The 72,089-nt window shown below is 37.7% G+C and overlaps 3 protein-coding genes and 1 pseudogene across 7 annotated transcripts; 2 read left to right on the top strand and 2 right to left on the bottom strand.

Moving 5' to 3' along the window:
* Nucleotides 1-8,898: 8,898 nt before the first annotated feature.
* Nucleotides 8,899-16,137, bottom strand: LOC148877665 (protein DMP6 pseudogene; annotated as a pseudogene). Its single transcript, XR_016098363.1, has 2 exons — nucleotides 16,010-16,137; nucleotides 8,899-9,807 (listed from the first exon to the last, which is right to left on the bottom strand). The product of XR_016098363.1 is annotated as a protein DMP6 pseudogene (transcript).
* A 7,607-nt stretch (nucleotides 16,138-23,744) lies between these two features.
* LOC148877664 (large ribosomal subunit protein uL13w-like) lies at nucleotides 23,745-27,037 on the top strand. The gene is made up of 4 exons (XM_088942279.1): nucleotides 23,745-24,167; nucleotides 24,285-24,401; nucleotides 24,488-24,575; nucleotides 26,681-27,037. Exons 1-4 carry the CDS (start codon nucleotides 23,896-23,898, stop codon nucleotides 26,822-26,824), a joined length of 621 nt encoding a protein of 206 aa, XP_088798405.1. The 5' UTR covers nucleotides 23,745-23,895; the 3' UTR covers nucleotides 26,825-27,037.
* A 14,900-nt stretch (nucleotides 27,038-41,937) lies between these two features.
* LOC148877663 (UDP-glycosyltransferase 88F5-like) lies at nucleotides 41,938-48,909 on the top strand. 4 transcript variants are annotated; one of them, XM_088942276.1, is made up of 2 exons: nucleotides 41,938-43,759; nucleotides 44,234-44,515. In XM_088942276.1, the coding sequence occupies exons 1-2, from the start codon at nucleotides 42,322-42,324 to the stop codon at nucleotides 44,317-44,319; spliced, it is 1,524 nt and encodes a 507-aa protein (XP_088798402.1). In that variant the 5' UTR covers nucleotides 41,938-42,321; the 3' UTR covers nucleotides 44,320-44,515. The 4 variants fall into 4 exon arrangements, with proteins under 4 accessions (XP_088798402.1, XP_088798403.1, XP_088798404.1 ...); XM_088942277.1 differs by lacking the exon at nucleotides 44,234-44,515 and adding an exon at nucleotides 48,482-48,909 and having other exon boundaries at nucleotides 41,946-43,759; XM_088942278.1 differs by having other exon boundaries at nucleotides 41,946-43,759; nucleotides 44,164-44,515.
* A 6,085-nt stretch (nucleotides 48,910-54,994) lies between these two features.
* Nucleotides 54,995-56,040, bottom strand: LOC148877662 (uncharacterized). The gene is made up of 2 exons (XM_088970160.1): nucleotides 55,723-56,040; nucleotides 54,995-55,567 (listed from the first exon to the last, which is right to left on the bottom strand). The coding sequence occupies exons 1-2, from the start codon at nucleotides 56,038-56,040 to the stop codon at nucleotides 54,995-54,997; spliced, it is 891 nt and encodes a 296-aa protein (XP_088826286.1).
* Nucleotides 56,041-72,089: the final 16,049 nt, after the last annotated feature.

Raw genomic sequence — 72,089 nt, 5'->3', positions numbered from 1 at the left:
AACAGAGAGTAAGAGTGCTTAAGCTTCAATACCTTTGCTTTGTGAGGGTCGGTGTCCTTTTATATCGGAGCTCGTTCACATCAGGCGTAATCGCCACTGCCCTAGCCGTTACTGACAGGGCAGGGGTGGCAGGTGCAGGGCACGGACTCGTCAGGCGTGCCATGCCTTTCAGAGACGACAGGCAGAGTGCTGCCTGGCAAGGGATCCGAGCACTACCACTGGATCTGACAGGTACAGATGTCAGGCAGATCTCCCTGCAGTCTGCCTAGCTACTATGCACCGAACCACCTGGGGCAGGTTTTCCTTGCACGGAGGTGCCCGCATTAGAGGCGAGCCTTAAGCAAGTATGAGCAGGAGTCTCGATGGTGGTGTTTCTCCCTCAAGGCAGCCAAAAGTTGGGGTGCTTCCTTCTTAGGAAGGGAGAGCTCGGAGTCCCTTAGGAGGAGCTCAGGTCCCTTTGCATGGGGGAGCTCGGGGTGCTCCACTCTCAGGTTCGGGGCGAGCTGGGCCTTGCTTCTCGACGAGCTGTCACACCCGCCGAATCGTTTAGCCGAGCCTTGGCGAGCTCGCTACGCCGAGTGGTGGCCAGGCTGTCACGCTGAATTATCACTTATGCCAGGTCATGTCCACGTGTCCCCATGCTACGAGGTCGGGCCAAATCACCCTACATCACCTACCAAAGGTGAAACAAATAAACAACCATTAAAGGAAAAAGTGCTTTAAAAAAAAACAACCATACTTAACGTTACATACAAATGGAACTTGATAGATGACTAACGAGAGGAAGGTCCCAATCTAATGACAACAACTAAGAAGGGAGGTCTTAGTCCTTCAAAAAAAAGAGGGGAGATTTGAGGTTTTAGTATTTATGAGAAACCTCAAGGAAGTTTCAAGTCTTTTACTCTAAATTCGACCTATTATTTTCTTAAATCAAATAAAACATTGAACCCAAATTTTTGAGAAAAAGGTAATATGCAAGCACCTCAGTTTCCTACCCACTAGAATCATACCTAACAACTTCAGCCTATCATTGAACTATCATCGGGTCATTATTGGATCCAATTCTCTTAAAATCTGGAAAATTTCCGACAACCATTGATTTCATCAAAAACCGTTTGACCCAAGCGATTGACTATTATCACTAACTCACAAGTTAGCCAATGAGATGTAATGAGACTTTTGGAGACCATAAGTTCATAACCTTGCACTTAGTTATTCAATTGGGTTAATCTTTATTTTGATTTTGCGTAATTTTTTGAGATATACATATTCCAAGGTGGTGAAGGCACCTTATCTTGCTATTTTTGCTCCAAAACCTTTTTTTTTTTGTCGCAAATCCCAAATTTTAACATTTTTATAAATAAAAAAATAGAAACCGAAGTATGAAATACAAATTAAACAAATAGTTCACGTATATACATATATTACATGGCAGATATAATTATAAATTATTTTATTGATACATGTCATGGTCTGAACCATCTGACCCAAATGATTAAACCAATGACTACAACCCAGAGACAAAAAGCAACTCAGCCATCAAGTCTATTTTAAAATATTTCCACCTACACCTATCCACATGACATTGCAAATACACAATGAAAACATCTCCTCTATTTGTATGTCATCGTGCATTGAAGATGTTCTAGAGGCATGATTATAGCATCTTGTGGGTAGGAGATCCATAGCCATAATGTAGTTATCCTATAGTAAGCACAAGCAGTTTTCTAAATTTGATGGGAGAGTTTGAATCACCTACCAACAAAACACGTTCCAACCTCTACCAACATGATCTTACACCACATATCTTATAAATGGCGGGTCCTAGTCTCATTGTGAGATGTGCGGTGTTAGATGAAATTGGTAGAGGGTTAGAACATGTTTTATTGGCAGAAGATCTCAACTCATTTGACAGTAGTGTTGTAAGTTGCGGGACCAATGCAATATAATTATATAAATATCATTTTTAGAGCTATTAAGTAAAACTTTTTTACCACCTTGTCAAATTTTTGTATTCAAAACCTTTCACTTTCATTAGAATTTAAGTTGATTTTGGTCGAATTGATCCTCAAGGTTGGAGCATTTGAATGGTTGATGATGATTATCATCTTGGCACATGGGCCTCTTACTATTATGGATCATCTTCAGTCTCCTTGAGTTGGCTGAATTAACGACCGATGTGGAACATGGCCCACAATGAAAACCTGCAAGCACAAAACAAACATCAATGGAGAAGGAAAAGGATAGGAACACATAAAAGTTGAAACCCTCTATATAGTTAAATTCAAATTCATCTACTTATTATCTAAGCTTCACAAACAATCGAACCTGAACTCTACCCCTGTTTTGTAGAATTAATTTAATAGTTTTTATAGTTTATCAAACAATAATTTTGGGGATTCTAGAAAGTAAACTTTTGGCAATTTTGGTGATTAATTTTGGCATGTTTGATGACTAATTTTGGTAAATGAATTTTAAAGTTAAGTTTTGTAAGAAATTATCTCTCACAAATTGAAAGGTTTAAAGTTCAACATTTTATTATGTTTATAAAATATGTATTTTAGTTTTTTTACCACACGTAAGTTAAATTATATAATTAAAATCATAAAAACTAAGAAACAAAGGAAGTATATTAATTTTAGTAACAAAATATTATTTTTTGTCAACCTCACACATTTGCAAACATCAAAATCTCTTTTACTTGAATTGGGCATAAGAAAATTCGTGCACCACACGAATTATATAGAATTGAAGACCACATCAGCAACCCTCTCCTTCTCTGGTTCTTTATTCTCATCTTTAGTTGAATACTCTCTCCATTCTCCCTTACCCTATTCCAATTCTCTCATTGTCCGCCAAACGCAATTTAAAAAAGAATCCCACCCATTTAATTAGAAACATAAATGATTGAAAAACTGGCCCACATAAATTATTATTACTTGGTTTTTATTTTTCTACGAGATTATAATCTAAAATCAACAGTTGCATCGATACCCAATGTTCATCGAGTCAAATCCAGGAATATTCTGTAATCAACATTTGCTTCAAAAACAAAATCTATGAGATCAATAATATTTCCTTTTTTACTTTCGTTGGATCTTTGTCATTTTTTAACATGTTCTAATTTCTAAATACAAGTGATTTTTGAGATTAAATCTACATAGAAGACACCCGCTTCTGCAGTGCAAAGATAGGTCCTTGATTTATGCTTTCACTTACACATTTTTGTTACAAAATATTTAAATATACAACCTAATTAATTTATCAATTTCGAACAATCAAATGCCGGTAAACATTCTATATATGTTTCAACAATGCATTGGGTCAAAAGCCGACTCAAATGTATTGTTTGAATATACGTTGTGACAAATTTGGGTTTTTTGGAAATCCATATTTGATTAGTGTGAAATGACCCATTTTCAAAACCATTTATTTCTTCAAATTTCCAAAACCATTTCTCAAAACCACGTTTAATGACATGTGCTACATGTTGCATTTAATCTGTTCTTTTCACAATTGTATATAGTGTCCTTTAATCATGCATGGTTTCAATTTTGCAAGCTTGTACATTGCATTGGTCCCGATTAAAACTATTATTTATTAATTTTAAATTACTTTTATTTAAAATAATAAGAACTAATATAGACTCAGGTTGATTTGACCTAAGTAAAAATGCCATAAGCTCCTTATGCTTCAATTTTAAATAATATCTATGGTCGGGTTGGTTCGATTGTCAGTTTACAAATGATTAAACCGCAATTAACCCTACACAATTTGACCAACTGAACAAAACTCAACTCAAATTAGTCTGTTTTCTAGTATTTCCAATCAAGTTGTGTTAGGTTGGTTAGTTTTATTGATTTGAACATCCTTAGCTGAAATTAATTATTGGGATTTTTGTATTGCAAAAAAATATGAAATTTGAATATAAAATATAAATAATTAATAATCATTTTAAATGTTAAAATATAAAATAGTCATATATAAATAGATAGATAGATAGATATACAAACACACACTAGTGAGGACCTATGCAATGCAAGGACTTTGTTGAAAAAAAGATAGCAGCTAGACAATAGAAACAATGCTGGCCATGTTAGGTGCTCTCTCCTTTCTCCCTTACCCCAATCAAGCTTTCTCCTTCGTTCTCTCTCTCTTCATTATGCCCATCTTAGCCCAATGTAGTAAGATAACAATGAGGAGAGAGTGAACGAAGGGAGAACTAACAGCTCCCTTACTTCCTTGGTTGGCCTAATGAGAGAGTGAATGAAGGGCCTTGATGGCTTGGTTGGGGTAAGGGAGAACTAACAGCTCCAATGTAGTAAAATACGACTCTCTGTGTTCTTTTTTTAGTTCATGCTTTGAAAACTAATAGGAACTATTTTGGAAACAATGATAACTTCATTTCTGTATTCAAACAGGTACATCACATTTTTGTTTGAAGCTTCTTCTCACGTTTGCGCTTGACTCAAAGGGTTTAGATTTGAAAAATGAGAGAAACAAATAAAGACGTGATCTTCTTCATGTGAGGATTTCATTGGTTTTATCCTCATATTGACAATTACATGCCAGAAATTGGATTCTAGGGGGTTTACCAGTGACTACAAAGCCCTTATCGATGTCCACATTGCTAGAGGTTGGGGTCTTATTGCCTGGCATCAATACCATGAGAGGAAGGAATTTTCGAGTCCGATGTGTTTTGATGATGACTAAACAACGTTTGCTCTTTGAAATTGATCAACAAATTGAGTTAGGAGTGATTTATGATAAGGCTACATGAAGAGAAGTTGTAGTCTTCGAGGAAGCTAATTTCCCCATCTATTGAGGTTTGAAAAGAGTATGACCCACCATTATATACATGACCCATCATCATCGTCCAAGTGATGAATTTTATAAATTATTTCTAAGATTGTAATATTTACATTCATGATCTTTTTTACTTCTTTATTTTCCTTGACTTCAGTTTAGCCATTATTCTAATAATCTAAGATCCATTGCTTCTCGGTTGTTGTTGATGCCACTCATTCAGGTTTTAGCTTCATTTTAACTACTTGGGAGTTGGGAGGGGAGGATTTTGAAATCCAAGATTTGAGGGTTTGAATCAAATATTGCATATCTGAAATTTGAGTGTTTGAAATCTTGCCATTTCCTTTATTGCAAAGAATCAAACCTTTTAGTTTCATTACTAAAGAGATTAACTTCACTTTGTCATAAGATGCTCTACGATTTTGTGTTTTTTACTGACTTTGGGCATTTAAATCAAAACTAATGTTTTCAAATTAACCGTGGTGTTATAAGGTATTTTCATGAGTTTTGTAGATTGACCATAAAATCAATTAAATGGTTCTATCAAGCAAGGCTCCTTATTTTTAATTTCAACAGATAATAATAAGTTGTGGCATCATATATTGGGTATTTTCTTGAATTTTATAGGTTGACTATAAAAACGATTAAATGAAAATGTTCAATCAAGCAAGGATCCTTATTTTAATTTCAGTAGATATGCATTTGAAGCTTCAATTGCATGGTTTTGGAGGGATTGAGTACATTTTTTTTGTTTAGAGAGATCTCTGCATGCATTTCCATTTATTTTTGTTCATTCTTTTAACGAGATTGGTGTTGTTAACTACCAACTCCAGACAAACTGTCAAAGTAGAACACAAATGCTTAACTTGCACCAGATTACAAAGTTACTTCTTGAGATTGAGAAAGAAGAATCCAGATGTTTACAAAGCTTTTAAAAGCTTATAGAAAGTGGATTAAGTAATATTTTCAGGGAAAGATAATTTCAAATCTAAGTTCCAGATTAGTTATTCCTTGCATTCTCTATTGAAAATGATGTCAGGATGGGTTATTGGGCTCTATTGTTTATTAGTGTTTAAGTTTAATGCTACTCAGAATAGTGCCACTCTTTGGCTGATAACGGTGAGAGTCGTGAGACAACTTCTCTATCTAAGAGCAAAATCAACTAAACTGGTTCATTGAAGGATAAGGCAGCTTATGTAGTTATGCTTTCTTTTGAGGATGAGGATGATAGTAAATAATATATTTTTAAATTTTTTCATAATTTTATTCTTATTTATCACACTTATTTTTTGTTTAGTATGATAAATATACAACATTAGAGATGTGCCCAAATCTCTTCTACAATTTTTTTTTTTATATTTTTTAACTTTGTTTGATTTCATCATTTTTAGCTTTTATTATTATTATTTAATTATGACATAAGAGTTTGCAATTTAACCTAAAAGGTTGAATTGTTGACTTGCTATCAAATAGGAAAACAACTCCATTTTGGGTTGATTTTAAATTTGTATTTTTTTTCTATCATCAATAAAATAATTATTATTTGGCACACTTATTTTTTTTTAATATTAATATGGTCAATTAATACCGAGTCAATGGAAAATGAGAATTAATACCCAAAATAAAAGACTTGATGAGAGGGAATTGATGGGGAAAAATGTAATAGTTTAAATTACATTTTATGCCCTTAGAATTAGAGAAACCAAATTAAAAAATAGGGGTATTATAGTTAAGAATAGGATTAAATGAATTAGGAGTTGATACCTTAAATATAAGACTGAGGAGAAAAGTGGTTGTTTAAATTACATTGATGTCCTTACAATGAGAGAGTGACCAAAATAAAAAATTGAGGTATTTTAGTCAAACAAAAAATCCTACACTTTAGTTCACACTTTTAATAGTAATATAGATGAAGTCTTAGATTTTCTATTCATAAATGTTGTTCATTTGGTTTACTATCTCAATTAAAGCTTTTTTATTAAAATACAAAGTTGCCCCATGATAAGTCAAGATCAACCTAAGCCCAACTCTAAAGGTGCAAGCCTCGGGCTTGGGCTTAACCCAACCCAAGGTCAAGTCCAAGTTTATCAACCCAAGCCCAAGCTGAGTTTAATCCAATATAATTTGGGTTGAATCAGGCTTGGTTTGGGTGGGTTGGTTAGGTTTGAAAGAATTTATGATTATATTTTTATATAATCATTTTTCATTGGGCATTATGACCCAATTTAAGAGTAGATATGATTGAAAACATGTACATATACAAGTTTAGAAAAAAAGATGACTTTATATAAATATAATAATACTTGTATGTATGTATTTGTTCAGGTGGGCTTGGGTTGGATCAGATCCAAGTTGTGTTAGGCTCGGGCTACCTGAAGCCTCAACCCAAGCCCAACCAAGTTTAGGCCAGTCTTGAGTCTTTTTATCATTGTTTTCAAAACCGGACCGGACCGGGAAAAACTGGGAACCGGTCAGGTGACTGGTTCCGCTTCCCCCAAAACTGGATTTTCTCAAAAAAAAAAAAAAAAAACAAAAACGTTGATTTTGGTCAGCAAACCACTGAACCAGGTGGTTAACCAATTGAACGGTTTTGACCATTTCTTAAAAACCATGCTTTTTATATTTCAATCCCAGCCCACAACCCTAAAATGCAGGTCGAACCCATACAAAAACTCGTGTCCAATTGGGCTCGGGTTAGGCCCGCCCAAGTTGCATCTCTACTTATATTAATGTATGACTTTTTTTTTCATTATTTTTTTCCATGGGGCAAATGATATAAGATTTACATTTCCTTTGAACTCCTTTTGTTGGCACAGTTTTGTGTGGCGAATCTTGACCAGAAAGCCAAATCTCTTTAAGTGTAGACCTCGGTTAGACTTATCCTTTATTCATTCACTCATCAACAGAGAAATGATGTCCAACCATTTGAGGGCCCGTTTCCTCAACGAAGCCGGCATTGCTAGAAAAAATGAACTCTTGAATGAAAATTAGCATATCTAGAGAATAGGCTTGCCAATTGGTCGGGTCTCTGCAATAGAACGGAACCAACCGAACTGATTATGTTGGTACTAGACTTGTAGTTATATGTTTTTTCCTGATTAACGATTGGGTTGGGACGGTTTTTTCTGTTTCAAACCGATTCAGTAGCTTGACCTGGTTATATGGTCAATGAATATCTTATTTTTTTTATAATTTTTATTATATTTTATGCCCGAAAGAGTAAATTAGTGTAATCAGGTCGAATCCAATTGGTTTGGTCCTAGGCCTTCTCGGTCCTTCTTATTATCCCAATTAATAATGGGAATGAGATCGATATACCCTGTACTAAATCAGACCCGACCCATTGACGGCTTTATTATAAATATTTTAATAATTATATATGTATAATATATATTCAACGCATATATGTATGCACATACTGTGTAGCCACCAATATTGGCATATTAATATATTCCAAATCTCCAGCCTGGTATTTTCATGTCAAAACTTGGCAAACGTTATTATAATGGCTTAATGGGTTTCTTCAATAGTGAATGTTTATATTGTAATAAATTCTTTGGTCAATGAATAGGTTCTTTAACTTGCAAGCAAGGTTATTCTTAGATTGAAGATTTTCTAAGTTTCAAGAATTGAGTTGAGGTAGGACTAGGACATCTCTAGCGATCGAGTTCGAGGTTGTTTACTTTCAAAAGTGGGTTCAAACTCTAAGAATTTAGCATATATCAATAATGGGTTAAAAATGGATGCATTTTGTACCCAGTTGCAATTAAACTTGAATCTTGCTTATTGCAAGAAGAGAAAGGCTCATCCTACATTATTATTTGCCTAGCTAATTGGACTTTTGGATTAATTACAAGCCGATGCATGTTTCAGTCTGTGCGTCTTGTATTGAGTTGGGTTGAGCAATTTTACTGGCACTATAGGTGCATGTTACAGTTGGGAACTTGGGATCAAATTAATTGGGCTTCTACTGATTCTCTCTCTCTCTCTATATATATATATATGTTTGGGCTTGGGTTGTGTGTCTAACTTGTGAAGCCACAGCAATTAAGTTGTTTCGTCAAGTAATGTATTTGTCCATACTTCATAGAGTTTGATGAATTCGATCGATCAAATGGAAATTAAGCAAACTTTAATTTGTCTTTTACAGCTCTCTAGATCTCTGACTCCCAAAATTAAGGGACATTCAGTCATGGAATCTACATGAATATTATTGAGTCGACAAGAGAAGAGATTACAGAGGGGAGAGAGGGAAGCCAATTCCATGGCGTTTAGTGGGAAACACAACAAATAACATGCTGCAAATGACACCAATCTCGACGGGCAATACTGTGAGGAGCTCCTTCGTCTCGTCCGATGGTGCTGGGTAGAAGCAGTCGACCACATTCTGATCGAACAACGCAACTGCTGCAAACACCAGTATTGACATAAAGGCGTGCATGAAATCAATGAACTTGATCCGATATCCAGCGGCCATCTCCGGCGAAATGGTGCAAGACCCATCGATGACCCAGAGCCCTCGGAAGGTTGCTATTCCATAGCGGACATCCCCATTCCCATCCCTGAAGCTGTCCGTGAAGGACAGCAGCAAACAAGAGAACCCACAAAGAGCCACGAGACTGGAAGTCATATAGCGACCGACGATGTCGCACTGGCCTTGGTTGGTCAATATGGGTGCCAGAAGCTGGAACGCAAGCACGGTCCCCGTAGGGAGAAGATTTGCTAAATGGGCTGTGCTCTTAAATGTCTGGCTAATGGCCTTCTGTATCAGTGTCTTCTGTTTGTTGTCAGGTGTTGTCTTGCTATTCTGCTCTGATTCAGAACCTGCTGGTACCGTCGTATCTTTCAGGAGGGGATGGCGTTGTTCATCGAGATACTCTGGTTCTGCCTTCTCTATCTTAATCTCCATGACCCCAATTCCTCTTTTGTGCAGTACTCTTTCTTCTGTTGTTGTTACAATTCCGTTGTAAGGGATCGATTGGGGCTGCTTATAATTAAGTACTGAAAACAGCGATGGTTTTTTTGAGTGACGGAGAAGAAAGTGCTAAGTGATATCTTGCAAGAAACAGAAACCAAAACAAAAGCTGAAATTTTGGGAAGCAAGAGAGAGAGAGAGAGAGAGAGGAATTTTGTTAGTATAAAATATAAACTAAGAGATTCTTGCTAATGTACTGTTAGGATGTTGCTTGGTATTGCTGAGACGCAATGATCATGGAATGGTAGTTGCTTTCTGGGGAACTTTTTTTTTTTGCCTTTCAGCTTAATTAATTTGATGTTTTCTGTACATAAAGTATATATGTAATTTAATTTGGTCATGGTCGTATATACCTGATGATTGAAGATAGTGTACGTGTTTGTGACATTTATGTGTAGTTGACAACCGCAATCCACGCACCGCTATATATATATAACTCAATAAGAGGATCTGGGATTCTGAACCCTGATATCAGATTGTTCAGAATTTGCGCACTGGAGACAAAGAGGCTGGCCATATCCATCCATTTGTGAAATACCTGATGAACAAGAGAAACACCCGTCTCTCCCTATACCCTGAGTGAGAGGACAAAGAGATGGGCTGAGCAGTGTAGGAATATATTATAGACGATCCCATCGCGTCCTATGCTGTTAGCCCTCTATGTTTTGCCCCACCAAAGGAAATGATAAAAGGCATCAAGCTATTGCACGTGAAGATACTACTGAATACTGATACCATATATATATATACTACTGATTAAATCTATTTTTTACTAGCCACGTCACGCCCCGTGCTATGCATCCACGGGCATGGTCAAGACAAATTGAACTAAAACGAACTATGCATATAACATTCTAAATGGGCGTATCATATTATATTTTCAAAATTATAAAATTTGATTTATCGAAATTATCAAAATTAATTCTCAAACAATCAAAATCAAATAATTGAATTACCACAAATTACCAACATTACAGAAAAAAAAATTGTTTATCAAAAGTTAAAATTTTTAGAAAAATCAATATATGAAATTATCAAAATTTATATAACAAATTATAAATTTAATTTCCCATATAACAAAATTAATCACTAAAGTTAACAAAATTAGTGTACAAATGCTACCAACATTTTCAAAAAGACTTTACTTTCAGAAATTAATAATTCACCAAAATTAACAAATTAAAAATTTCCCAAGTTACAAAAATTATTTATTCGTAAATTATAAAAAAATAATAATCATTGGTTAATGATTAATTAACAAAAAATAAATAAATTAATTAGTGAAATTAATTTTGGGAATATACCAAAATTTAACAAAATTGTTAAAACTAATTTACCAAAATTACCATAATTAATTTTTCAAATAACCCGAATTAAAATTACCAACATTAACAAAATTTATTTATCAAAATTAAAAGTTTAGATAAATTAATATACAAAATTACCAAAACTAATATAACAAAAATGGATCACAAATTTAATTTTCCATAAAACAAAATTAATCTACAAAATTAGCTATATTACTTTACTTTTATAAATTAATCATTTTCCAAAGTTAACAAATTAATAAATTAATAATTTCACAAATTTCATTATAAAATCTACAAAAGTAATTTACATAAATTAATTATCCCTAAATGATTTACCAAAGTTATTAAATTAATAAAATTATTGTTTGATAATTACAAAAACTAATTAGTATTTTTTGGCAAATTATTAATTTAGAAAAATTAAGCAAAATGAATTTACAAAAATCTCACTTCCTTTTTTTTGAATTATTGTTTTTTATGAGTTAATTAGTAATTTTTTGAATTATTGTTTTTTTAATTAACCAATGAGAAACAACATAAGCTAAATTATTTCTAACAACCAATAGACAAAGAAAGAGGGATTTGCTTTTCTAATGTCTAGCCAACCGGCACCACTAGAGGGGTGTAAACTGATGGAAATCGAGCCGAATCAGGCAATATCTGAATTCGAATACGATTTAAAAATCCAATATTTGAATTCGATTCAATATTTGATGGATATTGAAAATTAATATTCAAATTCAGATTCAATTAAAAATTCTAATATTCAATTCAATTTGAATTCAACCAATTGGTTGTTTTAAGTAATTAATAATTATATAAAATAAATGTTTTATTTATATAAGGTATATAAATATATAATTGTTTATATAATTTAACTATCAAATATATAAATTATAAAAACATTTAAATATTATATATATTATATATAAGAAATAAATAATCAATCGAATTCAAATGTTTATCGAATCGAATAAGGTTATATCAAAATCCAAATCTGATTAACTATTTGGTATGAATAGGACATCCGAATTAGACCGATTAGATAGTCAAATTATCCGAATTCGATTCGATTATGTTGAATCTCGAATTGATAATCGAATTTTTGAATACCGTTGACACCACTAGGCACTACTATCTCCCACTTTCGCCTAAATTATCTCTAATTTATATTTATATCCTAAAATATCTCTAATTTCTATCTATCCTCTCCCCCATTTTTTTATCTATATCTATATAAAGAAAGTTTGAATTAAAAAATTTAAGAACTATTTATTTAAGTTACCTAATAACTTTAAAAGGTTTATTAAAAGCACAAAAAATAATTACAATATATTTAAGGGAAAATTCCCAGTTATTACCTTGTACTTTGGGTCTAGTGCCATTTTGGTCCCCGAACTTTAACATGCGACAGTTAAGTACCCAAACTTTCAAAATGTGACAAATCAAGTACCTACCATTAACTACCTGTTAACCAGCCGTTAAGTGCATTGAAAAAGACGCAAATGCCCTTGAAGTGTCATTTAATTTTGTTTATCAACCATCTAAACATTGATAAAAAATTAATAGTCCCAAATTAGTATGTCAAAAATTTTTAAATGATATAATTTAAAAAACTAATTAATATTGTAAATAACTAATTTCACTTATATCAATTAATAATTCTAGAAAATAACTTTCTAAAAAATTAAAATTTATTCATAACAATTTTAAAATTTTAATATATATTTATTATTTATTTAATATATACTAAAATTAAAATTTATTGTATTTTTAGTAATTACTTTTTTCTATTTTTTATAAATATATTTTCAATAATTATGCATTTTCTTATAATTTATTGATTAATATTTATTAGATATTAAACTATTATTTGAGATTACACTATTTGTTAACTAATTTAATATATTTTTAGTATATATTATATTTTTTAATTATTTTAATTATTATAATATTATTATTCATTTATTGTATTTTTACTATAAAATTATTTTCAATAATTATGTATTTTCACTATAAAATTTTAATAATTATCGAAGATTAAACTATTATTATTTATTAGAGATTAGACTAGTACTTTAACTAGTCACCCAAATTATTATAATACTAGTACTTTAACTAGTATTAGGAGTGTTCACGGTTTAGTTAGGTTTGGTTGTAGGTTGTTTGGCCAACCAAATTGGTTTGGTCAGGTTGGGGAGTTGGTCACCCAAATCTGGCTAACCATTAGTGAAAAATTGACCAACTTGAGTTATATTGGTTTGGGCCGATTTTCGATTTGGTCAATCAGTTCAAAAGATTTAAACTTAAAAACTTAAAAATTACAATAGTATTATTAATAAATAAGTTTATGGTATAAAATATTTTAGACTAAGAAATATAGGAATTTTTTCACTTTCTTGTATTAAAAACAAAAGCTGACCCAACTCAGGTCGAATTGGGTTGGGTTAGTCGGTTTCATTGGTTTGATGAATAACCCTATATGAAATTAATTATTGTTATTTTTGTATTGTAAAAAGTTATTATAAGTAGTATATAAAATATAAATAATTATTAATTATTTGAAAAGTTAAAATGTAAAATAATTATATACTCTTATGTATTTCTATTGTTTAGCTTCACTTAACAAAGCATGAGCTTCGCATGGGTCCCCACTAATATTTTTACTAGCGAGGTTAGTCCATTAATACATTACATTTCAATTTTGAAAATTTGAAAAGTAATAAAAAAAATAGTGATTCGAGAGGTATGAGATAGAGAGACTAAACAAGGAAAACCGATTGTAAACCAAGCCTTATTCCTTCCCTCTTTTTGCCATGGGCAGTTAGGAAGATGCCATTAACATAACAATGAGTGAAAAAAAAAAGACTGTAGACCAAAATCAAAATATTGTATTATCCAAGTATATTATCATCTTTTTTGGTCCTCGAATACAAGCAGATTCTAACGCATTGGGTGGTGGGGGGTTTGTGTATAGGCAAACCATGTTATTGCCGCACCAATCACTCAAATAAGAAAAGACATAAAGTTCTGATCCATTTGCATATCTTATTTCTTCCTCTTATTTCCTCATCCTAAGAAGGTATGAGAGTTCCTTTTGTCCTCTTAGCCATTAGTATCGAAAGAAGTTATGCTTTCATAGTTCTAAAATGGAGAACAACCCATCACCATAAATTAATGGCTAGGGGCTGGTATTCATATCTAAATGGATGGATCCCTGTCCCTTTTAGTCATTCACCAATGTATAAATACTAAATGGTAGTTAGGGTATGATCAAGATATCTACTAACACTAATTTATACTATTACAAAAAGTACGAATGAGGGTGTGAAACTTTTCTTGACTAAAAAATGCCCACATTTGTTATTTAGTCCATATCTAATTATGAAGGTTGAAAATGTAATTTCAATTAATGCCTTTCACATCATTTAAGGTATTAACTCTCATTCTCTCTTATTAAATCCCATATTTAAGTTATTTTATCACTAATAAATGCTATTGATTAGATGTATGTCCATTACTTTTAATAATATAAATTCATATATTTAAAAACTTACTCACTAACAAAACCATTCTTTATCCAAGTGATGACTAAGCAATTCAACCATCTAAATCAAATTGGCCAACCCATGAAATCATAGTTATATAATAAAATTTTTAAATTGAAATAAATATAGAAAATTATAAAAATGTAGATAAAAAATAGACACATTTATGATATTTTTATTAATCTAATTAAAAAAACAAGTGTAATAAAAAAGAATTATTTTTTTATGGTGAAAATGAAATATATAATCTGAAACTAACCAAAAATGAAATTATTTTCCTATTTAGCAAAGATCAATAGTTCAACTGTTGGGTCAAAACTATCAACCTATAGTGTCATAATTAAATAATAAAAATTAATAAAATATAAAAAACATAAAAAGAAAAAATGCATGAAGTTTACGAAACAACATTTGGACACATGCATTATATCGTACATTTATCATGTTAAATAAAAATAAGTGTACATAACAATATTGTTTCTACAGACATATATATATATATATATATATATAGAAAAAAATGAATACATCTATAACTCCATATTTACACTACTATTAAAAATATGAATATTATTGTGAAACTTTCTTTTGATTAAAATACTCATTTTTTGAATTTAATCACTATTTAATTGTGAGGTTTAAAATGTAGTTTGAACTACAACTTTTACCCCATTCAATTCCCTCTTTTTAAATTTTACATTTATTTTTAACAAATGAACAAAAGAAAATATACACTAAGAAGATGAAACATAACAGCCCAGCCAAGTGGGTAGGTTTGCCAATGATACTTAAAACTTTGCAGCTTAATATGAAGTGCTTACGTAATAAAATTCATATTTTGCAGTTTGCATCCGATTAATAGTGAAAACAAAAAAAAAAGTAAAAATAAAAATACATGAATTTTTTAGAAAATTTTGGATACACTATTCCTATCATTATCATCATCTAGAATTGCCACATGCAAATCACGCGCACACTTACTAATAGACAAAGAGGAGAGAATGGGAAGGACTAGAGATAATCTTCCATGACTAAATAAAAAAAACTAAATTAAATAGAAATTAAACCTCATTAAACCCAATAAATTTAAACAACCAACACACCATCCAAAAATAGCAAAAACTAAGCTTGGAAACTCAAAAAATTTAAACACAAATATTTTCAAACCCATAATCTAAATTTAGACCAACAAAAACTAAAACTCAAATATTAAACAAAACCAGTAATTCCAACAAAAACTTAAAACTACCACCCACCCAGAAAATACCTCTATTCTCATTTTACATTTTTTCCAGAATGCAAAAACAACAATTCTAGCAATAAGCAATAACAGTAATGAACAAGATCATAATATTCTTCAACTCCCTCACCTTTGTCATATCGTTCTTTGTCTATTCCGCTACATTAGTAATGTATTCCATTTCCTTCAAGGAGGTTTCCCACTCTATCTACTCGTTGGTATTAGACTCCAAAACCATCTCTTTTATCTCTTCCATCTTCTTAACAATGGTTCCTCCTGTATCCATTCAAAACAAAGATAAGCAACAATATTCTCTTAAATAATCAAAGAAAATGAAAATGGGTTGGCATGATTGGCTTTAAATAGATAGTATCAAATTTAATAGTGTTTTTGTTTCTTGTTTATTGATGGTGTTTTTGTTGTTTGAATTTTCTGGAGTTTAAAAAATGATTTTATATATTTTTAATACTATATTTATGATGTAATGGGTCAAATTGTTCTGCCCGTACGAATAAGCTGCTGACCTAGAGATCAATAACTAGGTCAGTGTTTGGCATTGATGTCATTTTTAGAAAAAACCTCTTATTTGGCATCATTTTTTCCAAAAAAAACATTGATCTAGACCACGCCTTGGAAATTGAAAAAGTGTGGTTTGGAGAAATTTGAAATTCAATGTTTTATCAAAAGACAACCTATTGTTGCCAACAGTGCAATGGCGTGGCATCAATGTGGCATCATCTTGGGCATCATATATTGTAGACTAATGCTAGAACGGTTATACAACATTGGTATCAAACAAAACTAGTGTTGTTTTCCCAAAAAAACAACCTATGTGGCAGCATCAATGACAAACAAAAAGAATGACCCATTTTATGAGAAAATGGTGCAATAAACCCTTATGCATACAATACCATTTTCTCAAAAAACGCCTCTGAATCAATGAGATCGATGCCAAACACCTATTAGAGCGATTTGGTTTATGGGTAAATTTTTAATACCTTGTTCTAAACATTGGTTAGTGGAAGAGATGAAGAATACATTGGAGAAGATGAATATTGTAATGGAGCTGAAGATTACTATGAGTAAGATGAAATTGATTATTATTTTTTTTGGTTCATTGTCGTGATTGCTACTTTTGCATTCTAACAAAAATGAGGGTAGTGGTACTTAATTTTTTATTATTTTTGGGTGGATTTATTAGTTTAAGTTTAGTTTTTGGGATTTTGGTGGTTTTGTGTTGACAGGGGTTTGATAATTATGGTTTGTTGTTTTGTCAATAATTTTAATCTCCTTCACTATATTCTTTTTTTTTTTCATTGTTCATTTCTTCCATTGTATTCTTCATCTCATCCATAGTATTGTTGAGTTTGTCCACCGTATTGATCACATATTCCATTTTCTAAGTAAAGTTTCCAATCCGATTTGTTGTTTAGTATCTCCTCAAAACTATGTCTTCTACTTCATTTATCTATTTAGCAATGGACTCTTTGGTAAACATTGTTGCAAAGGAGATTAAGACGTGCAACAACAATAAAATGAAGATGGTCTAGGAGGGATTACCCTTGGATAGTGACCCCTAATTATAAGCAACTTCTAAATTACAAAAGAAATTTAAAAAATTCATTATTCATTTGGGTCATATACGGATTCATAATCTCTGAAACCGGATTCGAATATAACCCTCCCCTTTCTTCTTTTTAAATAAAAAGGGTCATTTACTAGAATATCTCCTATAGTTTCACAAATTTACTTAAAATTGCCCTATAATTTGCATTTTACTAAAATACCCCTTATAGTTTGCAACTTATTTACTTAATCAACCTTATTTGTATTGCCATATGAAAATAGTAACATGATCGTCTAAACTAAGTGGAAAATGTTTAAGGGCATGGACCCATTGTTGTTTATTCCAAAAGTACCCATAAACTGAGTGGAAAATGTTCAAGGGTATGGGTCCATGGTTATTTATTCCAAAAGTTCCCTAACATCTTTTGTATAGAAAATGAAATTGACCAAACAGAGAAAAATAAAGTGGTTGTTCTTATTATACTAGGGGCAAAAATGGTATTTTTGTTTTTAGTTTTTTAATTAAATTTATTTAAATGGATGTTAGTGTTAAAACTGTCATTTTTCACTCTCATCTAATGAAAGGTCGATTAAGTAAATTACTTGCAAACTATAGGGGTGTTTTAGTAAAATACAAACTATAGGGTAGGTTTTAAAAAATTCTTAAAACTTTAGGGGTGTTTTAGTAAATGACCCTAAAAAATAAAAAGCTAACCACTAAGCAGTGTTTAGAAGCAACATTTTAAAAACCAACTCAAACATTTAACTACTTTGGCCATCGGTTTTTGGGTCAGCGATTCGATTGTCCATGTCAAATGGATCAAAACAATCAAGGTAACTTTTGCATCTTGATCATTGAATTAGCATATTAGGTCAGGTTAGGAAGAAATATAAATAGAGAGGAGGTATGTCAGTTGGGAAATGAAACAAAAACGATAAAGGAAAGGGAAAAAGAAATGGAAAGAACAAAAAATAGAATAAAGGGAGGAGGAAGAGGAGGAGGTGGTGGTGTTAGACAGTTTTGTATGCCCTTAGCTTCAATCAAAATGATGTACTTTATGAGTTTATTGTAAATGAATAAAATTGCATATTTGATTCGTGTTCCCTTGGTATGTTTCTATGTAATACCCTTAAACTGAACAATTAATGAGACTCGTGTTAGTTTAGAATGTTCACAACCAATGGGTCGGTCTGGGGAGACTTATCCTAACAAGGCTGACACTGTGGTGCCACCAAGTCAGTTAGGGTGGCTTGTCTCAGCTACCGGGGTGAGACCCTAGGCACATACAGTGTATGATTAATTGAATTTTTGAACTGAACCAGATTTCCAGTGTTGCCCTGGACCTTGGAGATTGATGAGCAAAACTGGAAAGTTACACTTGACCCCTAGACTCGATTATGATACTGCACTAGGTGTCGGATTAGGCTGTCTTTGATGTACCAATCAATGAGAGCCTTAGCGGGGGTCAAAACCTAGGTATGTTGGGGCAGTCTGAGAATTCATCTGAGTGGGCGATTATAGTGACAAGATCAGCCCCTTTGTCGGACAAAGGTAATGATCGGGGATGCACTCTCACTAATGGAAACCAAGACTGCCGGCAGCCGATTTCAATCGTTGAGATTTGTTTTGCAAAATATATTTTATATGAGATATAAAAGTATATATATTATGGTTTCAAAATGATTTACAAAAGGTTTTAATTCTCGGGATCCATGCAAGAGAGAGTGCAACACTATTCCTTGCAGCCGAGGGAGAGGTCCTCTCTTGTCGGGCAGTGTATGATCATTATGGGCTGAGATGTTAAGTGTAAGACCATTGAGGGTAATACCTGATTGGCTAATCTTGCATATGCCCATAGTCCTTGGGTGTTACAAGGTGGCTTGGCCCAAGGACCACTTTGGGTAAGTGTTGGGCCCATAAAGCCCATTTGATGGGTTTCAGGGGGTGCACTATCCATAACAGTGTATTCGGCTAGGCTTTGTAACAAAGGCTGAGCTGAACCCATGTGGTTGATGTGTAGATCAATGTTTGGGTCCCACGCCATACAAGGAAACCCAACTGGGCAACAGTTTGGAAGGCTAAATGAATATATAACCTTAAATGGGCCTTAAGCCCATTTTGAACAGGGCTAATTTGATTAGTCACTTAAGGAGCGAATTCTGAGATGGATCAGCTGATAGGATTGGGCCCACACCCTATCCACTTAGGGAGTCCAAGATATAAATAAGATTTAGATCTGAAAACTTCCTAATTAGATTAGGAGATGGTTGATCTAATATGCAGATAAGATAAGGGTTATCCCTTATCTTAAAGGGACTTTAATCCAAATATGATTTGGATTAGCAACTCCTAATGGGATTAGGAGCTGATCCCTTTAAGTCTATAAAAGAAAGAGGGGGCGACAGCCTTTAGACATCACAAGCAAGCAATACATAGTCTTGTCTTCAGAGCTGAAATCACAGAAGAGAGAATCTGCACCCTGCAAATACTCTCTTGCCGCCTCCTTTCTGTAACCGCCGCCTACAGCAGTTCGATCTCCAGTTCTTGGGAGAAATCAAGATTGGATCTTGATTCCAATCTTTTGGAGAAAAGATTGGTGGGAGTTGTATTCACAAGCCGTCCATGTGATTTTTGATAAGGGTCAAGTTCTTTTGGAAGAACACTGCTGATTCTGCTCCACCCTGCACTGTGCCATCTTCAGTGGGAGCAGATTTTGGATCATTCCTTGGGCGTGAACATCTCCATTGGGAGATACTGCATCTCTGTATCAGGTATTATCCCTCCCTACTCCTTTTGGTTCAGATCTGGTTCAGTTTATGGTTCAAGAATGATAATTGAAAATATGATTTTCTAAATGGGGAATTTGATTCCCAGTTGAAAGGAGAGAAAAATTTTTGAAATTCGCCCCCTTATTCTGCAATCTTTGGGCATCCATATGATGAATTTCCTATCCCTTCAGGTGGTGGTTCACCCGCGATGATGACAATTACAATAGTTGCGATGGTGGCAACAACAATGGTACTAGACAACAACGTCGAGCCAATGATAACAAATCTAACCTTTGATCGTATCTTAGATCTACCAGATTTGGTAGATCTCTCCATCTCTCTCTCTCATCTTTCTCACCATATTCTTTATTCCCTTTATAGTAATTTTTAGTTCATTTAAAATATTCTTCATTTTTATCACCTTTATGGTAATCTTTGTCTCCATCTATTTTCATAGTATTTTTTCATTTAATATATTGCCTTTAGTACATATTCCATTCTCTTTAGGGAAGTCTCCCATTTTATTTGTTGTTTGGTGTGTATTTGTAATACTACATTCATATTTTTACTTTTAAAATAAATTAAATGATTTTTTTTTTCAAAAATATGCTTTTCAAAGTAAAAATAAATAACAACATTTGAATACAACAAGATATTGTACATGTTGCTTTTCATGTGAATTTCACATATGCCACCATGTGCCATAATATACGTGTTACTAAATATGTTCAAATGCCGCATGGCACTAAATTGTTTTTAAGTACAAATAAATGCCATGTGGCATCTATATAAGATGTCATATGACATACATGTAGTATTGACTTACATTTAGAAGCCACATGGGATTTATGTATACCACCACATGGCTTCCATATACGTTCAAATGCTATATGACTTGCATGTATGATGCCATGTGGCTCGCATGTGACTTTCATTTTGACAACAACTTTACATACATTTATTATTGATTATGTTTAAATATCACATGACATGATGTACACACGACGTGCATATGTTATTGAATAGATAAATATACCTATTATGCTTCCATGTGATATCAATATATGTTATGATGTGGTGGTCTATAAATACCACATGTGTGATTGGTGTACTTGTATTTTAAAGTATAATATATATAAAAAAGCAAAAAAAAAAAAACAAAGTATTAAAATTGTGATTTTCATGTTTTTTGTACATTTTTAAAAGTAAAAAAACACGTCAAACAAATGAAAAGTAGTGTTTTTTATACTTTCATAATTTCAAAAGTACTTTCAAAAGGTACATACTAAGAGGGCAACCAAAATACATGCTTGTAAATAAATGAAATTTTGTAGCTGTACAATGTAACAACAAAGTATACATATAATATGCATTTAATATTATCTTATTTATTACTATATATTAAAACCAAGATGGCCATATTAGATGGCCTCTCTTTTTTCCCTTGCCCCAACCCTATAATTCTAGAGTGTCTCCCTTATTCCCTTCCCCACCCCTCCCACTATGCCAAGTAATGAAGGTTGTTAGCCATTCAAATTAGGACATGTATATTAGATTTAAATTGTGATAATATAAGTAATCTTGAATTGTGAGAATGTAGGATCATGAAAATACAATAAAATTTGTTAAAAATACGGAATGGAAGTTTACCAATTTTAGTTTATTTGCTTCTTCTAATATATTCAAATGACAACTACAAATAAGAGAGATGATTGGATCATTGTTTAGTTGCGAGTGTAGAAAACAAAAACAACTTAGAGAAACGACTAAATCGTTGTTCACTTGTGGCTATAGAAAACAAAGACGACTACATAACTTATTGTAGATCAAGACTAGATTTCAACTATTTTATACTTCGTTCCATCATCAATGCAATGTGAAACATTGTAAAAATCAGAGATAATTGTGATTTTTATTTTGATTAATGGTACAATTCATGTTTTCAACATTGTAAGAAAATCAAAATTAGTGTGTTGCATCATTAAAGCACTATACCATGCAATTAATTGTATAATTCATACATTTAAAGAAAAAACTGTGGTGATTCACTTAGGATAATTTAAATCCAATAAATGACTTATTAAAACCAATTTCTCAACATTGTCTTGTATGTTTTTATTTGAAATTGGGATAAATTTAACATAATGTGGGTAGCCCATTCCCTTTGAGTCCAAAATCCTGGTGATAGTTGGTTTTGATCCTAGGTCTTTGTTATAAATGAGTAAAGATCCTACCAAAACAAATTATATATAATATCATATATATTGTAAAATATAATTTACACATAATATAATATAATATAACATTAAATCTAATATATTTAATGACTTAGGCCCAAAACCTAGTCCAAACCCTAGGTCCGGATTTGGGCATGTCACTAATTAAATTTTATAAGATATATAAAATATTTAATACTATAAGGCATAGTATATTATATGTATTATTTATATATGTAATATAATATAATATATAGACGTGAATATATTATTATTATTATTATTATTATTACTGATCAGGTTAGGCTTGAAGTATTGGCCCCGGGCCTAGCTTGATTTCCAAGTTTAGTGTAGGCCATGGTTTGAAATTTTGTGGGTTGGGTAACTCGATGGGCTGGCCCCACCTAACTCAATCTACGTCGGGTTTGGACAAGATATCAATCCCATGGGCTCTGGCTTTTTCAAAAAAGCCCAGCCTGAGTTCGACTTGATAATGCATTTATATAATATAAATATATAATATATAATATTTTTTCTTTATTATTCTTATATTTTTTCAAGTAATAGTGAGATTCTCATTAGTTTTTAGGTTTCAAGGTCTTTTAATATAAATGAAATAGTATTTTATTGAATAAAAAAGAAAAATAATATTTTTCCAATTTTCTGGTTGGGCTTGGGCTCAGGATCAAGACCTAGGCCCGTTGATTGGAACAGGCTCAGGCTCGGGCTTGAATATATTATGTTAATAAGAAGACAAAGCCCGACTTGAACCGACCCAGCTTGGCCCATGAATAGGTCTAGCTATGAATGTTCAGTGATCATCCCTATTTTGGAAATAGAAGTAGGGCTACCGACAGGTCGGGTTTGGGTCAGAACCGGTTGGAAGACGGGAACCAACCCAACATGAAATGTCGAAGACCCAGACCTAGAATCAAACCCGATAGGGTATGTAATTGTTGGACCTAGGGTCGAACCGATCCATTCTTGGGACATTTGGATTTGACCCAACAGGGCCAATTATAATAAATAAAAAATAAATATTTATGTTTAATATATATTAAATATTCTATATATTACATTATATGTATAGTATATATAATTTATTTATTTAATATATTATACTGGAATAGTTTCAAACCGATAATAATTGGGACCCTATATCAAGACCCAGAATCGACCCGTCGGTTCCAGTTCCCGGAACGAGAACCGGCCCAATCGGTTCGGATCCATCAGTCCACACGACCCATTGACAGCCCTAATTGCACCTGGGCGAAATTAAAATGTATAAAGAAAAGGCTCCTTTTAAACAATAGAAGTAAATATAGGGGGTTTATAGAAATAAACGAAAATAAGCAAAACCCTAATACTCCCATTTCTCGGAAGTCTCTTTTAACCCTTGATTCTCTTTTTCTCTCTTCTTTCATATCCCCTCACAGAGTCACAGCAGCCGGTAGCTCCAGAGAAAATGGTTTCAGGTTCGGGAATATGCGCTCGCAGGGTGGTTGTGGATGCGCGCCACCACATGCTTGGCCGGCTGGCTTCCATTGTGGCAAAGGAACTTCTCAACGGCCAGAAGGTCGTCGTCGTCCGGTGCGAAGAGATCTGTCTCTCCGGCGGCCTCGTTCGCCAGAAGATGAAGTACCTTCGCTTCCTCCGAAAGCGAATGAACACTAAACCATCTCACGGCCCCATTCACTTCCGCTCCCCTGCCAAGATCCTCTGGAGGACGATTCGAGGGTTTGTCACTATACTTTCTATCTATTTCTCTGTTTATCTATCTCTACATCTCATAAATCAAATCCACTTGAGTTTCTCTTGGGTTGTGGTGACGGTTTGTCCGTGTTTGTTTTGCAGAATGATTCCTCACAAGACTAAGCGTGGAGCCGCTGCTCTTGCTCGCCTGAAGGCTTACGAGGGAATTCCTCCTCCCTATGACAAGATGAAGAGGATGGTCATCCCCGACGCTCTCAAGTGAGTGTTTTAGTTTTTAGACTGAGATGGATTTCTATTTTCAGCTCACATTTCTGATCTCCTGTTCTGGGACCTTGTGAAATTAGAGTTTTGAGGCTTCAACCCGGACACAAGTACTGTTTGTTGGGTCGCCTTTCTTCGGAAGTTGGATGGAGCCATTACGATACTATTAAGGTGAGAGTTCAAGTTCTCCTATTTCCCTTTGAATGCAGCATTTTTTTTTAACTTATAGTTGTGATGGACTTTTGGCACATTTCGAGTACAAGAGAATGCTGTTATTCTTTGTCTTAATAGAATATTTGAATTGTAAATTTGTAATGGTATGCCGTACATTGTCTTATGTGCCAGTGATGATACTTGCAAAAATGTTTCATGTGCACTTCTAGACAAGGCATACTGCTTTCTTCGAATTTTTCCTGCTTTCTCGTGATTTCATTATAGTGAGACTTCGCTGTTTATCTCTGCACTAGGTTAAGATTTGTCTGAAATTTAGTTTAATATGTATTTGGTACCGATTCTGCTACAAGGATCCTATCACAAGGTAATTTGCTCCGACACTTCCATTCTGGCATTAAACATGACTAATTTTCAAAACCATATTTTTTTGTGGTTAATCTTGAGGGAATACTCAAATGCCCAGTTGTTATTTATCCATTAATCAAGCTCTTATTACTTCCATTTATTGCAAGATTTATGAATCAAAATGTTTAACTGTCAATTTTCCTTAGTTTATGTTGTAATGTGAACGTTAAATTGCTATATGTGCTTGAATATGCAAGTGAAATCGAATACTATTATGGCTGATGTCACCTTTGCAATGTTCTTTCTGCATTCTTTCTAATACATGCTCTGCCTTAGGTTTGATTTTGTTCTTCTAGGTAATAATATTTTTGGTGCTATAACGACTTTGTATTATTTTTTACCACATAGAAGCTGAAGTGTGTTATCACTCCATGGTGTTAGTTTAACAGAGCAAATATACAATTATTTTAAGTTGTAAGGGTGCTATCTAAAATGTTTTGATGTGCTTTTAAGGGTTACTTTTGGGCTCTTGATTCCTTGTGAATTGCAAAAAGGTTTGCTGCATTTTTTATTTCGCCCATTTTGCTCATTGATTGCATCTATTGTGCTGCTTTATTGGCATAAAGGGAGCCTTTATTTAAGGTCTATGGTCGAATTTACTGTACGAAGTAATTCATAGAATATAGGCACCTTCTATTTGGTGGATTTTTCCACTGCTATGGGTGATGGCTAGGAGATATAAATTCCCACTCATTGGGGCTTTACGTAGAATGTGTTTAGTTTTGATCCTTTTCATTCTCTTATTGTTGATGTTGTGGTACCAGCTGGATTGATTCTCAGAGTTATTATTGTTTTGTACTTTGATATTTGTCTACAGTAGTTGGATTCTCTTGAAAACAAAAAATTATTCTCTTCCGTTGATGATAGATGAAACCATTAGATTCTCTTTCTCTCTTCCTCTCATGTGTGTTTGTGTGCTAAGTGAAGTCTTCCTAAAGAAATAAGAGGGTACACAACACACTGTGCACAGAAATCCTTTGACACTTGATACAACACTCACCAACTGAGCCAACAATCCAGGAAATCAACCCCACAAATCAAATAAGCCATTTTTTTACAAGTATCAAATAAGCCATATTCTCTCCTTGTTTATGGTCTCTAATCAAGTTCCCAGCACAAATTAAGTTTTTGAGGTTTTATTGGGCCAGTGAGAGGGTCCTGCATATCTTTCTCCTCATAAACAATGAAAGCAATGAAAGTCCTATTTGTTTTAATAATCATTTCTCTTTCTGCAGTCCCTATCGTTAGTGGCAAGTATGGTCCTGCATATCTTTCTCCTCGGTGGTGTTTTTTTCCTTTTTGTGTGCTTGCATCAGTATGTAATTATGTATTGGGTGGGGGAGGGGAAGTTTTATGAGAACTTGAACATGTAACCGACAAAAGCTAAATAAATGGTAACTTGCCAAAAAAGACTTGGCTAAGCAAACAAAACCCACATAAGAGATATGTGTTGGGTGGGAGAGGGGAAGTTTTATGGTTTATCTGTAACTATTATATTTTGGAATTGATATGATGTTGTTCGATGGTTTTGTATCATTACTGAATTACAAATGGAGCCTCTTACGAGAAATTGTGCTTGGAAAATTTATCATATATACTTTTTCCTTCTCATTTAATTAAAAAGTAGTTTACCATGTTAAAAGGAAACTTGCACTTGAGAATCATCTTCTAATTGTTGGAAATTCTATTCTCTACAGGAACTTGAGAGAAAGAGAAAGGAGAGGGCCCAGGTGGCATATGAGAGGAGGAAGCAACTGACGAAACTGAGGGTTAAAGCTGAGAAGGCCGCGGAGGTGCAGCTGGGTCCCCAGTTAGACATCCTTTCTCCTGTTAAATACTGAAGTCTTGGATTTGTTAAATATTTTGTTAGAGAAGTATTGGAATTTTAGTTTCTTTTTTTTCTTCGTTTCTACATTTTGCAGTTATCCATAAAGATACTTCGTTGTTTCATTAGTTCTCAGTTTTGACACTTGAGAGTTGGGTACTATTATCTATTGTGATCAACTTTCCATATCCAATATTAACTGCTATATTTAGCATTTTTTCTCTATAAATTGGACGGAGATTGCAGGTTGCTGTTGTCATTTCTAAGATGGTTGTCTATGGTGTACTTTTGGAAGATCACGGGTATTTACAATGGCTTCCAAAAGCGGTAGCTTTCAGTTTGCTTAGGAAACTGGTTTATATTGAAATTGAATTAAAATGGGTGGAGGAAACTGGTGTTCCTCCTGACCTTCATAGTCTCTCTGCAAAATGTTATACAGGTATCCGGCAGACTAGCACGACTTCACGAGGTTGGAGATATGCTGACTCGGCGGTGCTCCTTGGGCTCAGTTTGGAAAAAGTACAAATACAAATATGTACAGTACAAATATATACAATATAATATAAAATACAAGGTTTTGCATTCTACATATTTGTATTTATACTCCTTCCAAACTTGAGCCTAAGGCCCCCGTTTGACATCATCCGGAGAATTCTTATTCGCAATTCTCTAGATAAGAATCATGTTTGTTTGTGCTGAGTCACAATTTCTAATTTGAAGTAGGATCGAAAAACGGCTTCAGAATCGAGATTGTCGCCCATGTTATTTCTAGTCTTATTTAAAGTAACTATCGCGTGTGGTGTGACACGGTAAAGAATGAGTATTATGGAAAATCCATTAAAAAACATATCTGAACCTGGCTCTATATGTGCTAACCATCATTCCTAGTTTTCCTGATTCCGGTACATTCATTTGATCTATTGTAACAACGGCTCTGTAACGATAGTAACTCCTTTTCTGTCGTCGTCGGTGGTTGATCTCTCTGCAGTTAAACACCTTTATGTTTCTCTTTGTTCTTTCTTCTCATCCTCCTGTCTAATCAAAGGTCTATCTACACGCATCAGCCTATCATTTTTTGTTTGGTCCTTTTCTAGAAAATTTGAAGAGATGATTTCGTTTGGTCTTCAATCACCCTGTTTACAAGTATGAATCAAGTTGGTTTCCTTAACTGTTCTTATTATTTTAAGTTGATGTAAATTTAAACACTTGGAATCCTCAAAAACATTGGGATTCAATGTGTTTTCTTTCTTGGGGTTTCTTTGGTCAGATAGATCTAATTCACATGCTCTGTTTTGTTCTTTCAAGTTTCAACTACTGAATATTGTGTATCCAACCTAACCGAGAGACCATCTTTTTTGGTGAAAGACTATTTGTTCTACTTCTACTATTAGTGGCATACATGAATCGTTGTTTAAAAAACAAATCCTGATTTAGAAATGTTGTGAGTAACTATCTTTTTTTTTAATTATTTTAAAGGATTGTTGATATGCTAGGAAACAAGAAATATCATTATTTCGATGAATAACATCTCTGTATTTTATTAATATGGTAATAAGAAAGTGTTCCAAGCTAATTTCATTCATCAGATGGCTAATCCTTCAGAGTTTGTTAGCTTTGGTAGCCATCTGTTGAAGGGTCCATGGTAAGCCTATTACAGCTATCCCACTGGGGGGGGTATCAATCCCTAGAATACAAATGTCATTCAAGCAAATTGTACTAGACAATTCACATGATACAAATGTGATTTAATCCTTGTTAACCACTCACATTCTTCACTCCACATTTTGATTCAAGTGATTTTTTTTCTCTTTCTTAGCTGTCTTTGTGGATATTAGGTTTGTACTGTTTTCATGTCATATTACTAATACAGCCCAATATGCATTACTTGTATTGTTTAGGTTTGAGAGAATGAATTGATACCAAATCAGATTTAAGCCCCCACCCAAATAATACAAAAATTTTAAATGAATATGTGTGTGTGACTTTTCTTTTTTATGTAGTTTAAAGTATAATAGAATACAATGCAGTTTAAAGTATGCATTAAAGTGATTTTATGTTTAATTTCTCAGTTGGAGAATTGATATGAGGAAACAGGGTAGGGACTAGGGTGATGTTAAACGTGATTCTGATTTTAAAAAACAGGAATCAAATAATTGTCAAATACATCTGCAAATTCTCTAGATGAGAATTCTCAGAATCTTTCCTTTTCTAGAAGGATTCTAAGAATCAAAATTAATGTCAAATAGGTCCTTAGTCTTCCCACTTGAAACTATACGAGGTTAAATGCTTTTTTATATAATTTTTAACCAATAGGTGCCACATTGTTACGGTCTGACACAGGTTTAGCCTTGCCTGCTAAGTTGGCAGGCTTACGTTAAGGGACATTACTGTCATTTTTGCCTGTAAGATTTTTGGGAGAATTGATGTTATCTTCAAGCAAACCACCAAAAGCTTAACGTACTCTTTGAGGAGAGGTGGTCGACCTCCTTGGGTGCCTAACCTTGACACTCCTAGACCAACTTCCCTTGCGAGGTGGCTCTGGTTAATGGGTAGCATGGCTATCAAGGTTCCTCATGGGCGCACACTTGCTCATGGGGACAATGCACGGATTGGCACTGCGTTGCCGATACTCAAGGGAGGCTTGGCATGCGGGCCTGGCTCAAGCATGACCTTTCCCCATGTCAACCCCTTGCCTAAGCTGAGTGAGCTACCCCGTTGCCTCTAGCGCACGGGTGTGTTCCGGCCCAAGCGGTTGCTTCTCAACATGGCACACAGGTGTCCATCATCATTGGCATACAAAAGACCTATCACATCGGTGCCCAATCACCTCTTCGGTGCACAGTCGCCTCACATTATGGCCGTTCCCCTTTAGTACGTAAGTGGCGCCTCCCATGGACCGGCCAGAGCCAGTCGAGTGCCCTGGCCATGTGACTTGAGCTCATGATCCAGTGCTACTGACCTTGGTGGAGCCATTTCATCGGGCAACTCCTAGCCTCTAAGCACACAAAAGCTTATCTTGGCCTGCCTTGGCTTGGACGCCGCACGGGTTTCTTCCATTGTAGAACTACCCCTATGACAACATGGCAAGGTTTCTTAAAAGAACCAACATGTGAGTGTTTGTTGAATAGGTTTCTAGGCTTCCCCACCGGTAATTTGCCAAAAAGGAGTGTGATGATTTGGGATCTACATCTCATTTGATGTTTATGAAAAATTTATGTGGACTCCTTCTGTCTAGTTGTTTTATGCAGTCTGCTTAGATTGCCACAAGCTAATCAAAATCAGCCAAATTGCTCATGTTTTCAAGCTTTATGATGGGAGTGGAATTTAAAGCTTGTTTTATTGTCATTTTCTTAGGCCACGAAAACGCCTCGAGAAATGATAAAGTACTCTGGGACTCTGGGTTATCTATCTATATTTATAGCTACAGGGCTGCCCTTTTCCTTTGTCATTAAATTCATTATATTAAATATAAAAATTTATGTTTTTCAATCAATATGTAATATATTTATGTTAAATTAAGCCATGATTCTAATTTAAATTAGTTAATGGTCACCTGATGAGAATAAAAAGTATCATATTTTTATTCCCAAATATTGATTCTTTTACAGTAAAATAACACTTAATTGGACTCATTACTCTTGTATTTCGATTCAGGGCAAGTAAGAAGGCGACCGAAGGAAAAAGGCTAATCAGACGATTTTGCACAGTTTCATCACCATTCAGTAATCTGGGCATAACTCTCAAACCCGGACTCCGATTGGGATGATTCAAGATTCACCGGAAAGATAAGGGTGAACTCCACAACTTTCATATTCTGGATTTTGACAGATTCGGTCTACATCGAGGTCAAAATCGGGCCCAAATTCAAAGAAAATTCATAGAGAAGCCCAGCCTACAACTGAAGCCCAATTCGCAGAAGAGCCTTGTAGCAGCCCAATTTATTGAAGAAGCCCAATTCGAATTCAAGAATAAAGAGTTCCATCAGATTTAAATTTCAAATATAATCGTAGAAGTATAGGAAGATTGAGATTAGATCACTAGATAAGAGATAGGATAGGATTAGTTCAAAACCAATTAGGACTTTCTAATTTTGAGGATAATCTCTTAAAGGGAGTTGGAAAACAACCCTCCCTAAAGCTATATAAAGGGGGGGGGGGCAGACTAGCTTCAACACTCAATCAATTCAGAGGATCAGTCCATCCATCTGGGAAGCAGAGCAAGAGGGAGTCGACAACCATGAGCGGCTAAGCTTTTCTTTTTTGATTCAAGGGGGACTTTCGATTCAATTGTGTCATCATGAGGTTCTGTGTTTATTTAAATTATTGCTTTTAATTCAAGTATTCGTTGATTCTTGTGCATGTTCTTATGGATGTTAATGTTAATTAGTTTGACAAATCAATTAATGTTGATCTTCCTACTGCTATCCATGATTCAATGATCCGTAATTGTTACGAGTAGTGGTACAAGTAGCAATTATGTTATTATCCTACATGGGTCAATTGTTCGTGACAGCCATTGTCCAATATATGGGTATGTTTTAATCTAAGGGGAATCGACGGAACAAGATTCGATAATTGTAGCTATCTCAATTATTGTTATTTTGGTTTAACTGTTTTCACAAAGGTTATTGCTATCATTAATTGATATGGAACGCTATCGTAGCCAGTCGGTTAATGATAAGTGTTGATTGAATGCTTGGTTTTGTCAACTAATTCAAGAAAACACGAGGTTTATTATGGCTATCCTAATAAATCCTAAGGTTAAATACTTGAATTGCAAGACTACTGAAGTTTACCTAGGACCGATGACCAATTGACTCAATCCAAACCCTTGGATTAGAATTTGGTAAGACTGAGTTTTCTTTGTTAATTGTTATTTGCTATTTTGCGTTAATTTTATTTTAGAATTTTAATTATTCAAATTTCCCACTCTTTATATTGCGCATTTGGCTGAGAAATTAATTACTGGCTCCCTGTGGGATTTGATCTGGTACCACGATTATTACAAGTTATAGTAAGGTAGGACTAGAATTAATTTTGAGGGATTCGACAACCCGTCTTCACCCCAGGTAGAGGTGCAATTTAGGTCGGGTTGGTTTTAAAAAATTTTGGGTCTACTGAATTCTATCCCGAGGTCAATATAGTAAACAAAATCAAATAATGAAATACATATTTCTCTCAATCCCTGACACCAGACCGGTTTGGACCATAAGAGCCTAGACCAAGCCCAAGCATGCCTATAGCCGGACCGGGCCTAGGTTAGGGTTATAACCCTTATCATAGGTAGTGTTGTGTTGTAGCCCAACGTTAGGTGTTGTGTGTGTAGAGGCTTAGGTTGGGTTAGATGCGCGTGGGTTGGTGGGTAATAAATATAATGGCTTGGTAGGTGGGTCACGTGGCTTAATTTTCTTTGGGTTTCTTGTAGATAAAGGCAATTTTTGCCTTTAATATAAAAAAAGGATAATGATTTTATATAATAACTAAAATAGGATAATTTAAAAAAAAAAATATATCTAAAAAGGGCACTACGCCCGTGGATGGTTAAAGTCGCTGGCGATAACCATGCCCCGTGGACGAAACAACGGAAAACGAAAATAAAGAAGCAAAGTTCTACGGCCATGGCGAACAAGAAAACGGAAACCCGAAACAACGCCAGGCTGTCCATACTGGAGCTCACCAACATCATCAGCGTTCTGGTATCCGTGCCATTTGATGAAGGAAGATTTGGCTCGACCTTGCAAATCACACCACGTGGCGAAAAACAAGCAGTTCGGCGCTTAAAACATCGTACCGAGGGTACAAATGCCAAAGGGAAGAGACCAGCAGTCCGAACTCCCTACAAGGAGCCCGAACTCTCTACTTAGAGCTCAAACTCCCCACGAAGAGACCAGCGGTCCGAACTTCCTACAAGGAGCTCGAACTCCCTACTTAGAGCTCGATCTCCCAGTATCACTATCAACAGCAGTTCCCCCAACTGCCGCTGAACCAACCACTACTTCCACCTCGCCACCCCGCTCCGAGGCCGGTGAAGGCCTCCCCGCAGGATGGATGCCCCCACCAAGGAAAGGCCTCTCGGCCCCAGAACCCCCCTAACAGCCAGGCCTCGTCCCCAGGCCGAAGAGAGAAAAAAATCATCCCCGCCTCGTAGCTCGCAGGCGGGTCGGGAACCTCGCCCGCGAGATCGGCACCTCGGCGCTCCAAGCCCGAGTTCCCACTCACGGAAAACCGATTCAACGCCCTGGCAACAGACTACCAGCATTCCAGGCCCATCGAGCTCAGCAACACGGAGGCCAGCAGCGCCAGTACAAGAGCCACTCGACAACGAAGGCGTTGGCGAAGTCGCCGAACCGCCACCCGTGTCTTGTCAGAGCTCAGAGGCCAAGAGACGAGCTCGGACGAGGTAGGAGCTGCCCCAATTCTTTCGGTTCCTTCCCCCCTCACATCAGAACTCCTAGCGGTCCCCATACCCAGAAATTTCAAGCTCCCACCTCTGGACAAGTACGACGGGTCCTTCAACCCCAACGACCACGTTGACGCTTTCCAGTCCCAAATGCACCTCGCCAGGGCCAGCGAATCATGCATGTGCGTGGCCTTCACCACCACCTTCAGGGGGTAGCCCGCACTTGGTACAGGAACCTGGCCCCCGGGTCGATAAAGTGCTGGGCCCAGTTCGTGCAGGTCTTCACCGCACACTTTGTCACCAGCAAATGGTGCCCCAGAACTGAGGAAAGCATCTTCGGAGTGGTTCAAAGGGAAGGAGAATCCATCCGGGGCTACATCAAGCGATTCAATGAAGCATGCTTGCAGATACTGCGGTTGGACCCCGCGGTGCAGCTCGCGACGGCCAAAAGAGGGGTAACGCTCAAAGAATTCAAATGGCACATGGTAGCTAACCGGCCCGCAACCGTGGCCGAATTCCTCAAGCTCGCGGACAAGTTCATGAGGACAGAGGAAGAAATCAACCAACGAACCGAAGGCGGGAATGAGAAAAGAAAGAGGGAAGGCGAGCCCTCCAACCCAGTCGATAGAAAAAACCCAGCCCGGGAGCCGAAGCCGAACCAGTCGCTCTGAGCTCCCCTAGCAGTTCAGACGGATTACACGCCGTTAAACACAAGGCGGACCGAGATCTTAATGACGATCAAGGACACCCCCATACATGAAGTGGCCACCTCGCCTAAAGGGAAATCCGAACGAGAGAAATAAGAATTTGTATTGTAGTTTCCATAGAGACCATGGTCATAGTACCGAGCAATGTAATAATCTCCGGGACAAAATAGAGGGGCTCATCCGTTGCGGATACTTGAGAAACTTTGTACAACACAACAATAATAAAAGTAAGACAGGTCGGCAAGGGGAGCACGAAAAGGATGCCCCCGAATCTAGCAGTAGACCTGCCGAACCGTTGCAGCGACAGCCTCCGGAAGAGAGGCCAGTTTGGGGAACCATCCACGTAAATGTGGGAGGTTCGGTGGTAGCAGGGTGTACCTCGGCAGCGGCCCGAACTTTAGTTCGTGAAGCGGCCATCGAGGAATAGAACCCCCCAAAGAGACCAAAGACCGAAGAACCAATCTTCTTCACGGAGGACGACGCGCGAGGGGTCTACTACCCCCACGATGACGCGCTTGTCATTAAACTAAGGATCAACGACTTCGAGGTCAGACACGTACTCGTAGATTTGGGCAACTCAGCGGACATTCTCTTTAAATCAACGTTTGACCAGCTACAGTTACAGAGGAGCGAGCTGAAGCCCGCGAACACTCCCCTGGTGGGTTTCAGCGGAGAGGAAGTCAGCCCCCTCAGAAAAATAACAGTACCTGTGGAAGTCGGTACATGGCCTTGTGCGGTTAGACTCAACCATGATTTCCTGGTGGTCGCGACCCCCTCCCCATACAATGCCATAATAGGGTGGCCGATCACGCATATCCTACGGGCGGTGGTCTCCACCTACTATTTGCCCATGAAGTTCCCTACGGGCTTCGGTGTGGGGGTAGCGTGGGGCGACTAGCTCGAGTCCCGCAAGTGTTATGTTGCCGCCCTGAAGGGAAAAACCAAGGCGGCCGACGACCTCGAACTAGAGCGGCCTGCGGAGCAAGGTGAGGAACGAGCTTCGCCCACAGAGGAAATGGTTGCAATCCCGACTTCGGCTACGAACTCAGCTCACACACTTCAGATCGGCGCTTCCGTCGAGGAACTCCTATGAACCGAGCTGGTGAGTTTTTTACTTCAAAATTTAGATATTTTTGCCTGGTCCGCGGCTGACATGCCCGGCATTAGCCCCGACCTGATAACTCACAAACTTAATACTGACCCTGTAGTCAGACCCGTTAGACAGAAGAAACGCAACTTAGTCCCAGAACGCTGGAGGGCGGTCGACGAGGAGGTCGAGAAGCTCCTCGCAGCAGAATTCATAAGGGAAGTCCATTACCCGAGCTGGGTGGCCAACCCGGTGCTGGTAAAAAAGGTGAACGGCAAGTGGCGCATGTGCATCAACTACACCGACCTGAACCGAGCTTGCCCGAAAGATTGCTTCCCCCTCCCCAGAATTGACCGCCTAGTGGACGCGACCTCGGGACATGAGTTGCTAAGCTTCATGGACGCCTACTCGGGCTACAACCAAATCCGGATGGACCAGTCCGATGAGGAAAAAACCAGCTTCATAACCGAGTTCAGCCTATATTGCTACAAGGTCATGCCCTTCGGATTAAAAAATGCCGGGGCGACCTTCCAAAGACTTGTAAATAGGCTGTTTCAGCCCCTGATTGGCACGAAGATAGAGTGTTATGTAGACGACATGGTCGTCAAGACACAGTTTTCACAAGAATTAGTACAAGACTTAGATTCTGTCTTCCAAATCCTGCGTCAGTTTAACATGAAATTGAACCCCAACAAATGTGTCTTCGGCGTCACCTCGGGCAAATTCCTAGGCTACATTGTCAATCGGCGCAGTATTGAGGCCAACCCGGACAAGATACAAGCCATTCTAGATGTGAGACCACCTCGGAAAGTAAAAGAAGTTAAGAGGCTAAACGACCGCATAGCCGCTTCATGTCCAAATCAGCAGACCGCTGCCTACCTTTCTTCAAAGCAGTCAAAGGCAAAGGGTTCGAGTGGACCCAAGACTGCCAGCTCGCGTTTGATGAGCAAAAGGTTACCTCGCTAGTGTGCCAACCTTAGCCTGGCCCGAGGAAGGCGAGGTCTTAGAACTGTACCTCTCGGCAGGCGACGAGGTGGTCAGTTCGGTGCTAATAAAAGAAACAGACCGGGTCCAGCGACCCATCTATTATGTTAGTAAAATTTTGCAGGGAGCAGAGACGAGGTACCCGCAGATAGAAAAGCTAGCATACGCACTGGTGACAGCAGCTCGGAAACTCCGCCCGTACTTCCAGGTTCACACTGTCATCGTCCTGACTGACAAACCTCTGAGACAAGTTTTACTCAAACCCGAGGTTTCCGGCCGACTGACGAAGTGGGCCATTGAACTCAGCGAGTACGACCTCCAGTACAAGCCAAGAAATGCTATTAAGGCCCAAGCCTTGGCAGATTTTATCGCCGAGTGCACGTTTAGCCTCGAAGCCCCTGAGCCGGTCGAGCCCAAGATCCCCAGTTCGGGCGAGCTCGGAGCTCCCAAGCGAATAGAGTCCAAACCCCGTGAAGTAGCAGCCAGTGTAGCATCTCTCCTGGTTAGACCAAACGCGAACTGGGATGAGGAGCCCTGGATCCTTCACGTAGATGGCTCCTCGAACCAGCAGGGCAGCTGGGCTGAAATAGTGCTACGCGGTCCGAGCGGAATAAAGGTGGAATACGCACTACGCTTTGAGTTCATGGCATCCAACAACGAGGCGGAGTACAAGGCACTGATAGCCAGGTTGAACCTAGCGCACAAGGTCGGAGCAAAGCACGTAGTTATCTGTAGTGATTCCCAGCTCGTGGTCAACCATGTTATAGGCGAGTACGAAGCACGCGAGCTCACTATGATTGCATACTTGGCAAAAGTAAAGGAGGCTCTGCTCAACTTCCAGTCACACTTCAAGCAAATCCCGAGGTCAGAGAACACTGAGGCCGATGCCCTGTCTCGACTAGCCAGCACGAGTCACAACGCCATGAGAACCGTGTACATAGAGGACTTACCTCGGCCCAGTATTCTCGGTGGGGCAGAAGAGGTCATTCCCGTCTCTGAAGCAGAGCCGAGATTGATCGACCCACTCGCGAGTTTCCTGCTAGACGGAATCCTCCATGCGGACTGCAATGCAGCCAAGAGGGTGCAGCGCCAGACAGCCAAATACGTCATAATAGACGAACGGTTGTACCGACGATCCTACACGCTCCCCTACCTGCGATGCTTGTGACCAGCCGAAGCCAAGCTTGTACTCCGCGACACTCATAAAGGCTTGTGTGGCGGACACCTAGGGGGCAGGGCCCTCGCTCAAAAGGCACTTCGACAAGGATACTACTGGCCAACGATGAAGATGGAGGCCGTCGAGCTCGTCAGAAAATGCGACAAGTGTCAGAAGCATGCCAATATCCACCATTAACCTGCTTCCGACCTCAAGTACCTCACCAGTCCATGGCCCTTTGCACAATGGGGGATCGACCTTCTGGGGCCATTCCCACCAGTGACAAGTGGGAGAAATTTCCTAGTGGTGGTAGTAGATTACTTTACAAAGTGGATAGAAGTGGAACCTCTGACAACGGTTCCAGCCCGAAACATACGGAACTTCTTTTGGAAGAACATAGTATGTCACTTCGGGCTACCTCGGGTACTGATCTCCGACAACGGAAAACAGTTCGAGGATATCAAGTTCCAAGAATGGTGCCAAAGTATGGGAATTAGTCAGAACTTCACGTCGGTCGCACACCCGCAAGCAAACGGCCAAACAGAAGTAATGAACAGAGCCATCCTCCGCGGACTGAAAGCATGACTAGACCGAGCTAAATGGTTTAGGGCGGACGAACTACCAAGTGTTCTATGGGCTCACCGAACCACGGGAAAAACCGCCACAGGGGAGACCCCCTTTAACCTCGCCTATGGCACCGAAGCGGTAATCCCGACGAAAATTGAAGTACCTACACTGCGACTAGAAGCATACGACGAGCAGACAAACGAAGATGAGTTACACACCAACCTCGACCTACTGGACGAGGTGAGAGACCTCGCACCCATCCGAACTGTGGCCTACCAGCAAAAGGTAGCTCGGTACTATAACGCCAGAGTAAAGAAGAGGAACTTCCGCGTCGGCTACCTGGTTCTCCGTAAGGTCATGGTACCCGAACCCGGCGTAAGAAAACTTGGACCAAATTGGGAAGGACCCTACAGAGTAAAGAAAACACTCGGGGGGGCATACGAGCTCGAAACCCTAGAGGGAAAACAAGTACCCCGAGCATGGAACATTGTCAACCTAAGGCAATACTACCTATAGACCGCCAAGCAGTGGATAAAATCACCACCAAAGCCTACGGGCCAGGATGCCGAACTAACGAAGAAACCTCGACACAAGCAAGCAAAGCCAAAGGCGAAACGGAGACAACGAACTAATAGGGACATCGACATCTCAGAGCACCAAACACAGGCCGCGCGAGTGCAGTAACCCGGACAGAACAGACCGAACGTATAGTCAGTTCGGAAAATACGTTCAGTTCGGAAAATATGCTCAGTTCGGGAGAAAAAATAACCAGCACTTAAACAAGTCATTCCATTTCAAAAGTAAGGTAGTAAAAAAAAATTTTACAAGCCAGGAGCTATTTCTTCATCATCAGAAGGCACTTCAACAAAACCTGAAGGCCCCGCCTCGCCCTCGGAGTCTGGCTCGGCGTCAGCAACATTAGCCATCTCATGAGTTATGCGCGAAGTGGATATGGCGCTAACATCGAGCTCGGGGTACGTATTTTGGATCATCCACCGGCTTAGTTTAAAACCCCTCGTATACGAATCCACCATCAGATCATCAAAGCCCGACGAAGCAATATACTCATCGACGTCCTTCTTCTTGGCATCTTCGATACCTTGAGAAAAGATCTGCGTCCTCTCCTTGATGTCCTCCTGTAAATACTCGACCTGATGCTACAGATCCAGCCTCAAGTCCGCCATGTGCTTCACCACCACTCCCATGGCCTCGGCATCTCTCTGAGACCTCGCCTGCCTGATCCGTGAAAAATGAGCACTCTCTTCGGCAGCACGAGCAACCTCCTCGGCAACACGAGCAGCCTCTTCAGCAGCTCGCGCCTGCCTCGAGCTCCTCTCCATCTGAGCCGACAAGGCGTGAATAGAAGAATTCACCTGCCAAGAGAGACCGAATGATCAAAAGAACCAACGAAACATAAGCCAAAGAGCTCTAAAAAAGGAAACACTTACCACCATGGCATGGGTAACGGCACGGCAGGCCCTGTGTATGTAGTCTCAGCATAAGGGCTCCTTGCCGGCTCCTGCATCGGAGGGACCATCTCGGGCTCCCTGGGCGGATCTTCTAGCTGATAACCCGGCACCTCGGGCTTCGCATCCTAAGGCATCTTGGCACGAGTTCGCTTGGTGACCCGTTTTCTCCTCTTCATACCTTGAAACAAGTGCCCACCCCGGGTCCCTTGCGAATCCATCACACCTGCGAAAAGAAGTTCGCCATCAGTAAAAAGTAAGAAAGACAACAAGATCAGAGTCTAAGTGAAGAACCTACCCGAGCTCAGGCCGGCCGCAATGAGCTTGGCCTTCGTCAGATACTGTTGACACTTAGCCCAAGCCGCGCCCACTGCCAGAGGCCCTTCGCCGTCTCCTTGTCAAGCATGACCCTGGAGTCAGGAGCGGTCATCCCCCACCCGGTCTGAAAAGGCCACCCCAGCACACTTCGCACCCCGAAATAGTCCCGCTTCCATGCAGGGACCTTGTTGGGGAGCCCGTGTAAAAGCTTAAAGCCCGGGCGAGGAGACAGGTAGTAAGCCCACCTGCGCCCGGGGAGGGGACCCGCTTGCTTCTTAAGCATCAAGATTGAAGAAAAAATCTCCAAGTCCAACGGAAAGCTTTCGTCGCAGAATAAGGAGATTGTCCCTACCAAGTTTCGAATGGAATTCGGGTGAAGCTGGTCGACCGTCACGCCGAAGTGGTTCAAGACTTCGACAAAGAGGGGATGGAAAGGCATTCGCAGCCCCGCGGTGAGCTGCTCCCGGAATATCATGATCTCATCAGGACCGTGTTCCCAAGGAAAGCTACCCGAAGGTATGAAATAAGCATACTCCCCGGGCAAGTTATAGTAAGTAATGAGGGATTGAAGCCCCTCGGGCGTCATGGTTGAAGGGCCGAACTTGTCTAACATCCGACCCCGACGAGAGGTGGACGCCAAACTCCCCGAAGCGCCACGGCTTACGGGCTCAAACTCTACCTCCGGCTCGCTAGGGCTATCGGGGGGTGCAACTTGGTTCGTAGAACCTGCATCAGACCCTCTGAAAGGACTATCTGAGCCATCCGAGCTAGACATCGGGAGTGATGAGGTCCAGGAAAGTACTCACCAGGACAGAAGCTGTAGACCACAGGAGTTCGGACGAGCGGAAGATCTTGAGCGCGAACTAAAAACCTGGACGTGAAATGGATGCGAGCTGAAACTCAGACGCAAGCTTGAGAGAAGCGACCAACTAGGGTCCCCCCCGCTATTTATGCACATAGTGACCGAAAGGCAACGGCTTAGATCAAAGCCAATCCGACGGCCTATAGCCGCACTGACCGCACGTCCCCCGAGATCGAGGCGTGATTGGCGCACGTCTTTCTGAAACTGACAGCGTCGGCGCACGTCTTTCCGAAACTGACGGAACGCCAGCGCACGTCTCCTCAGAAAAAACGGCAGCGGCACGTCTTTTTCAAATTTGAAAAGACGCCCGCTATCGCGCCCCCCAAGTGGCGCACCTTTTTTGAAATTTTGAAATAACGCGCTCGCCGCCACATCTATCAGCGTTTAGACAGGCCGGCGCGCTTCCCGCCTAAATGGACGATCGAAGCAGCTCAAGAAACCCTGATAGCGCACTTCGCGTCAGCAGAACCAAGATTCAAAGCATAGTACAAATCTACCTGGCACCTTACGAACTCCCCGCGCCAGGGCAAGACCCTTAGCACGAGGAGTGGGGGGCAATTGATGAAGGAAGATTTGGCCCGACCTCGCAAATCACACCACGTGGCGAAAAACAAGCAGCTTGGCGCTTAAAACAGCGTACCGAGGGTACAAACGCCAAAGGGAAGAGACCAGCGGTCCGAACTACCTACAAGGAGCCCGAACTCCCTACTTAGAGCTCGAACTCCCTGCACACAAGGCAGAGACCCGAACTGGCCCATCTTGTGACAGTTCGGAACCTCCCCCCTTATCCGAACTCAAGACCGCCTCACCGCTCCAGGCACTTCGCTTCCAGAGCATCGAACTGGATGAACCACACCGTACTTGACATTGAAGGAATCCGTATCCAGGGGTGGTGCGCCTGACTGACTTGGGATTTAACGCTTGACGGCCGCACTGCAAACGGCCACCTGTCACCGTCATCTATCACCGCTACCTCCAGTTATAGAGGCGGCTCCGACAAAAGGAGCAGTGACGGTTCTGCCCCAGCAGAGGCGAGGACATCCGAACTGGCAGAAGCACGAAAATACTCATTCCCGACTTGACAGGAGTCTAGAAGTGAGTGCACGAGGTGGTTATAAAAGGCTTTCCACTCCCCAAAGGAGGTATACAAAACTTTGCACTATCTGGTTTTATCTTGCCTTTGAAGGATCCTAACTTAAACTTCAGAGTCTTTACACCGGGTTCCCCCGGAGCTTCCTCATCTCCTCCGTTTCAGGTTCCCTGCCACTTAGTTCAGAGGCAAGGCCGTTGACAGCTAAGACCGGCCAAATCGCGCATAGGGCTACGATGGGTTCAAAGGGGTGGAGCGTTAGAATGTTAGAAACATTCGCATGAACAGGGAGAATAGGAAGAAGACGAACAACGGTGCTCTTTTTTATATTATTTAAAAAAAATTATCTTATTTTAATTATTATATAAAAATATTATTTTTTATTGATATTAAAGACAAAAAGTTGTCTTTTATATGCTAGAAACCCATTTTCTTTTTGTAATTTATTAATTTCAATAAACAAGATAAAAAGCCCAAGTGTGGACAGATCTCTGATTCAAGTGTTGCACAGGAGTGTAGCCCTCCTCGCGCAGTGCATCCCTCCTGCTTCTCCATTCTCCATCCATGCAGGACTCCAGATCTCAGGTCCGTCTGTTCAGTCTTGTAGTTGTAGCTGATATTCGCGCAGAATATGTCTTGCTTGCTGCCGTTGTGTTGCAGTAGCTTGTTGCCGGGTTTACCAGCCTGCTGCTTGTTTTTTTTTTTTTTTGTTTTTGTTTTTGGGGTTGGCTCAACCCTGGCTCCTGTCTCTGATCAAAGATGATTTCACTTTCACCTTGTTTGTTCTAACTTCTACCTTTTAGCGAAAAGGCAGAATTTCACAAAACCCATCAAACACTTGGCGATTCTCTGTTTCTCGATTACAATTTCCCACTCTATGCCCAAAATGAAAGACACCATAGTAATGTTCCCCAGTCCAGAAATAAGCCATCTTATCTCCATGGTCGAGCTTGGCAAGCTAATTCTCCACCACCACCCGCAGTACTCTGTCACTATCCTCCTTACAACCGGACTTGTTGACCCAACAACAATAACGCCTTACATCAATCGCATTTCCCAAGCAAACCCTTCCATCGTCTTCCACCAACTCCCCTTCCTCCCTACCCCACTTGACAAATCTCCCCTTCGCAGCCACTTGGCCATCCTCTTCGAGTCTCTCCGTATGTACACCCCAAACGTCCGCAATGCGCTGCAGTCTATCTCCCTTTCCTCCACCATCCAATCCTTCATCATCGACATCTTTTGCTTCTCCTCCTTTGATGTCGGTTCTCATCTTCAGATCCCCACTTACTTCTTCTACTCTTCTGCTGTTGTTTCCCTTGCTCCTATCCTCTACTTCCCTATCCTCCACTCTCAGACCTCCCAAAACTTCAAAGACCTCACCACCACTTATCTCGACATCCCAGGTGTTCCTCGCATCCGTGGATCTCACATGGGGGAGGCCGTAGTCAACCGTGCTGATCCAGCCTACTATGAATTCTTAGACTTAGCAACTCATCTCCCTAAATCAAAGGGAATCATATCAAACACTTTTGAGTCACTAGAGCCAATACCCATTAAAGCAACTGCTGATGGGGCCTGCATACCCCACGCTCCGACCCCACCAGTTTACTGTATAGGACCATTGATTGCCGATGGAGAAGTAACCATGAAGTCTGGACATGAGTGTTTGTCGTGGCTCAATGCACAACCTAGTCGAAGCGTTGTATTTTTGTGTTTTGGTAGCCGAGGTGTCTTCTCGGCACTTCAATTGAAGGAGATTGCTCATGGGTTGGAGAAAAGTGGCCAGAGGTTCTTGTGGGTAGTGAAGCCTCCGCCACCTACTGAGAAGGAGAAGACATTGGGCTTCTCGAGCTTGGCATCAAAGGAGCTAGAGTTGGATTCTCTACTGCCTGAAGGGTTCTTGAATCGGACAAGAGACAGGGGGCTGGTTGTGAAGTCATGGGCACCCCAAGCGGCCATATTGAATCGGGAATCAGTGGGTGGGTTTGTCACTCATTGTGGATGGAGCTCAGTAGTGGAAGCGATTTGTGCCGGAGTGCCGATGCTGGCATGGCCTCTCTATGCAGAACAACATATACACAAGGCCGGATTAGTGGAGGATATGAAGCTTGCAATGCCGATGGAGCAAGCGGAGAATGGGTTCGTGAGTGCAATCGAGGTCGAGAAGAGAGTAAGGGCCTTGATGGAGTCGGAAGATGGAAAAACACTCAGAGAACAGAGTCAGAAGATGAGAGAGAATGCACAGGTTGCTTTAGCCAAAGGGGGATCGTCTGTCGAGGCCCTTCGTAAACTGGTGGAATCATGGAACCCAAGTAAGTGTTAACCCGTCTAGCTAATTGTCCTTTTAAGGTTGAGTTTGTTTGCATAGGAATTTCATTTGTACTAATGCAAAAAGGCAAGGGAGTGCAAAACTGGTTTTGTTTGGCTTTAGGCAAAAAGATGTAATTTCTACTTTATGCGAAAGAAAAAGAAGGCAGGAGGAAAGTTTTCTGTTGGTTTGGAGTAAGGTAAAGAGGCATAATGATGTGAACCCAATTCTCTGTGGGAGGAAAGCAAATTATTAAACAAAGGAGCAAAATACATAGTTTTTTTAGATCAGATATAGCAGGAGGATAATTATCTAACAAAAAATGATCATGCATAATATGTTTACTCCGGTTTGCTATCTGATGAGCAGGGATATTGAACCTTCTACTAATAGCTAAACATTGAACAGATTGAAATAAGTTTTTTGTTCGCATAAGCAACTCCAGAGATGACCAATGTAGGGAAATTTTGTTTTGAAGTGCATGGACTGTTAGTTGAGAATCCAAGCAGACCAAGATATTCCTTTTTCCGAGTTGAAGCATTTGATGGATTCCTTGATGCATAGCAAAAAGCTCGGCTTCCTCTACTGATTTCAAACACTTCCGTCCTCTTGTGATTTGAATACATTCCAGCTAGTTGTTTATGAGGATAGTATCATAACAAAACAAAATATGGGTAATTTTCTCTGCATCCGTGAATATGATACAATTAGTGTTTGAATGTAAATTTATGCATAATTGTGAAGGTATTTCTTGAGTTAATCCTGGATGAGATCGTGACACACGAATATTATTGAAGACAGTATTAGTCTTTCGAAGAATCCAGAGATTTGATACCACATAATCTTTAAAACATTTTTCACTATGTGCAAACTAGATATAGTATAAAGCTATAGCATACCAACTAAGAAATTTCAAGGACAAATTTCTTAGGAAAAAGATTGACAAGTTCAATATACAGTGAGTCTAGGAAGAGTGAAAAATATTATTTATATTAATATTCCAAGGAGATGCAAATAAAATGGATTTTGTGAAAAAGCATTCTAAAAAAATGATGATTCAGGGTTTCTAGATGGTTATGACAAAAGAAAGTTTTGATCTTGATTTCTAAATAGAACTTTCTTTCTAACAATGAGAAAGCCTTGGATAAGATGAAGGAATGAGAGATCTACCATATGGATGGCCGAACACTGCAGGAAGGTTGAGTGAAATTTCAAAAATTTCTTTCTCTCACATCTGAGAATCGCATTCCCTATTTTAGAAAACTTCATTTTCAAGGATTGTTCTTGAATTCAAAATTGGACCAAATCTGAAACTAAAAGGGAAGAGAGGGATATACCTGATACAAAGTAGTAGTAACTCCCAATGAAAGTGTTCACGCCCAAGGAGAATACCAAAATCCGCTCCCATCGAATATGACACAGTGTGTAATGAAGCGAAATCAGCATGATGGCTCTTCAACAAGAACCATGATCCTTCAGCAAGAACCAGGATCCTTCAGCAAGAATCGAACAGGGGCTGGTGTGCACGACTTCAGATTGTTTCTTCAGCCAAGAAACAATATCAAGAACATTTCTTAATCAATTCCTCAAGAGAAGATCAGACTGGATAGGGATGGAAAGAATATGAGAGAATTCTACAGGTTGCTGTGTTGTGTAAGACTAAGGAATTCACCCCTTTATTTATAGTCTTCTTTGGATCAGCCTCCTAATCTAATTATGAGAGAATTTCTTGATCCAAATCTGATATTTGGACCTAGACTCTTAAATGGATAGGACTTATCTTCTCCTTTCAGCTAATCCTAATCAGATTATAAATAAATTCTTGCCTCCTTTTAATTAACTAATTTAAACCCAGTTCGAATTGGTCTTTAGGCCCATTAAGCTTATATGCTCACTTAACCTCTTAACCTACTACCCAGTTGGCTCTCTTTGTATGGCGTGGGACCATTACATTGATCTACACATCAACCACATGGGTTCAGCCTAGCCAAATTCACTGTAGGAGACAATGAACCCTAAGTCAATCACCATGGGCTCTTAATGGGCCCAACATTTACACTAAATGGTCATTGGGTCCAACCACCTTATAAAAACCCAATCACTATGGGCATATGCAACATTAGCCCATCAGTTATTACTCTCAATGGTCTTACACTTAATCTCTCAGCCCATAATGACCAAATACTGCCAAACAAGAGATGACATTTCCCTCAACTATAAGGAATAGTGTTGTACTCTCTACTCACATGGATCCTAGGAATTAAATCATTTTGCAAACATTTTGAAACCACAATATATATAAGTATATTTCTATATAAATATATTTTGCAAAAACAAATTTCAATGGTTGAAATCAACTGTCGGTAGTTTAGGTTTCCATCAGAGAGTGCATCCCCGATCATTCACTTTGTCGATAAAGGGGCTGATCCAGTCACTATGGTCACCTACTCAGATGAATTCTCAGACTGTCACAATATGCCCAGGTTTTGACCCCCTCTAAGGATCTCACTGATTGACATATCAAAGACAACTCAATCTGACACCTAGTGTAGTATCATAATCGAGTCTAGGGGTCAGGTGTAACTTTTTAGTTTTACCCATCTATCTCCAAGGTTCAGGGTAATACTGGAATTTTGGTTCGGTTCTAGGTTTCAAGAAAACTCACACTACATGTACCTCAGGTCTCACCTTGATAGTTGAGAGAACTACTCCAACCAACTTGGTGGCACATCAGTGTCAGCCTTGGCAAGATAAATCTCCTCAGATCTATCCAACAACTGTGAAGATTCTAAACTAACACGAGTTTCATAAGTGTCTAGTTTAAGGGTATTATATAGAAATACACCACAATGACATGAATCAATTATGTACTTTATTCATTTACAAGAAATGTCAAAACATACATCAATCTAATTGGAGCTAAGGGCATAACTGTCCAACATAAGACGCTAAAGGAATAACTGGTACGAGGGGGATTCGGAAGTTTCCATATCCACTTTACGCAATATTTTAATTGGTTAGAAAGTCTTGGCAAAGAAGCTTGAATTAAATCTATATATGCTGTGAAGACAAAAATTTACCTGATGAGTGTTTGGTCGACATCCAGGAAATATGAGTATTTGCTAGAAAAATAGGTGTTTGTAAAATATAATCAATTTGGTTATTATCAAAGTAAGTTCGGAGAATAGATGTATTCCAATTTCCATTAATAATGACATTTGTAAAAGTAAGGTTTGAAATACTAGGTGGAATTGGATGAGTTATCATTTGAAACTTCTCATTACTTTGGATCTAGGGAAGTTGATCAATTTTACAAGTAGAAGATTCTAGAACTAAATAACCTACTTCTTGAAGTAGATTTTGAATTTTTTGGTGCAATAGATTTCCAAAAAAAAAAGAACTAGTGGAAGGAATGGAATAGGGGAAAAAGGAATTAATTGATAGATATTTAGATTTCCGAAGCTAGATCCACAATTTATGTTGTTCATTGAGATTTCTCCAAGCTAGTTTTTTTGAGAAAGACTATATTCACCAATTTTATATTTCTAAATCCTAAGCTTCTTGATGATTTAGGGAAAGAAAGAGTATTCCAAGAACACCAATGATAAGGATGAGGATTAGTATCTGACTTGGCCCACCAAAAATTCTTAATAATTTGGTCTATAGCAGTAATAGTTTTTTTGGGGAAGTTCGGTTGTAGCTTGAAGCACGGATTGAACAAGGATTCTTTTCCCAGGTTGACTTAGAGCATAAGCTTTCAACCTATTAAGCTTAGCTTTAGCATTATCCAGAATGAAAGATGACTGGAAATGTTTATTTCGTCCCTAACTCAGAGGAAGACCTAAATATTTAGTATTTTCAGGAAGGACTTTCATCTGAAGTTGTTTCCGTATCATTCTTTGATGTCTAGGGTGAATATTCTTGCTAAAATAAACTCTAGATTTATCTAAGTTAATTAATTGTCCTGAAGAATTCTGAAATTGATGAAGAATAACTTTTAGTGTGTTTGATTCATCCTGATGATCTCTCAGAAATAGAAGTATATCATCCGCAAAGAGTAAATGAGAGATAGTAGGGGCCCTAGTAGCTATTTGAATACCTTTAAGTCGACCATCAATTTCAGCTTTAACAATCATTTGAGTTAGACATTCCATTGATAGAATAAAAAGGTAAGGGAATAAATGATCACCTTATCTAAGACCCCTAGTGGGTGAGAATTTTCCTTCTGGAGTACCATTAATAAGGATAGAGTAGGAGATAGAAGAAATACATTCTAACATGATGCGACAGAAGTCTTGAGAGAACCCTAATGCTTATAAAACTAAAAAAAGAAAAGACAATACAAGTCAGTCATAGGCTTTTACCATGTTTAACTAATGACCACATAGCCCACACCTTTTTTGTGATGTTTTAAAAAATGGAACATTTCATGATCAATAATAGTATTATTTGTCATTTGACGCCCTAGAATGAAAGCTGATTGATTAGGGAGATACATTTTTTCAAAACAGAACATAATCTAGTAGCTAGAATTTTTGAAATGATTTTATAGAGCACATTGCAAAGGCTGATTGGACAATAATTCTAGACTTTAATATAGTTTGCTTTTTTTGGTATAAGGCATATAAATGTATGATTTAGACGTTTTAGCAGTTTCTTGTTTTGGAAAAATTCCTTGGCAAAGGCTATAATTTCCATGCCCATCAAATCCCAATGCTCATTGTAGACTAAGGCTGGCATCCCATTTGGACTTGGAGATTTAAGACTACCTATACTAAAGTGAGCTGATTTATTTTCTTCATCAGAAGGGATGGTAGTTAAAAAGGCATTATCTTCATCAGAAATGATAGGGCTAAAAATATCTTCAATAAAGGTTAAATCATCAAGAGGTTGATGGGAAAAAAATGTTTGAGAAATAAGAAATAAAGACTCTTGCTATGTCTTTATGATTTGTCACCCAAGATCCTTGAAAATATTTGATTTCTTGAATTTCATTTTTCCTCTGGCAGCATAATGTACTTTTATGGAAATAGTTTGTATTTTTATTTTCCATAGTTATCCAAAGTTGCCTAGATCTTTGTCTCCAAAAACTCTCAACTTGGGATTGTGTATCATCATAATTTTTATATAAAAACATGATTTTTGTTTGATCCCAAGGGGTTGATTGTGAACTTGAATTATCTGTTGCTCTAGCTCACTTAATTCATATTGAGGGTCAACAAATTTCGATTTTCGCCAGTTGATAAGATAAACTTTAATATGATCCATCATTAGAGATAGTCTGTAGGTAGCATATCCATTTATTTGATAATTCCATCCGTTTTGAATAACTTCTCTACAAGAGTTATCTGACAACCCCATTTCATAAAACCTAAAAGATTTTGGATATTGATTCTTTTCAGGAGTGATATCTAAAATTAGAGGGTGATGATCAAAACCCCATCGAGCATATAAAGTAAGATTTGCATGTGGAAACCTTGAGATTCGATTGGGAGTAGCTAAGACTCGATCTAATATTCTGCAAATAAGACCAATGGATCTTTTGTTAGACCAACTAAGTTTATCCCCTTGAATAATGATTTCAATAAGATTTTGATCTAATACTAAATTACGATACTGGGTGGTGGTATGTCTAGAAATGTTGTTAGAGGAAGTAGGGTATTGAATCATGACTGTATTTGCCTCATTAAAGTCAGCTATAAGTAAAAAATGTAGGCTTAAGGACTACAACCGTTGATTAAGATTTAACTAGGATTTATTTCTATGGGCTTTAATTAAATGACCATAAAATCTACTAACCAATCTTCAAGAACAAGAGGAGATGATATTTTAAGAAAAAGATACCTTGAGTGAACCAAAATGAGAGAAACAAGGATATCAGATTTCCAAAAAACAACTATCCCTCTAGCACATGCTTTAGGAGGAATTATATAACAGTTAGCATAATGAAAATTATTGGCTAGAATTTGCATTTTATCTAATGGAATTTTGGTTTCACACACAAAAAAAAAATAATAATAAAATCTGGGTTATATTTTTTAACCAAAACTCTTAGACCTCGAACTGCCTTAGGGCGTTTTGCCTCACGATAGTTCTAGCTCATAATCAACATTTGCGGTGTTGTGGCTGTTTGGGGCCAGCCACTATCGCCCAATTCACTAAAAAGTAAACAAAACTTATAAAGAGATAATTGACCAGTTCTGACGTGCTTGCAAGGGGATCCTCTTGATCCACAGTTTCTCTATTTTTGTTGAAAGTTCATTATCGGTTTCCAGATTAGATCACACGATAGTAAGGATTCTGTCAGTTTGATTACTTCAGTTTGAAGATTCAAGTTGGTCATAGATGGGAAGATCTAGAGTATCTTCCTTCTCTAGATTTTCTAAAAGATCAATCCTGGGGTGTTTTCCCATGGAAGATGAGGCGCTTGTAGTATCGGGAAAAAGTAGGCTGGTGAGGGTGTTTTGTGTCTATTGAGCTAAGCGATAGGTTTCTAGGGAGACTCTCATGGTGAAAGGTTGACTAGTGGATGGATCAGTGGTAGAGAGAGATGAAGTAATTCTAGCAAGTGTAGAGTCAGGATTAGAGGTTGCATGTTGGGGTTGTGATGGAGAAGTAGGAAGTTGTGAAGCTACTAGGGAAGGTTGTTCATTGTTTGGTTGAGTGGGAATATGGACAAAGTCACAGAAGGAAGGCCAACGCCAGTTATGTCGCATAGGAAGTTTTACTTTTACCTAGGGACCAGGAAGGTGCATGGACCTTTGATTAAAGTATTGCTCAAAAGATTGGCCATAAATATGAGGAAGGAGTTGTGAACATCGCTGGTAAAGGTGGCCAACTCAACCACAAAGGAAATAAGTTACAGGGAGATCTTCATACCTAAATGTAACCCAGTTCATGATACTATAAAAACAATCAGTTTTGAGCGGTTGGTCAATGGCAATGAAAACCTTAGCACGAATGTAGTTTTGGATGACCTGAGTATGATGGGTAGGACCTATATGTTCAAAGATGGGTCTACCTATGTCTTCTAAGAGGATTTCATAAGGGAGATCATGTAGTTGAACCCAAATTTCAATCTGATTAAGCTAACATTCATATTGGGGTTGACCAAGTTCCCAAGTTATCAGAACAATCCACTGACCATTAAGCATCCAGGGTCCATTATCTCGAATCCAGGTGAAGTCTTCCTTATATCTAAATCAAGGTCTAAAATAGCCACGTTGAAAGGGTGCCATAAGAAGGCGATTCGGATCTTAATTCTAGAGGGTGTAAAGGCCATGTTCAAGTTTTGAGAATTGATTAGTGAGACGAGGAAATAAGCGACAGATAAACGAAAAATTCCAACCATCTTAGAGATTTTTAGGAATATGTGGATGAATATCTACAAGGTTGATTCCCGGGATATTATTGGCATGAAGCATATTTTAGAAAGTTTCATTTAGGGCATCTAAGTCTTCTATGTTTGATTGTGGGAAGCAGAAGAATAGGAGAGATGGGAGAAGGAACAATAGCGCCTAGTGTAACGAGAACGTAAAAGCAAAAGAAGAAGATAGAAACAATCGTTTGAAAAATGATTCACTAAATTTTGAAATAATGACACCTACTTAAGTGAGATATCATTCTTCACCAAGTGGCAAAAAATAACTATGAATACTAGAGAAAGGTGTAATCAAATTAATGTTCGAAAACGCAAAAAGACATTTCGAAAAGACTGAAAACTGATAGTAGCTATGATTTGAGAGATCTCTAGTTCGAAATCAAAACTAGAACAAAGAAAAAACAACTAACAAGTCAGGGTGTAACTAGAAAACAAGGCGAATATAATAGAAAACTTATTATTTGAACCAAATCTAAACTATACATGTAACTAGAATTCTTATGGTTAGTACTATCAAGAAATATGCTAATCAATCATCTTATTAACAGATCTAGTAAGAAAGAACTAAGCATAAGGTAATACTCCATGGTAAGAAACTAAATAATACTGATGTAGTAGTTGATAGCATGCATGATATCTAATATCTCGAAGAGCTCTGCTCCTGTTAAGTGGCGATTACAAGCAGTAATACAATACCTGTCCAACTTTTCTGGCCGACATCCAGTTATCACCTTGAGTCATCCAATCGAAAGGTGCAAGTCATTGTAGGTTTGATCTTCAGGAGTTCAACAGAAGATTTGATTGAGTTGCTTTCATTTGTGGAGGGGGTGATTTGAACTCGAGGATAATGCCTTTAAAATTGGCTATGTAATTAATGATTTCCAGTTCTCATTGTATTTTGGAGCATATCTCCATTACTGTCAACAGTTGCATGAACGGAAGGGAAAAAAAAAAACAAAAAATTTTTTGGTTTTCCCTTTCATTATTCCTACAATAGATGAGAACTTGCATATAATAGCCTACCTCATCTGTTCAATGTAATGTCTAAATGGGGACAGTATAGAAAACCCATCCCCCACCCATATACACCACCTAATTTCCCAAGTTGCAAATCACAATATGCTTGGAAACCACTGTTGGACCGAGTGGTCTATGGCCCTCAATATATATCATCCTTGACATGTAAGACTATCCGTAGGCCAATGGAAATAGCCACACGATCGATGGAGTATTTATTCTATGTGGACCAATATGCATACAATCAACACCTCTTTTCAATTATTATTATTATTATTATTTATAATTTTCCTATAAAATAAAATTTGTTTTGACATTTCTCTTTTAAACTTGGTCCACTAAAGTAGTTGTTGGTTGATAAAATGTCTCAACAACCAGGGGCAAGTGTCTCATCCCAGTGGAGACTAGTACCAACTGTTTAGAGAGATTTGTGAGTAGTTCATATCCATTGGAACAAACCCAATAGTTATAAAAGGGCCAATAAATAAAACCCAAAATATTGAGGAATGAACTTGAAATACTGAGAACATTTCTCCCTCTCACCATAACACTCTCTCTTAATCTCTCTTGACTATTATTCTAATTGTGATAAAAAATAGCCTCCACTTTGGGCTCCGTGTCCAAACTTGGCAAGGGTTCCTGGATTTTCACATTATACAACCACTCCCAGCCCCACCCCTGCCCAGCCCAGCTCACTCACCAAGCAACTATTGTTTGACAAAATGTCTTAGTGAGACCAACTTACTTGACTTGCCACCTAGTGTTCGACAAAGTATTTCAATGAGACCGACCTATCCACCTAGCCACTCCTTGCCCAGTCCACTTGCCATGCCAGGCCACTGACAAAATGTCTCAGTCAGCCCACGCCCACCTTCAAAGTTTTAGTCAACATTGCTCATGTTGGGAAAAGAACAGAAATTCTACTTTGAGAAACAAAGCCACTTCAAATTCAATTCACTTCACTAAAAAAACATCAGAGGTCCAAATAAATAGACTTGCAACAAAACTAATCTTCGCTAAAAATAAGCAATTAAACTAGAAAGTGGATAAACATGGTTCACTAACTCAAAATAGTGCCTAACAACTAGGAAGTAACTCACCCACTAAGTCCACTAAGTTTGAAACACTATTCAACATAATGCCTAACAATTAGGAAGTAAATCACCCACTAAGTTCACTTAGTTTGAAGCAATATCAACACTCCTCCTTGCTTCAAAACTTGTTATTCTCATCTGCAGTCTGAAGTACTCGTGTTTGGCATGTGGCAGTGACTTGGTAAGAACATCAGCTACTTGCTTATTGGTCCCATAATGCTTCATTGCTATTGTTCCTTCAACAACCAGATTTCGGATGAAATGATAGCGGATGCCAATGTGCTTTGTTCTGCTGTGGAAATCAGGATTTTTCACCATAGCGATTATTGCCTTATTGTCACAAAACACTTGAGTTGCACCTTCTTGAACTTGGCAAAAATCGGCTGACAATCTCCTTAGCCAAACTGCTTGACAAACTGATGCCATTGTAGCAACATATTCTTCTTCTGATGATGACAATGCCACGATCTCTTGCTTCTTTGAACTCCATGAAATAGCACCCGAACCAAGGGAGAAAACATAGCCGGAAGTGCTTTTTCTATCATCTAAGCAACCTGCCCAGTCACTATCAGTAAAACCCAAAAGTTTGAAATCTGATACTTTTGAGTATCAAATTCCAAAATCAATAGTTCCAGCAACATAACGAAGGATCCTCTTTGCTGCCCTGAGCTGATGCATTGTTGGGCTATGCATAGATCTAGAGACAACATTGACAGGGAATGCTATATCAGGCCTTGTGTGTGACAAGTAGTTCAAATCGCCAACCATACTTCTAAAATATCTCGCACTCGCCATTCCGATGTTATAATTAGCTATGAGTGTCTCATTCACATTCATGGGAGTTGGAGTTGCTTTACAGTTTAACATATTGAACATTTTCAACAAATCATTAGCATATTTTCTTTGGGAAATAAAAATCCCATTTGCACTTTGGTTGACTTTTAAACCAAGAAAATAATGCAACAAACCCAAATCTGACATCTCTAATTTTTTCATCATGCAAGACTTAAATTCCTCAACAAGAGACTCACAAGGTCCCATATAAATTATGTCATCAACATAAAGGCACACCACCAAAAAATCAAAGTTACCTCGCTTCTTCACATAAAGTGTTGGCTCATTTTTATTTCTTTCAAATCCATTCTCCTGAAAGTAGGAGTCTATCTTGCTATACCATGCTCGTGGGACTTGCTTTAGGCCATATAAAGCCTTCTTTAACCTGTAAACTTTGCTGTCATCGCCACTAACAAAACCTTCAGGTTGAGAAACATACACCTCTTCATCTAATTCTCCATTCAAAAAAGCGGATTTAACATCAAACTGGTACACAACCCAATTTAATTGTGCAGCCAAGGCTAGAAAGGTTCTCACCGTTTCAAAGCGAGAAACCAGAGAGAAGGTTTCTTTGAAGTCAACACCTTGTTGCTGAGAGTACCCTTTCGTTACCAACTGAGCTTTGTGTTTCTGTATAGTACCGTCAGCATGATACTTTGTTCTGTACACCCACTTGAGCCCAATAACATTTTTGCCTTCTGGTAGGTTGATCAGCTCCCAAGTTGCATTTCTTTCAATAGCCGACATCTCTTCTTTCATTGCGTCCTACCAAACTTGACTTTCTGCAGCTTCATCGTAACAAGTGGGGTCAGAAACATACAAAGCAAAGCTACATGAAGCATAAATATCCCTCATTGATTTGGATAGTTTTACATTACCTTGTGAGGTTTTGATGGCAATTGTATCTTTCCCTTCAACTTGCATTTGCTTGTTGTTTTCCGAGTTGAATTTCACTTTTCTGTGACTCGTCAAGTTCTTTAAAAAGAGACTTTGTTCCAGACATATGGTTGGAGCAACCACTGTCCAAAAACCACACTCCATTGGAAGCATTATCAATAGGAGAATGAGCCATGAATAGCTTGCTCTGCTCTTCAACTTTCTCTGTAAAATTGGCTTGTTTCTGCTCATCTTTCTGCTTGGTCCAACAATCTACTTCTTTGTGACCCAATTTCTTGCAATATCGGCATTGGATGGTGCTTTTGTGTTGGCGTTGATCGCCAAATTGGCCTCTTCCTCTGCTGCCACCGTGACTTCGACTACCTCTATTCTGTCCCCGACCTCTAGAATTTTTTGACTTTCCCTTGTAGGAAGACTCCCCCTTAACATGAAAAGCCTTCTCCTCAACCTTTTCATAGGATTTGCTCAGTCTAGCTTCATAGGCTAACAGAGAACTCATTAATTCATCAAAAGTATAAGTAGACAAGTCCTTAGACTCTTCAACTGCTACAACTACATGATCGAATTTTGAGGTTAAGCTCCTCAAAACCTTACAATAGTTTTATTACTAACACTTTCACCATATGACTTCTTATGATTAACAATCCCAGACACCTTAGATACAAATACTTGCACAAATTCTTTTTCTTTCATAGCCAATGTTTCAAAATCACGACGAGGGGTTTGTAGTTTTACAGTAATTACCTTCTTGTCGCCCAGAAATTCTTGCTTTAGAATCTCCCATGCTTGAGTGGAGGTGCTAGCTGCTGCAATTCTGGGAAAGATTTTTTCATCAAGGGCCTGTTGAATGAGAAACAGAGCCTTTGCATCATTCTTATGGGTTTCTCGCAATCGTTGATCGGGCTCGGCCGGATTTGTGTCTTCAAATCCCTTCTCCACCAAGTCCCACAGCTCTTGAGACTTGAACATGGTCTTCATTTTGAGGCTCCAGAAGTGATAATTTGCCCCTTTAAAGACTGGAATTAGGGGTAGAGCTGATGAATTGGCTCCGTTGCTACCCATGGCGGAACTCTTTCTCCTCTCTTATTTTTCCCTTTGCCCAGATAATGACCCAACACAGCTTTGGTACCAAAGAAATTATTGGGAAAAGAACAGAAATTCTATTTTAAAAAACAAAGCCACTTCGAATTCAATTCACTTCACTAAAAAAATAACATAAGAGGTCCAAATAAATAGACTTACAGTAAAACTAACCTTAGCTAAAATTAAGCAATTAAACTAGAAAGTGGATAAATGTTCACTGACTCAAAATAGTGCCTAACAAGTAGGAAGTAACTCACCCACTAAGTTAACTAAGTTTGAAGCACTATCAATAGCTCAGTCATATTTGCATTGCATTAAGTTGAACTATCTGATTACTAAAATATCTTTATATATTAACTTGAAGTATCCAGTGGATTAGTTCGAACACCTTTCTGCATATAATTGAACTCTTCATTCCAATCCATTTTGCTAGCTTTTATGTATGCCCATTGATCTTAGAGCATTTCACCATATGTGGGTTGTAACTCCCCTCCAATAGTCTCTCATCTGAACCTAGCATCCCGTGACCAGAACACAGGAAACCACAAGGTCCACAACAACCGAGAGAGAACACAACGACAGATTCTGTGAAAAGGAAGCAAAATCCGAAAGCGGGAAAAACAGGTAAAAGAGAAGAGAAGTGATAAAAACGGAGGAAATAAGATGAGACAACACCGGAGAAAGTAAGGTGTGGCAGCTTTAAAACAAAGGATCGCAATGACACCGGCGACATGTTTTGTCTACAAATGCACCACCGAATGTAAGGCAAACATGAGATTGAGAAAAAGATTGGGAACTGGAGGAGTGGAGGGCATTGACGAATAGAAGAAAATAAAATACAACGAATACTAGAAATTATAGAACAAATACCACAAAATCAGAACAAATACAACGAACACGTGTGAACTCATGGGTTCACAGGATGCTAAATGTTTGGTTTGAAGGAAAAGGTAGGAAAAGGAAAGGAAAGGAAGGGAAATATGTACAAACCTTGTATAGGTTTTTCTGCCTTTTCCTTCCTTTTCCTTCAAACCAAACACAACCTTAATTTTCACGTATTAATTGCTTGAAAATGACAAAATAATATTTGATTGACTTTTTTATAAACAAATATTTTTATTGTACCATTTATTTTAATGTATTAATTTATTTGTTTTTTTTCTTTTTGGGTACTCAAAAAAAAAGCCTAGATCAATTCTAGTATATAATCAGCTTGAAGATACGAACAAATTAGTTTTTCATTTATTGAACATGAAAAAAAAATGAATTTCTATTAACTAGAACTAGAAGATAAGAAACAAAAATACTGCAAATGGATAAGAATAAAGCAAGAACAATGAAACAAGTTATTTTCTTACTCGTTTTACATGCAAGATTTTGTTATTTGAATGCTTATTTATTTGCTTATTACACCAATGTATATACAAAACAAGTTTTTTTTTTTTTTTTTTTTCTATCTTAAATTTGTGTTTGCCCCTATGTAAATCTTTTTATTCCAGATTAGCATACTAAATAGTTTAGGCCTAACATTTGGACGTTTTGAGGCCGAAGGCTCAAAGTGGTAAGCTTCAAATAACTCAAGGCCTAAGCCTTGTTGGTGGGGTTTGAGGCTACTGAGGCTAGGCCTTTTTTCCTTGCCTTGCCTCAAGGCTTAGGCCTTTGGCTTCACCTCAAGAGCCTTTTAAAAAATGAGTTATTCATCCTTTTAACTGTGACAGGGTTCACTTGGAACTCACTTTCTCCGCTCTCCCTTATTTTATCAGCATGGGCGACGGAGAACATGATTTCTTCTCTTCTGGTGTTGCTCTCCTTGCTGGAAAACTTGGTAAGAGTTGATGAGGGGCAATTTGGCCCTCCATTGACATCACACCACGTGACACCTATGAATCATTGTATAATACCTCGGAGCCACGTAGATAGTAATGCATCTTTACCAAGTTAGTTGGATTCACCTTGGATGCACCTCGGCCGCCCAGCATCACTTTGGCACCTTGGCTAGGGACTGGGAAAGGCATGGCCTTATGCAACGTATGCACCTCAATGGAGCAGACCAGTGACCTCGGCAAGAGGGGAAACTTCCTCCTGAGGACTTACCGACCTGATCAAGGTCAAGGTGTTGACCAACTTATATTATGCGTGACTCATCATTTCTGAGTCTTCTGATATCATGTTGTCCGACTAGCATTGCTATTTGCGGAAACCACCTCCGAGGGTGGCAGGCTGATAAGTCACATCCTTCTAAAGAACTTGAACCTGCTATGTGGGATCCACAATTACCCATGCCTATATAAAGACACTTCCTTCAACCACAGAAGGTATACACAATTTTGCTATCAGACTTTCTAGCTCTCTTTCTTTCTTGCATTTTCATCGATGAATCGTTGACTTAAACATTGACATGCCCACCTCGACTAAAACACCTCGTGTATTCTGACTATTCTCTTGCAACTTGGCTTGCCAACCCCGTCAACTCAACGTCCGAGCTGTTTTCTCTAGAGAACTATCATTTCGTGCACCATCAAGAGTAAAATCCAACTGAAAGGGAAAGGCGCCAGGATACAGTGGAAGAATTAGCCATTAATGCCATCGTCGTACCCCCGGTCTGCTTGTTTTCTTGATACTTCATTACAGAATTAAAGGCACTGAATATCAGTAGCTGAAGTTTTTCTTGCTCTCAGATAGTTAGAGAGCAGGGTTTGTTTATTTCCTTATTATGAAGATCTAGTGCTTAAATCACTGTTTTTAAAACCGGATCGGAAAAACCGGAAATCAATCATCTGACCAGTTTCATTTTCTTCCAAAACCATTGATTTTGATCAGTAAACCGTTAAACTGGTCAGTTAACTGTTTGAACAGTTTTGACCATTTTTCATTTTTTATTATTTTTTTGTCAGAATGGGCTGGCCGTTCGGATCGAACAGTCGGACTGTTCAAACCGGTAACCAAACCCCTGACTGGTTCAGTTTTAAAAACCATGGCTTAAATAAACAAATTAGTTGATCATATTCAACCTTCCTAATTTCACTTATACGTTGGATTTAGAAAGTTTCTAATGTCCAATTTCTCCTAATTTAATCCTCATTTTCCATTAAAACCTCTCAAGTTTCTCCCCGTTTTCTCACAAAACCCATCCCTTTTCTTTGTAATTTCGTTTCATTCTCTGTATCGATCGCTATCTAACCTAGAGTTATTGCGCACTTTCACCATAGAATTAGGTACACATTCAGTAGCTGAAGTATTTCTTTGCTGAAACAGTTAAGAGCACAATTTGCTTATTTACTTTGTGAAGATCTATTGTTTAAATAGACAAGCTGCATGCTACTTGTATCCTTATTAAAACTCTGCTTCCTAATTTCACTTGGGGGTGTTCTTTTTTCAAATTTTGAGAGGTGGCCAAGAATTCTATGTTTTTTTGTTTTTTTGTCAGATTTATGTGGGAATCAGGGAAAATTTATTTTCCTGGGTATCCCGTCTCCTAGGTGGGTAAATTATTTTCCCACCTAGGGGGAAAGTTGTCAACACTTGAACATGACAAAAATACCATTTTTAATAATGGATTTTTATGACTAAAATGGTCATTACCTTATTTACATGAGAAATAAAAGAATATGGATAAATGTACCTACCTAGGTAAGTGCTTCCCAGGAAAAACTTACCCAGGTAACTGCATTTACTCGGGTAAGTAACTTACGAAAAAGCGAATGGGGCCTTAGAGTTGGATTTAGAAAATTTCTAACATACAGTTTCCTAATTTAGTCCTCGTTTTCCATCCATCTGTTTACTTCATTCAATATGATCTTTCGGCCTACTTTGTTTCCAATACAAATTCGTAAATACTTGCAATGAAAAAACCTCTCAAGTTTATCCTCATTCTCTCATAAAACCCTTCTCTTTCTCGTCCAACAGCATTATAATTCCCTTCCCTTCTCTGTTTTTGCAACTAGTTTCTTCAGGGCAAGCCTGTGCTTACACTACCCCAACAGCCTCTTGCAACTTTGCATCAAGAATACCTTCTTATGAAATAAAGCACACGAGTGTGAAGATATTCCCAATACAAGACTGTAAAGACTGCTTGAATGGGTGTTTCCCTGATGGATGCCGAATTCGGTGGCACGGTCCACATTATGGGTGGATCCAGTCCACTGTGACAGAGTATTAATGTAGGAGGAAGGCGATGTAAATTCTGTATCTAAACCTGATGCAAAATTTGCATTGTCATTTTCAACTAGTAGTTGAAATGGTTGGTTGGGTTGTTCACTTCATCCCATCATGAGTCTTGTTCGGGTTAACCCCAACTGATGTTTACTCTTAGCCAAAACCCCATTGAATTTGTTCACGACCTGAAAACCTGGGTGGTTGAATCATTGACCCACTTAAATCGGACAACAAATTATGGATTATAAATTATAATATATATTTTTATTTTTAGGTTTGATTTTTTTCCAATTACACTTATATCTATGCTCTTGTATGTATATATGTATGTGAGTGCATAGATAAAGTTATGTATTTATGAATGTATTATTTTTACATATTTAAAATTGCTAAGCTATGTCATGGAAGGAAAAAAAATGAGTCAATCTCTGGGTTAGTTTTTAAAACACTGATTTGCATTGCCAATGATTAAAAATGAGAAAAAAAATATAATTTTTACAGAAGGTGGAAATACAAATCATAATCAAAACAAATGGATGCAAAATTGAACCAGGTGCAAAATTTAAATGCTTAGAAGTGTAAATTCTGGTTTCCTTTTGCATTAGGTTTCACTTTGTTTTGTTTTGTATTTTTTTTTTTTTGAGTGAAAGAGGGAAGTAAAATGATGTGATCTTAACTTTATTTCAAAAGAAGTGAAGATTATTTGTTTGGGAAATAAAAGGTAAAATGATCAAATTATGGCTTTAAACAAATGGACGCATATTTGAATCGGGTGTAAAATTTGTATTTAATTCAGATTTTTCCTTCAAGCAAACAAAACAGATTTTTCTTTCAGCAGTCTTTCTTTTTTTGGCCAATTGAAAGCGTGTTTTCATTAACACTTTTAACAGATCCAATCTCAGTAATCACTTTCCTATAGAATATGGGCATCTTTTGACACCTTATGGGTCTCTTCTAGTTTTAGGGGCTGAGCTGATGATGCCTTGGATAAGCTACTCAAAGAAGAAATGGACAGCCCTTCAAAGGATGGACTGAAATATAAACCAGTAAAGTTTCACCCGGGATTATACGGGCCCTATCTTCTGATGGTGTTCAATGGTGTATTGGTTGGTGTCCTCATCCAGTCATCCCCATCTTCTGAATTTTAAAACAACTAGCAACCTATGAACTCTGGACAGTGAATCCCATGGACCCGTCATATTACCTGTAAGAAGATCTTAGGGTCCAAAGCCCATGACTGTTGCAGTTAGACCCATCCATTGCGGTTTCCAAGGCGGCCCAGATCCGGTAATGACGTGCATAACAAGGTTTGGAGAATGGATGATACATCACTTTGAATTGAATCCTCTTCGGTTCTCAGCCCTGACTGACACAAGAGAGTTGAGACCCATAAGCAAAAGTAAGGAGATGATGCATTAATAGGACACAATTACCAGTAGAACTGTTGATGATTCGAAGTCACAACTCACCAATCACTGACATGGCGAAAACGTGAGGGAACCCAACGCTGAATTTTTTTTAGAATAAAATCTATTCAGGGACCTCGTATAACAGTTAAGCCTCTTAATTTGAATGGTTCCTTTAGATCGTTGATTAAATAAATAGGGAAAAACTTTAGCTGTTGGGGGCCAACAGTATATGCTGTTGAGAGAATTTCTGGAAATGCTAAGTTGTTACGAGAATAGGTAAACTAGTAATTACATCTTAATTTATTTTGTCTAAAAATCAAAGATGGGCATGAATAGGTGAACTGCCCACAACATGTCCAGCCCAGAAACTGTCTCAACAGCCTATGCCGCTGGGCCCTAACAGCCAAAGTTAACCCCTTAAATAGGGGTGCAATTTGGTTTAGCACCCAACCCAAGTCAACATTTTACACTATTTCAGGTTAGGGATTCAAGTTGGGCCCATTAAATCACAGCCCTAATCTGTCCATGTTGCACTCCTGTGACCAAGTAGTCTATGGTGTTTGATTCTTATTGTCCCCATTGCAATTAATTAAGGTCTTGTTTGGTTTGCAGGAATAGAGGTCTGGAATTGGAATCAGAATGGGCTATTCTGATTCTAACTGTTTGGTTGGGCGGAATCAAAAACCCTTTCCCATTCCTGTTGAAATGGCCAATCCCCGACTCTCCCTTGGGAACGAATCTCATTCCTGCTGATTTTAATTCCCATTCCCCTTTCTGTTTGAACCGAACAGACTGGAAATGGACCTTTTCAATTTCGACTCCGATTGTAAACCAAATAGACCCTAAATTTTAATACAAGATATGGTGAAGTCCGTGCTTGTTCACTCTTCAAGTGGAATGGGTTATGAGCTTTCACTTGAGACTGAGGGGGCGTGTTAGAGATTCATCACACAGCTTAAGCCTCTTAAGTTGAACAGTTCGTGGAGAACAATCACTCCTCATAATGTCCAGCAAGAGCTGATTATCACATTCGACCTCTGTTGTAAGGGAAATGTTTGTGTAAACAAAGCTGGAGAACATCAAGTAACGCGGAAAATTACGCCCGAAGAGAACTGCAAACCGCGTAGCAGTTTGATGAGAAAGCACATAAAAAGGTTCTAGTTCTAAAATTTATGACGCCACGGCTCCATCTAGGCCAGGATTGTTCCTGGACGCTTCGTCGGTGTTTGCTATATAACTCCATTTTTTGTTTCATCTTACATTAAGTGCCTTTTGGGAGGGAATTCCCGCAGGATTCCGGATCCCTTGCCCACGTCTACCCACAATACATTATCTCTATTCATTGAGAGTATCTTTTCATACATAATACTATATATATATTAGAGGATGAGATGTTTTTAATATATGACTGTAATGATATATGGGTAGACATGGGTGGAGTTATTGTAGGAAAATGGGGTCATTGTAATTTTGGAGGAGAAGCTCTGAGGCGCGTCTGAAGACACTGTCTTTAGAACATTATTTGCCCCCACTTAGTTTCATTGAGTTTACTATTGGGTTACAGGAAAATCCGTTCCCAGGATACAACAGAGCCTTAGGCGAGAATCTGCAACCAGCAAAGTTGAAAAATCTCTGAAGAAACCTTCTGTGAGACTGTAGCAGACCGGACTGAGAGAGAGAGAGAGAAAGTGGATTTCGAAAATGTGTGTTTTTGAAGTCTAATCCATGTTCCTTAAATAATTTATGAAAAGGTATAAAGAAAAGGTAGGTGCTGATTCAGAGAAGGCATCTTGAACAGTCACAATTTCAAACATTGTGACTGTTTAAAAATTAGTTAACAATTAATGACTGTTAACTTTGAATTGTGCCTCTTGATCACATCTGACTGAATCGTGACCATTGATCTCATCAACGGTGATCAACGGTCAGCATCGCATCAAAACCAAAACCACCATTCGCAAGCCATGCGGGTGCGAGCAAAGTGTGCCTCTAAAGCGCCTCATTGTGAGGCACACATGCGTGCGTACGCGTTGCACAGTATCAAACCCCCATACTCTCCTCTACTATTTTTAAGGAGTGTAAATCAGCTCCTATTAAAATACTGAAAACAAAGCTTATAATTTTCCAATGTGGGACAAGTTCAAAACTAGGTTTTGTAAGAGAAAAGCTAATTTTTCAATCGTGTGTAGGTGCAATTTCTCATGCAATTGACCAATCAAACCCATTGGATTTAACGTTATAAAGTAGGCCCCATATCAAAAGTGAAGAAACTTTGGGCCTGTTTCGTGCATCTTTCTGTACGGTCTTTTGATTGTTTACTAGTCGAGCATACCGATTTTTGGTCTATTCCCATTTGGTTCATGGAAGATTTAGCTGTTAAAAGCTGAAGCACTGAAAAGATGCGAGAAACTCATTTTGGACTAATTTCAGGAAACTCCAAATGAAGCTTTTCGCATCTTTCACATTTTATTCTCGCGCGAAAAGACATGGAAAGACGTGATGCTGCCAAACTAGCTTTGGGCTGCTCAAATCTTCATGTAAAAGCTCAATGCGTCTTTTGACTGTTAGAGCTACCAAAAGATCTTCTCAAAAAGACGCACCAAACATGCCCCTTATTTGGTGAAAATCCCAAAAATACCGTCTTTGAAACTAAGAATTTGTTCCAATGAAAGTTAGTTTTGGTAGCTTATCCAAATTTGCTCAGTCTACACAACTTGTATAAGCCTTAGGGGTGAGAAAAAAAGCCATCGATCGAAATCGAACCGAAAAAATTGGTTAACCAAACTGATCGTTTCAGTGTTTTTAAAAAATTGAAGGTACCAGTTTGGCTTTGGTTAACCAATATAGAAAACCGGCGATTAATCGAACCGACCGATATACATGTATTTCTATATATTTTATATATTATGCATATTATATATATTATAAATTAATAAATGTGCATTATGCATATTTATAATTTTTATTATATATTTATATATGTTTTTATAATATATATTATAAAAATAAAAAACCCAAAAATCGACGATTAATTGAACCAGTTAACCGATTAGCTTAATTTAGTTTCAGTTACCGATTTTCTAAAAACCGATAGTACCGATTCAATTACAAAAAAAAGGCTCATGGTTCAGTTCACCGAACCATGAGCACTCCCTAATAATCCCTCCCCCAAATGGGTTATGAGACTTAGAGAATCATGCACACACAACAAATCACTTGCATAGATAAAAGTATCAATATGCCTCATATCCAAAGTTAGCTATCAGTGCATATTGACAAGGTTTAAAGTATAGTGCATCATATCAGTGGATACGGTCCAATACATATCAATATGGAAATTTATTGGTGCTTAGTTTGATGAAATTGTATATTTATCGGTTTTCGATTGTCTTTTAACTTTAACAAAAATAAAAAATTATGATTATAAAGAATTGAAATAGATAACTTAAGTCTACCTCAAATGATTTACATGTTTTATTTTACATATAAAGTATATGTTAAAAATGAAAACATATTTATTATTCAAAAAATAGTTATTATTTATATAAAGTATTAAACAAATAAATAAAAGTTTCCAACAAAATTAATAAAAATTGAACATTTTAATTATAAAAATTGAAATCAAGTGATAATTATTATATGATGTGTATAGTTTTAGAGTCCCAGTATTGTTGGTTGTAATACTTCTCTTTATATAGCCTATTAAAGTATGAATTTCTCATGTGTTCATACTTTATTTATAGATAATTTAGTTTTAATTTAGTGTTATTAATATATTTATGTGATTTGTATGCATTTCCCTAGTGTATCCAAGTGTTTCCATATCTTTCGTCCCTATTCATGTATTTCCAAAATGTACCCCTATCCATATCCATATTTGAACTATCTAATACAATACTCAATACCAATACTTCAATCCTTGTATATGATACATTACTATGTACTTGGATACTCAATATATCAATACATATATATATATATATATATATATATATAGTATCAATATTTTAATCCTTGCATGAAATATTTTGTACTGTTCTATATTTTTTTTAGAATTACAACAAACAAACACCCAATGTTTAGGATGCATATAAAATTTTGAGCGGCCACTTTCCCCTCCAAAGCCGAGATCAATATTTAGCATTTTAAACTTCAAATTCGTTTGCCTTGGCTACTGGTATATATGTGAGCTTAATAATCCCATTAATCATCATGGTTTATATACATTGCCATTTTCTTGGGATGCACATGAATTGGATTGGTGTCGAATCAATCTAAAGATCCGATAATATAAATTCTATATCTGGTGCAATCTAAAGATGTAATTAGATCTCAAAAAGGTCGATTCGAATTCGAATGCATTAAGGATGTTGGATATCTGAATTTGATCTCGTCAATATAATTTTTGTAAATTTAACAAATAATTAAAAGGAAAAATATAATAATCTATATAAAAAAACAAAAAAATACAACCATTTTTTCAATTATATAAAAACAATATAATTAAAAAAATACAAATTTTGTATTTGGTTGCAGTGAAATTTTATTTGCACTAGTACAAATGTATGGAAGCACAAATAAAAAATTGTAAATTTTGGTTTAATTTTATTTTGGATTTTTCTTATTTTGCTTTGAGTCTTATTTTACTTCATTTTTAAAGCAACCAAGTAAGGTACAATTTGAAACAAAAATAAATCAAAATTTACATCCAAATCATTTGCACTACCATAGGAAAATATCTGAATCAGGGAAAATATGATTGATTTTGGATCAGATGATCCAATCCATTTGCACGCCTACCAATGAGGCATCAACCATACGAAGCAGAAACAATCTAATTAAGGGCCGATAATAGGATTGTAGGAAAAAAAAATGGAATTGATAGTTGTGAACAGATTACAACTGCAACTTGATCTGAGTTCAGTTGAAAGAAGAATGACATGGTTAAGTCCGATAGTGTGTTAGAATGTATTTTAGTCAAGGTTTTTAAAAACGACCCGAAAACAGAATCGGGTTCAACTGTTCGGGTCGAACGATTCGACTCATGATGTCATAAATAAATTAAAAATGAAAATATATTTATAAATAATAAAAGATAGCACAAAATTAAATTAAATACAGAAAATAAAACTATCTAAATACAAAAATAATACAGTACAAAACACAAAAAAAAAATCAAAAGATACAGAAAAAAAAAACAGAAAATTTCTACAGGTAGGTGGTGTTGGTTTATGGGTGCAAATTAATATGTAAACACGTTACCCTGCTCAAGCCAATATTCCTTGATTCAGTTGATTGTATTATTATGAAAAAATAAAATACTAAAAAATAACAAAATTTAAAATTCATGAATGGACAGCCATGGTATCATATTGAGTTTTCATAAAAGGATATGCCGAGTGGTAGTTAATTAGGACAAATAAAAAGAATCCAAAACAACACAGGGTATGCAATTAAACTCACCGTCGGCCGCCGCAGTCCTTGTCATCTTGTTGGTGCTGCCAACTGCCAACTGCTACTGCCGCAATATAATAGAAACCCCCGGCCGCCGCTGCAAAATTGCCTGCCGCAGCTTCTCCTTGTTGCTCCTACTGATTACAAACAGAAATCGGTCATAGATGAAGCTCACCGACGTCACCAATCGTCGTGATTCACCATTGGTCGCCATCGTGGCTGCTGCAGGTCGTTCGAGAGGAAGGAACTCAAGGAAGGTTAGAAGTTTGAACGAAAATGAGTGTCCTTTTTTTTGTTTTTTATTTTTTTTAATCTAACGAAAATAAATTTTGTAATTCGTGAATAGATAATCGGATTGAACGGTTCGATCACCCGGGTCAGCAGTGTTTTGACCTTTTCAATGGTTATTTAGGCATCAACAGTTTACAGTATAACCAGACCCGAGGGCTGAAAGGTTACCGGCTTTTCCGGTCCGACCATCCAATCCGATCGGATTTTGAAAATCATGATTTTAGTTAATGCCAGAGAAGAAGGTGCATGGGTTACAGCATTAAAATAAAATAAGAAAAGATCCCTTTTTGAAATGCAGGTACTGAATGATGAAGGGACCTTCCACGTGGCAAATTGTTTAGGCCCCAAAATGACCATAGTTGATAGTTCCTCTCGCAAATCCTCCATTTCTTTTTTAGCTTCATCTCGCAATTCTCTATTAAAATCATTATTTTTGTGGAAATTTGATTATGAAAATATTAAAACCAATGGCTAATATCACTTGTAGAAAACACAAAAAAGGGTGGGGACTGGGCTGGTGGTAGTGTAGACCGGGAGGATTGAACAGATGACCAATCTAAAAATCCCTTATTAGTGAACGGCAATGATCGGTAATATTATCTTTCCACATGGCAAAGATTTACCAGGTTGTGAAGGAAAGTTTCCTACTATGCCAGATTAGGGAACCTTTTGCGTTGCCATTTAGCATCCATTTGTTTCATTGAAAAGGGGAAGGAAAAGTTGTCAAGGTATAAATATAATGCTTGAGGTTCTGTTTGTTTGCAATGCAAGTGTTAACTGCATATGAATTCTGCAGCTGGTTCAGTTTTGCGTCCATCTGTTTGTAACTATGAAATGCACCCCACAGTCCTACTTGATACAAAATGCGTACTTCTTGTCTCATTTGCACTCACTGGCAGTGCAAATTTTGATTCCCAAAAGTTGATGCAAAACCTGTATCACTTTCGTTATATCTCTTATAAAATGGGGACCACATCATTATGCTTCCTATGTGCTCAGATCTCTTACACACAAGACATTTCAGCCATACATTGGGAGATATTCCAATGCATAACTGTAATGTCTTGTGAGTAGGATATCTAATTGTGCTTCCTATCACATTTCCAAAATAATAACCCTCCTATCTGGCTATTTCCATTCTCTTTCATATAAAATGGAGGACCATTTCATTTTAACACTCAGCCTATTTGTATTCCCATGCATTTACACCAGCTACACTGCAAACAAACTGAGCCTGAGCAGTAAATTATCCCTGCAGCAAAATCCTTATTTTTCTATCCATGAATATGTAAATGTACAACTTATTAATGGGCCAGGCAGCGTACGAATTCGGACAATCACAGTCCAGCCCAAAAATCAAAAGCCGAGACATAGCGACCGGACGGACCGACAGCCCATCTTGGAATGGATGCCACCGACCCGGGATTAAATGAACGGCAAACAACTGCACAGCATCGTATCAAGTTAGGTTAGAAAGGTGGAGGGGCCTATTCATTGTTTCCAAACTCGGGAGGAACATGAATCGATGCTTGAAGCCTTGAAGAAATACGAAGCAAGCATTAAACCAGCTCTACCATATTTTTGATTGAAGCAAACTTAAGTTGGTCTCAATGGAATCAATCCTTCAGTACTCTCAAGCCCTTTTTTGACTTGGACACTGTACACTTGTGTCTCTACGCCACATAAACTAGATTCTACTTATCACCTTTCTTCTTGTTCAAAATTTTCATTTTGGTTGGATAAACTAGGCTTGACCTGACCTTAGTCACTAGGAAACAGGTGCTGGAGTCGTACACCTCCAACACAGAAACACCGCAATCAAATTTCAAGCAAATTGGGTTTCTGGTACGAGGTACTTTCTTTCATTTTCAGTGTCCTGGGATCGAGAGTGTCCTTGGAGTGCCCTACTGGTAGCAGACTGTGACTGTGCGTGTAGGCTCAAATCAGTCTCATGAAAGGTTTAAACCCAGAATTGTGATTTTACCTCCCCCTTATTGACTTTATATGTTTCCTCTGTCCCATTTGAGTGTCATTGAAAATTAATGTGTAGTTACAAATGGATGCATGGCTTTGATTGTTTGACATTATGATTTGCATTTCAATATGACACAAAGTTTGTACTTTTTTTTGCCTCATTTGCACTTATTTTCAGTACAAATTGTCGAATTGTTGTTTGAATTCGAAGGAACCATCTTGAATTTACCTCCCTGCTTATTAATGACTTTATAGATTTCCTCTGTCCCATTCGAGTTTATCTGTGAAAATCTATGGGTGCATGACTCTGTTTGTTTGCAATTACATTTGCCCTCCAATATGACACAAAATTTGTACTTATTGTCAATACAAATTTTGCATCTTAAAATTTAATGTAAAGTTTGCACCACTTTACTTCTATCTCAATTCTCTCATTCAAAGTGACTATCACATTATCTTGCATTTTACGTGCATTCTCCTCCCACCATTATTTCAGTCTAGATCTCCTGCACATTCATCCCTACAGATTTTTCTGTACCATCAAATTAGAGGGTGCCATGTCAGCACCCTCTCATGTGTGAATCTGGCATGTGCGAGTAATATTAATAGAAGTTTCAAAACATCCTCCCAATCTTCCATCCCATTTTTTATATATTAAAAATTACATTAAATTTTAAGTCAAATAAAAAACAGGGGTTAAGGGTTTATTCTTCTCTTCAAATCTTCCTCCAACAAGCTCAATATTCCTACTAGAAAGAAAAATACATACATACAAGGGTAGCTTGTATATGGGCTCTACATATTTTAGGTTCCAAATGTTAGATTTTAATCTCATTAGAGATTAAATCCAATAAGGTTTGATTGATCTATTATTAAAACCAGTTTTTAACTTGTCTTACGTTGGAAAATTACTAAACTTATTTTGAGTTTTCAAATATGAACTTATTTACAGTCCTTAGAAATATAAGAAGAGAACATGGAGACTTTTAACTAATCAAGAGACACTATTCAAAGTTAAGAGTCATTAACTGTTAACTATATTTTAATAGTCACAATGTTTGAAATTGTAACTATTCAATGAACATTTTCTGAACCAGCACATTCCTCTGCACCATGACTTTTCAGAAATTATTTAAGGAGCACGGATCAAACAAATGAATATAAGTTTTTCGAAAATCACTATTGTCTTTCTCAGTTTGATCTGCTACTATTTTACAAAAGATTTCTTTGGGGATTCTTTAACTTTGCTAATTGCAGATTCTCGGCCAAAGACTTTGTTGTATCTGGGAACAAATTTGCCTGTAACCCAACAACAAATTCAATAAAACTGAACAGAGGCAAATAATGTTCTAAAGATAGTGTCTTTAGACACACCTTAGAGTTTCCCATCTAAATTTTCGTGACCCCAATTTCCAACACCAAGTATGCTTTAGCCTTAGCCCTGTCCATCTTAAATGGACCATGGCCATTGAAACATCAATTGGTTCACCAATGAAGAGCGGCTGCAAGGTAAGCTCAAGCAATTGCCGAGCTTTATGTGTTGATAAAGCAAAGTACAGGAGGGATAAAAAAGGATAAAAAGGAGAAGAATAAGCCCATAACCCTTGTTTTTTATTCGGTTTAAAATTTAATATATAAAAAATGGGATTAGAGATTGGGAGGACATTCTAAAACTTTGTTAATATCACTTGCACATGTCAAATTCATGTATGAGAGCTAGGGTGGTGATAAGGCACCCTCCAATTTGATGTATAGGTAAATATGAAGGGATGAATGTGCAGGAGACTCAGACTCCCATTATTCTCCTTCATGCATAGTGGTGGGAATCACATCATTTTACCTCTCATAAACAAATAGGATAGTCAAATCTGAAGAAAATGTAAAGCAAACTTTACACTCAACCTATCTTCACTCCCGTGCATTTACACCAATGTAAATAAATTGTTGATGATACACTGATGACCCAGTAGTTCCTTTGATTATTTGGCTTCCCTTCCTTTGAGGAGGTTCAGGTTCAAACATGCTGAATGGGAGACCTTACATGTACCATGGTTCAAAGTATTATACTCCTCTGTGTATAGACAGAGGTGTATCAATACTTTCAATATATTTTCCCATTTTTTTAGTTTTTTTTTTTTCGTTTTGTTTTAAGCTTTGATTTTAAATAATATAAAAACATATATGTTATTAAAAAAAACTAAAAAAAGGGTTCCAAAAGCATCTATAAACAAGTGTCTCAAGAACCAAAAGATATTATACGATGCATTCGGAGCATATCATATCAAAATTTTGATCTTGCCATGTACTGAATGAAAGCCAATGGGCCTGCATATGTACCCTTCCGCCTAACCCACTAACCCTCTAACTGGGTTTGGCGTAAGGCACCCCGTCTCTATAGTCGGTTTTTTCCTTTTTAATGATACCTTGTTTATTTCATAATTATGAGAATTTGTTTTGAATCTTTGATAACCATTTCTTAGCTTGTTATATGCTGATTAGTACTAGTCTTGGTAGATATACCATCCATTTTGTTTATCTAGGCGGTGTTTGGAACTAATGCTGTTTCTTGAGGGACTTTTTTTTTTCTTTTTTTGTTTTTTATGAAAAAATGGTGCGGCATTGGTATGTATTTTTCTCAGAAAATATTTTTTCTTTCTTTTTTTTACTTGCTACCATTGTTGTTGCCGCCACATAGACATTTTTCAATGCCATGTCAGTATATTGTTGCTAGCAACAATAAAAAAT

Source organism: Nelumbo lutea, chromosome 1, assembly GCF_056320005.1.
Source record: "Nelumbo lutea isolate HS-2025 chromosome 1, American lotus-T2T, whole genome shotgun sequence".
Classification (NCBI taxonomy): Eukaryota; Viridiplantae; Streptophyta; class Magnoliopsida; order Proteales; family Nelumbonaceae; genus Nelumbo; species Nelumbo lutea.
The sequence above is the reverse complement of the archived record's forward strand: the minus strand, read 5'-3'. Positions and strand labels throughout refer to the sequence as shown.

Bases quoted from the DNA above. Each gene is read 5' to 3' on its own strand.
- LOC148877663 (XM_088942276.1), top strand. From the start codon at position 42,322: ATGCCCAAAATGAAAGACACCATAGTAATGTTCCCCAGTCCAGAAATA. The intron at 43,760-44,233 runs GTAAGTGTTAAC...TTTGTTTTGAAG, and splicing joins GGTGGAATCATGGAACCCAA to TGCATGGACTGTTAGTTGAG.
- LOC148877664 (XM_088942279.1), top strand. From the start codon at position 23,896: ATGGTTTCAGGTTCGGGAATATGCGCTCGCAGGGTGGTTGTGGATGCG. The intron at 24,402-24,487 runs GTGAGTGTTTTA...TTGTGAAATTAG, and splicing joins GTCATCCCCGACGCTCTCAA to AGTTTTGAGGCTTCAACCCG. The intron at 24,576-26,680 runs GTGAGAGTTCAA...TATTCTCTACAG, and splicing joins GCCATTACGATACTATTAAG to GAACTTGAGAGAAAGAGAAA.
- LOC148877662 (XM_088970160.1), bottom strand. From the start codon at position 56,040: ATGGGTAGCAACGGAGCCAATTCATCAGCTCTACCCCTAATTCCAGTC. The intron at 55,568-55,722 runs GTAATTACTGTA...AACTATTGTAAG, and splicing joins AATTTCTGGGCGACAAGAAG to GTTTTGAGGAGCTTAACCTC.